The sequence below is a fragment of the Psittacula echo genome (assembly GCF_963264785.1).
Source record: "Psittacula echo genome assembly, chromosome: 2".
Classification (NCBI taxonomy): Eukaryota; Metazoa; Chordata; class Aves; order Psittaciformes; family Psittacidae; genus Psittacula; species Psittacula echo.
The window spans coordinates 90,969,423-91,041,511 of NC_137737.1; the positions used below are offsets into that span (position 1 = coordinate 90,969,423).

The 72,089-nt window shown below is 40.2% G+C and overlaps 2 protein-coding genes across 4 annotated transcripts; one reads left to right on the top strand and one right to left on the bottom strand.

The window, feature by feature from the left end:
• Nucleotides 1–17,421: 17,421 nt before the first annotated feature.
• On the top strand, nucleotides 17,422–56,955 carry RPRD1A (regulation of nuclear pre-mRNA domain containing 1A; the record flags this gene model as incomplete). 3 transcript variants are annotated; one of them, XM_080610423.1, is made up of 7 exons in its annotated part: nucleotides 17,422–17,801; nucleotides 29,086–29,215; nucleotides 29,913–30,019; nucleotides 30,102–30,196; nucleotides 31,183–31,309; nucleotides 31,409–31,584; nucleotides 56,806–56,955. In XM_080610423.1, the coding sequence occupies exons 1-7, from the start codon at nucleotides 17,651–17,653 to the stop codon at nucleotides 56,953–56,955; spliced, it is 936 nt and encodes a 311-aa protein (XP_080466549.1). In that variant the 5' UTR covers nucleotides 17,422–17,650. The 3 variants fall into 3 exon arrangements, with proteins under 3 accessions (XP_080466549.1, XP_080466550.1, XP_080466551.1); XM_080610424.1 differs by lacking the exon at nucleotides 56,806–56,955 and adding an exon at nucleotides 33,083–33,169; XM_080610425.1 differs by lacking the exon at nucleotides 56,806–56,955 and adding an exon at nucleotides 33,095–33,153.
• Nucleotides 56,956–64,072: 7,117 nt separating this feature from the next.
• On the bottom strand, nucleotides 64,073–69,520 carry RMP24 (ribonuclease MRP subunit p24; the record flags this gene model as incomplete). Its single annotated transcript, XM_080610351.1, is given in 5 exon segments — nucleotides 64,073–64,238; nucleotides 64,660–64,868; nucleotides 68,050–68,249; nucleotides 69,425–69,439; nucleotides 69,442–69,520. Coding segments are annotated over 5 exon segments (669 nt in total).
• Between the last annotated feature and the right edge of the window lie 2,569 nt (nucleotides 69,521–72,089).

Below are 72,089 nucleotides of genomic sequence, written 5' to 3' on the forward strand. Positions count from 1 at the left end.
TTACCTTTGATAAACTACCTTGAAAATAAGAATGCATTATATGGAGGGGTGGTTTTTTTTATTTTCAGCGCTGTATAGTACTGTAATTGTTGTGTACCTGCTGAAAGGGCAACACGACAGGGTGCAAGAATCCAGGAAATTTCAGGATATTAGATATAATTCTTCATACAGATGCTGAATGGGTCAAGTGCTGGAGGTGTCTCTGCTTGATTCCTTACCCATGGATAAGGAAATACTGGTTGAAGTTGACTCAGTTGCAATCTTGGCTGTAATTGCCATGAGAGGATAGAGCCTAAGATCCCTTCATGAAGGCTAAGAAGGGAGAATCTAGGGAATACCTGCTAGTCAGCAACCTCATAATCCAGGAATTTTATGGAGTAAATCCTCCTGGAAACCACATGTAGGCGCACGAAGGCCTACCATACAGTATCCCACAGTATCTTTTTAGGAACAAAGCAAGACACAGGCTAGAGAAGCAGACTACAAGTTAGTGAACAATGGCTGGATCACCAGGCTCCAAGGTTTGCAATCAGTGATACAAAGTTCAGTTAATGGGCAGTCAGTAGGTGTGTCCTGCAGGAGAGACCTGAGGCCAGTACAAGGATCAATACTGGTTAATGCCCACTTATAACCTAGGCAAGGAGATAGCATGTATCATCAGCAAGTTTGCAGCTGACAGCATATTGGTGGGCACATGGGGAAGTGGTGGAAGGCAGTCAATAGAGTGGAGGGCAGGGCAGCCATTTGGATGGGCCTCAATAGGCTGCCAGAAACATCATGAAGCTATAAAAAGTGCCAAGTCTTGGGATTCTGCAACGCAGGTGCTGCAGAATCCTGGGGCTGGGGCTAGGCTGGCTGAGGAGAAGCTCTGCAGGAAAGGACTTTCAGGTCCTAGTGGCAGAAAGTGGAACACGTATATGTATTGAGCCCCTGTGATGATGGAGGATCATCCCATACTGGGCAGTATTATCACACCACAGACAGGTCAAGGGAAGAGGTTCTTGCCCTCTGTATTTGTGAGACAATGCCTGGGCAACTGTGCCTGGCTTTGTGTTCCTCAGTACAAAGAGAAAAGCAAAACACTGGGAAAATCTCACAAAGTGTCACAAAGTATGATTAAGGTGACATACAGAGACAGGGGACCTGTGTTTATTTGGCTTGATGTAAAGAAGGTTACAGAAAGATCTAATTTCGGTCTTCAGTTGCAGAGAAGGCAGCCCTATGGTGCATAGGGAGATGCTGAGAGGCTATAAATGAGTTGCAGGAAAAAAGGAGATAGGAATGAAACTGTATCTGCTATTTCTAAACCACTAGTGACACCTAGTTTCCAAGAAAAATATCAGTAGCTATATCAGCACTGCAAGTTAGGAAAATGTGTTAGTTTACGTTACGATGATACAGGTTCAGTAATTTGAAGGTTCTGGATAGCAAAACACCAAACTAATAGACCTCAATAATAAAAATATATGCATTAAATCTCTGCTCCAATAAAGGATACAGAGCTTGCAGGTGTGGCCTCTCCGTAGAAGGCACTGATGCTGTAACCTATAAGAGACATTTCCAAGTCTGTCTGTGCTGTCAGGCTAAATTATTCATCTCATTGAGGTCATTCCCTGATTGTCCACACACTGTACATATTGTTGGGCATGGAGACAACCTTAAAGATGCTACCATCTGCCTCCTCAGATGGGAACTCTTGGACAGCTTACTCACATGCAAGTCCTACCTTCACAGCTAATAGAGATGCAATTGAGCCAGCTCTGTCTTGTGCTGCTCTGCTTACAGTACTCCAAAGACACTAGAGTATTGTGAAGGCCATGAGCCTCCTTTCCCTCACACTGGCCCCAGTTCAAATTAAAACAAAAGCCAAGTATATGCACACTTTGGGCCCTGGAAGACTGTCCAGGGAAGGGTTGGTTTCTCCTTTCTGGGACAAGAGCAAATCTCTGGCAAGCATGTTGGTTTAAAAATTCTATTTCCTGGGGACAGAATGTCACAGGAATGTGACATAGCATAAAGGTTCTTAAAGCCAGAAGGGAAATGTCTGACAACAATGCCTACGAGCAGCCAGTCTCCCAGCATTGCTACAACACTCTCAGCTACAGCTTCCAAATTTTCCTGCCCGCTGCTCATCATCTCCCAAGAGAAATAAGAATCCCACTTCCATAGGTATTCCACAGGTTTTACTATAACTGGGCAGCAGCTATGGCTAGATGTGACAGAACAGCAGAGTCACACAGTGATAAAGCATATGGTGGCCTGGACCAGTACCAGACAATGACAGCATGTCTGGTCACCACTTTATAAATCACAGATGTCTGGAGAAACATGGACTTTCCATTGCATTCACAGCTGACTCCTGCACACAACTGCTTATCCATCACCAACCCTGACTACGTTTTGAGTCAGGTATGACAAAATGATGGCACAGAAAACAAGTACAGCAGAAGACCATGTCACTAACGACTACTGGCAAAATTACTGTGCTTGAGACATGTTCCTGAAGATGTTGCAAGAGCAAACTAAGAACCTCTACTGCCTGTACAATCTTCCTTTCTACATAATCGTCTCTTCATTTATCACTTTTTCCTCAAAAAGTGGGCTTAAAAATACAGTTTTAGGCTGAACAAACATCCCTTAGGAACAGACACGTAGCATGCTGGCAATTCTCAGGTATACTTTCAGTGTAAGAAAGAGAGAAGAGCTAGTATGCATAAAAAAATACATGGATTTTGCTTATGGACACCCCATACATATGGGGAAACTGTGGCTACTGAAGTAATTGATGGTTTTGGCAACATAACTGATGGCTAGCATGTAGAAGATTTGGCTGATGGCTGTGCAGTAGCAATTCTAATAGCAGACTTTTCCATCCCACTCAGCTTGCTCATTGATCAGTAGGAGTTTGAGGATAAGCACACTCCAGAAGACAAGTACCCTCTGTACTAAAGGATTCAACTAATATGAGCTAAGCAAGCTAAGCCCTACAGTGTGGATTTGTACTTGAACTTGTACAAGTACAGATCAAGTTGTACAAGTATATTGCTCAACAAATGTGAATAGCATAGTATAAAGACTTAATCTATAGTACTACTACACCATCCTCCTGCTCAAAGAGGGTCACATATAAGGTCAGACCAGGGTGGTCAAGGTTCTATCCAGCTGAGTCTCAAAAATCTTCAAGGATGGAGACTGCAAAATCTTTCTGGGCAACCTGTTCCACTGTCTGACTGTCCTTGTGGTGAAAAAACTTTTTCTTTATATCTAGCTGGAACCTTCCATTTCAGTTTATTCCCATTGTTTGGCAGCCAGTCATCATGCATGTCCATGAATCACTCTATTTTCTCATAGGTATTAGACATAGCCTCCACTTCTGCAGATTAAGCAAGGCCAGTTTCTTCTGTCTCTCCTGGGTTCCATGCTCAAGCCATCTGACCATCTTGGTGGTCTTCTGTTGGACTTACTCAAGCTTATAAACATTTTTCCTATACTAGGGGAGGCCAAAACTGAATGCACTCTTCCAGATGAGTTCTAATGAGTGCTGAGTAAAGGTGAATAAGTGCTTCCTTGAACCCCCTGGCTATGCCTGTGGTAGTACAGTACAGTATGCTGGCAGCCACCACCTCCAAAAAAATGAGCTGAGTACACAGTAACAAAAATCCAGTGTTTGCTTCCTACAGTCGAATGGTTTGTGGTACATCACATCCTCTACAGGATCACAAAGGTGAATCAGCCTAGTTCCTTTGATTTGAATTTTTATTTTCAGAAGTTTCAAGAAGGTTCTTCACACAGTATATCAATACATTGCAGAATTTTCATTTTCCTTTCAAAGATAACATTATTTATTGTTAAGAATGTGCTTTATAACTTTTATTCTGTGACTAAGATCTATATACACTCTAGGGCACATATTAATGATCCATTAATATACTGCTCAGATGTTTAAAATTACTCAGCCTAATGTTTCATGCCTTTCTGCACACCTGAATTAATACATATCCTGGAGTGCTTTCTTGCATAGTTACAGCACTCTTTCTAATAAGGAAAACTGGGACTTGATTGCATCCATATATTAATCACAGTGTATGTTTACATAGTATGACTTCACTTACTAGCAAAATGATGAAGAAGCCGGATGTACAGAGCTGTCTGGCTGAACGCCTGACTGAGGAAAAAAGGAAGGCTTTCTACAAACATTTTTACATCTCTACAGAGGGCCAAAGAAATCACATAAATGTGAGAGAGGTTTTGTTTTGTTTTGTTTTTTTCAATTGTACAATCTATCTTTCTCCATAAAATATGGGAATGCCTTGCTGGATCATATATATATATCGCAGTAAGTGGGTTCTGTTAATCTCCTAAGTAGCAAATAATTTCTGGCTTTAATGAATTACATTAAAAGGTGAAGTGCTTAGTTGCAGGAACTCATGTAAAAGAATAATTATTCACCCTGAGGTTTTTTGGCTCCAGCAAGTAGCTCCTGTAAGTTACTTCAGTGGGCTTCCTTCCATTAAAGCTTTCTTTTATTCTCTGCCTGAAGGATTTCACACTGTTTCAAATTAGTATTTATTTATTGATTGATTAATAATTTCTGACAGGGATATGCTTCTTGTTATACAGCTAACAAATAGGGTTTAATGTTTCTGAAGAAATTTCCTAGATGAATAATCATTTCTCAGTCAGGAATCATTTTACAGCTATATTTCATCTTCTTTTTGCATTTCTCTATTTTTCATGCCCTTACTGGGATACGGTAGTAGGATCATTTACATAGAATTGGGTTGTGAGATGCACATGCATATTGTGACAGGTGGAAAAATAATTTTAAGCATGAAACTTTAGAAACTGTTACACTGACTGGATCAGACATTGGAACAACAAGAAAGAACTGATATGCCAGTGTTGTATTTCTGATATCCAGGTAGCAGTAGGTATGCTGACTAACATAAATTCTCAGGCAGGAAACAAGCCTAGAGAAATCTCATTTCTCCCTTAATATTATTGGATCTCCTGGGTGGGACTGTTTGAGAAAGAGCTGTAAAACAAAGATAAAAATGCTGAAGGTCAGCCTCATTCAGAGAAAGCTCTGGTTTATTCTGGTGCAAAAGCTTGTTTCAGCTCAAATCCCACATGGCTGATGAACAATGCACAGTGGTAAACCAGTATATGTATACATAGATTGTTTCACTACTCTGTATAGTAATGTAAAATAAGGATTCCTGAACAATTCTAGTGAAGCAGAGAATATTCAGAAGGATAAATGAACCACCCAGTTACATCTCTGAGCTCCAAGAGAAAATGACTTCTAAAGGTGACAGCTGTTTGGGGGGAGTGCCCTGGAGGAAACAAAGTTAAAAATTACTTCAAGAGACCAAGACATGTTCGTATCAACAAACAATGCAATGAGATACATAGGCTTGGTGAATAGCAAAGTAGTCAGATGGTGTGTATTTTTGACATAGTCTACAACTCTTGATTTGTGCAGGGAGAGTGCTTTTCTGTAGAGCATAACAGCCTATTCCCACTAAAATGCATGATCACTGGAGTACAGACAATGGCCAGTTTCATGTGGTTTTGCCTGTTTTCCCTATCTGCGGACTCTGTTAACCAACACAGGCTGCTACTTTTGCCATTCCTTTGGCCCTGTCTGGGACAATCTGCCTTATCTAGATGCTGATCTCACTTTAAGTTTTGCCTTTTCTTACCAGTTTCAGAGAAAATAACTTGTATTATCTTTTGTTGTCTTACCTTTCAAATGCTTATTGATAAGAAAATCATGCTTTGTCTTGTGGTATTTTCATTTTGATTATGCCTCCAAGAGTACCAGAGGCTAGATTTGCTGACATGCGGTCCAAGAAACAGGGTTCAATGCTGTGATGATCAGCTGGAGGGGTTGAGGCACACATACAGGTTTATGGCTTGGAATAGTTGCTTTTAAGAGAGATCTATAGTAGAGTCAAGATGCTGTGTGCCTTAACACCTCAGTAGAAGCAAGCCTTCTTTTTGAATTAAAACTGGATAATAGAAATTCTCAGATACTTGGAGGAGAAAAGCAAAGATGTGGACTGATGTGTTTTGTTGGGTTTGTTGTTGTTGTTGTTTACCTTTCTTACATTGCACCATAAGCATTGCTAGTTTGGACACAGATTAGCCCTTCTCATGTTTTAACACTTCCCAGGTCTCCCTCAAGGTAACAGAACTTTAAACTTCCAATTGCTACTAGGGAAAAATTCCTCTCTTATGAAAAAATTATTTGGATGTCCTTGAGGGAGGGGAACAGAGAAACAAAAAATCTGTGACCAGCACATGAAGTAAGGATGGGGTACAGCCTCTTGGTGACCAGAATCTGAAATGTAATTACATCTTTGAACTACCTAGAGCTTCCCAGTCCCATGTTCTACAAAAACACTGACCATGTAACTTATTTGCAGTCATTGTCTTACACTTGCATTGGGCTCCTTTCTCTGGGAGGGGGAGAACATAGCAGACTATCACTAACCCATGGTGGCCAGACAGAAGGGAAGTAGTGCAGAATTTTTCTCTTCAGAAATCCTAGGAAAGATGCTATTTCAGTTTGTACACAGGAATGAGTGGAAGGAAACTTGCTATTTGTTGGCAACTCCACTCCTGTGGACAAGGTTGAATTTTTTTAAGGCAGGTGAATAATGTATGAATTGTTTCTGAATGAAAGCCAAGGTTTTCAAAGCTCCACAGCAAATGAACCATTCATTGTGCATACCTCCTGTCTGAGAGTCACTTCACTTCGAATAAGTCTCAGGGTAAATCTCCATTCACTGACTGGATAAGAACAGCTTTCAAAATTAGATTACTGATGTAAACATTTACAATCAAAAATTTAAAATGTGCTACAAAAATTTATGGGGAAAGTTAAATCTCAATTTTGCTGTATATCATATTACACACAATGTTATGCACAGATGATAAATCACTTAATATTACAATGTATACTTCTTTACTGGAAAAAACCTATCTCAGACGATTTATTCTTGTTTGTAAAATGTCCTGATAATATGGGATGAAATACGCACAGGAAAGAGTAATGAACATTTCTACAATCATTACTAAAATTGTCTACCAATTTCCTGCTCTTTCTCCTTATCTTTTTTGATTTAACACCAAAATTTCATGTAATCTATTCTTCTACATGAGAGAAATGTTTCTTTTCCCATTGTTGCCCACAAGCTTCTCCTTCTAATATCAGAATATATACCTCTAGTAAATGGCATTTGAATGTTAGCTACAAGATTACCATTCATATTTCATGTTTCCAATGTTTGCATCCATGCTAGCTCTGTCTTAATTTCACTTCACTGGCCAGTTCTACTTAATGCCACTGTCCTCTGCTGTACATAGCAAAAATAGCAAAATATTACAGGTTCTTTCACTCATAATGATCAAAATGAGCTGATAGAAAAAGAGACTCTGTAAGGATCTGTGCAGCTTCTCACTTAATATTTTCAAAAGCATTTCTGCAAAATGCTTCCTAGGTCCCTAAAAATCATTCATGGTACAGTGATTTTACAAATAGAATCCAAGTAAAAACCTCCTAACATTCACATCTTGCCCTCACCAATATTTTATGTTTAAAGGGAAGAGTTCACTAAAAACCAATATTAAGAAAATTGCCTGAAAACAAACCTCTGGGACATCTTCTCTGAATGTCAGATACAGGGAGAAAGATCTTTGTAAAGTTTTAAAAGGATTATTTTTGATAACAAGCTTTCTGCTGCTGGGTGAGGACAAACCGGATGCGTGAAAGGTTATAGGAATACTCTGCTTTAAAGGTGGATACTTTAAAGGTAGATAACCGTTGCCAGGATGTCCCAAGAGGACGGTTAATGAATATTTTTTTTCAAATACAGGCATAATTTTATGGAAATATTAAAAATATTATCTGAGACAGACACTGGCTGCAGTCATAATTATTAGCTACAGAAACATGATTCAGGATTGACCTGCAGGAGTTAAGGTGGGCAGGTCAGTTCCCTGAAAATGTCAGTGAGTTGGTGATGTTTAAAATAAGAAATGATGTTGGGTGTTTTCTAGAACAGCAGCAGGAAGGCCAGAATCATAGAATCATAGAATAGTTAGTGATGGAAAGGACCTTAAGATCATCTAGTGCCAACCCCCCTGCCATGGGCACGGACACCTCACACTAAACCATGCCACCCAAGGCTCTGTCCAACCTGGCCTTGAACACCGCCAGGGGTGGAGCATTCACAACCTCCCTGGCAACCCATTCCAGTGCCTCACCACCCTTACAGCAAAGAATTTCTTCCTTATATCCAATCTAAACTTCCCCTGTTTAAGTTTGAACCCGTTACCCCTTGTCCTATCACTACAATCCCTGATGAATAGTCCCTCCCCAGCATCCTTACAGGCCCCCTTCAGATACTGGAAGGCTGCTATGAGGTCTCCACGCAGCCTTCCCTTCTCCAGGATGAACAGCCCCAACTTTCTCAGCCTGTCTTCATACGGGAGGTGCTCCAGTCCCCTGATTATCCTCGTGGCCCTCCTCTGGACTTGTTCCAACAGTTCCATGTCCTTTTTATGCTGAGGACACCAGAACTGTACACAATACTCCAAGTGAGGTCTCACAAGAGCAGAGTAGAGGGGCAGGATCACCTCCTTCGACCTGCTGGTCACGCTCCTTTTGATGCAGCCCAGGATACGGTTGGCTTTCTGGGCTGTGAGCGCACACTGAAGCCGGCTCATGTTCATTTTCTCATCGACCAACACCCCCAAGTCCTTCTCTGCAGGGCTGCTCTGAACCATTTCTCTGCCCAGCCTGTAGCTGTGCCTGGGATTGCTCCAACCCAGGTGTAGGACCTTGCACTTGGCATGGTTAAACTTCATCAGGTTGGCATCAGCTCACCTCACAAGCGTGTCGAGGTCCCTATGGATGGCATTCCTTCCCTCGGGCGTATCAACCGAACCACACAGCTTGGTGTCATCAGCAAACTTGCTGGGGGTGCACTCAATCCCACTGTCCATGTCACCGACAATGATGTTGAACAAGACCGGTTCCAACACCGATCCCTGAGGGACACCACTCGTTTCTGGTCTGCAGCCGGACATCGAACCATTGACCACAACTGTTTGCGTGCGGCCATCCAGCCAGTTCTTTATCCACTGAGTGGTCCACCCATCAAATTGATGTCTGTCCAATTTAGAGACAAGGATGTCATGTGGGACAGTGTCGAATGCTTTGCACAAGTCCAGGTAGATAACATCAACTGCTCTACCCCTGTCCATCAGTTTCGTAGCCCCATCATAGAAGGCCACTAAATTGGTCAGGCAGGATTTCCCCTTAGTGAAGCCATGCTGGCTGTCACCAACCATCTCCTTGTTTTTCATGTGCCTTAGCATGCCTTCCAGGAGAATCTGCTCCAAGAGTTTGCCAGGCACAGAGGTGAGACTGACTGGTCTGTAATTCTTCAGGTCATCCATTTTCCCCTTCTTGAAAATGGGGGTTATATTTCCCTTTTCCCAGTCATCGGGAACTTCACCTGACTGCTACGATTTTTCAAATATGATGGCCAGTGGCTTAGCAACTTCATTCGCCAGCTCCTTCAGGACCTGCGGATGGATTTCATCAGGTCCCATGGACTTGTGTACATTCAGGTTCTTAAGTTGGTCTCAAACCAGATCCTCTCCTACAGTGGGCTCAAGGTCTTCATTCTCACAGTCCCTGCGTCTGCCTTCCAAGACTTGGGTGGTGTGGTCAGAGCATTTGCCAGTGAAGACCGAGGCAAAGAAGTCATTAAGAACCTCAGCCTTCTCCAATTCCCGGGTAGCCAGTTCTCCTGATAGCTTCCGGAGGGGGCCTATGTTGTCCCTAGTCTGTCTTTTATTTGCAATGTACCTATAGAATCCCCCCCTGTTATCTTTCATCCCTAGCCAAGTTTAATTCTAACTGGGCCTTAGCTTTCCTAACCTGGTCCCTAGATTCCCGGACAACATCCCTGTATTCTTCCCAGGCTGCCTGTCCTTGCTTCCACCTTTTATAAGCCTCTTTTTTCCTTTGAATTTTCCTGAGCAGCTCCTTATCCATCCAAGGAAGTCTCCTGGCCCTCCTGCTGTGTAGTTTCTCGCTACTCGTGTGGTGAGGGACGGAAGCACTAGTTCCCTTCAAACTAGGGTCAAGACATAGAGCATTCACGGAATGCGGGTCAACAACAGATTTGTTGCGCAGTGACAATTCCTTGTATTTGCCGCCTAAGCACCTCCCCAGAGTCAGCTGGTTCCTGTCCCTCCTAGCAGCTTTCCGTCACATCACGTGATCTTCCGTGCGCCAATCCCTACATCTCCCCCACCTCAAGACTAGAAAACTTTGGGTTTCCAGATAAACAACTTATAGCTCTAATTAACTAAATAAGAAAGGTTCGTGTAACTAAGTATTCACACATGGTGCGTAACTCCAAGTAAGAAAGGTTTGTGCAACTAAGTATTCACACACAGTGCGTAACTCATAACTCTAATTAACCAAGTAAGAAAGGTTTGTGCCACTAAGTATTCACACATGGTGCGCATTATATAATCAAACAAGAAAGAGACAAACATAAACACAGAGCGTCAGCCTGAAGGGACCTAGACGCAGGTGTTTCCGGCCTGAGTATTGCTGTATTCAACGGCTGGCTACAAAGTTCATAAGGCACACTGTGACTGGATCCGTGAGTGAAGTCATCTGGAGGCACAAGGGTCATGGATGTCATTTCGCACCTCTTTCCACAGGTTCGTTGTATCTCTCTCTCCCAGATATAGCCAATTGTCAATCATCACCTGTAAAACAGAGCTCAAATACGAACTTACAGACACAACTACAAATACGGTAATAACCATTTTGCTGGTACTCAGCATAGTCCAGTCTCCCCCTCCACACAGGCATAGCCCCGCCTGTGAGCACGTAGGGCAAATGGACCTATCTTACCCTTTTCCGGATCTTTCACCCATACCTGTGGATACGGGGGTTTGTCTAGAGGTGGGGCAAAGTGCGAGCTCATCGGGGATTGTTCACTTGATCCACGCGAGAATTGATTTAAACTAGTCAGAGCAGAAAGTAAAAGTTGGCGCACACGGATTGCAGGAGTTTCTCCGGGTACGGACTCCCCCGCCTCAAGACACATGAGGCGAGCTTTCAGAGTCCAGTGCGCACGTTTGACGATAGCTTGGCCAGTGCTGTTATAAGGACAACCGGTCTTATGTTCAATGCCCCATTGTCGTAAAACGAAGCCACCAGTTGACTTGAATATGCTGGGCTGTTGTCGGTCTTGATCTGGCTAGGGACTCCCAAAATCGCCATGACCTTGCGCCAATGCAAAATGGCAGCCTTAGCGTCTTGCTTGCATTGTGCCGTAGCCAAGATGACACTGCTACAGGTATCAACCGTGACATGTAAATAGCGCATAGGAGAAAAGGCAGGATATTCGGTAACATCTGCCTGCCAGATATCATTAGGTCGCAAGCCACGGGAATTAACACCTGCTTCCCATAAGGGGGTGTGAACACAGGTTGGACACAGACGGAAACGTCCGCAGCCCGTGCTCGCGAAAGACCCATAGTCCGTGCCAACGCTCGCGCACTAATGTGTAGCAAGGAGTGTAAACGCTTGGCATGCTGAAAAGGGGTCTCTGTAAAAGCTGGAGCGCAACAGTCAGGGACTGGCAGACCTTGTGCAACACGGCCTGCCCTATTGTTACCCTCAGTTAGGAGTCTGGGAATGCGCGAATGACTATTACAGTGTATTGGACAGATTTTGGCAGTTCGTTCGGATAAGGCCTGAGAAAGAACTTGCGCACACTCTGTCGTAGCCTCAATGGCCCACATTGTTTGCTTTAAAAGTTTCCAGACAAAAAGAGAATCTGTTACAACATTAATAGCGTCCACTGACCACTGTCGTAGCACAGTAGCTACAGCATATGCTTCTAGAAATTGAACAGACTTTCCGGGGGCCTGGACCCACCCGTCTTTCCACACGCCTTCCTCTTGCCACACATATGTGCCTTGTTGAGTACGGGAGGAGGCGTCTGTGAAAATGGTAATTCCCGTAACTGGATTCTCGACTACCCAGGAATGAGGTTGCAATGCTGTGGCTTGCACCACAGCATCCCAAGGAGTCGGAGTTTGTGCAGCAAACTGACCTCGAAAACCTGCCACAACAACTTGTAGCTTTTCTGACAAAGGATAGTATAACTCCCACATAGTCAAGGAACATGGGAGGAAACAGCAGGTGATTTCTTTTGCAAACAAATATCGACCGACAGTGAGCACCTTTACCATTAATTGTGCTAATAAGTCTGGCCATAGTATAAGCGCTTTTTTCCCTTTCGAGACATACACCCACTGTAATGGTGACCAGCCCTGTGCTACTAAACCAATCCCTGTCCCTTTCGTAACCCAAAGGAGAGCTCGGATCTCATGCTGCGGTTGGAACCTACAAAGACTACACTGCTGTACACGTGTGAGTATCTGCGACAACAGTCAACAATGCTGTTCAGAAAGCTCTCGCTTGTCCGATATGGAAGTAGCCTCTTTCAATAACTGATAAAAGGGGACTAACTCCTCCTCAGGAATGGGGCAAAAGGCCCTCATCCACTGCAGCTGGCCCACCAACTTCTGCACCTCATGCACCGTGGAGACAGTGTTAGTGACCGTACATAACTGTGGACGGACCTCACGAGGTCCAATCAAGGTGCCAAGATATGTAAAGGGGCTAACTCGCTGCACTTTCGCGACACTAATGTGCAGCCCATGTTCTTCCAGATTTTTGTACAGCGTCATCCCCGCACCTTGGAGCTGTTCTTCCGTTTTGGCCGCTAACAGAATGTCATCCATATAATGTATTACCTGTACCGGTAACTTCCTCACTGGCTGTAATGCTCGATCTATCGCCAACTGGCAGATGGTTGGAGAGTTCTCCATGCCCTGTGGTACCACAGTCCACTGAAAGCGTTTTCGAGGCTGCTGATGATTCGTCGTGGGAAGCGAAAAGGCGAAATACTTCCTGTCCTTTGGATGCAAGGGAATGCTGAAAAAACAATCCATAATATAAACACAAATGTGCCACCCATCAGGAATGGTAACAGGGGAGGGAAGGCCGGGTTGAAGGGAACCCATGTCTTCCAGACATGCATTAACCGCTCGCAGATCATGTAGCAACCTCCAAGCACCTGATTTTTTCTTAATTACAAAAACAGGGGTGTTCCAAGGGCTAACTGAAGGTTCTAGATGACCCAGTCTCAACTCTCGAGTCACGAATTCTAGCACCGCTGCTCCTTTCTCCTCAGACATGGGCCACTGCTCTATCCAAACTGGTTCCGTCCTCTTCCACTGTAGCTGCAGCGGCTGTATCACAGCAGTGGCCCGTGCTAAAAAGGAGTGACCAGATGACACCCTCACTGTCTTAAGGCGTCGCGGCCTAGTAAGGTTACAGGTAGTCCTACGGAGACATAAGGATTCACATATACTTCCCGTTCCTGATCTGCTTTTGATCCCCCCTGTAAGATGACCTGAATAGGAGCACAGCTTCTTTGGACTTTTTGCAAACCTCCCACCCCCTGTACCTCACCGCATGGTGACATCCGCCAGCCTTCGGGCCATTGGTCTTGTGGCACCATGGTACAATCAGCTCCAGAGTCAAGCATAGCAATACATGTAAAAGAGCGAGGTTCCATATCCGGTAAAGTGTGTTGAAAACAGACTAAACACTCCGGCCTAGTAGCTAAAGATAAAGACAGTGCCATTAGTAGCGAAGATTCCCCCAGGGTAGGCTTTGAGGGTTGTTGTCGCTCATTGTGGGGAACCCCCCCGTCCCCTGCCCTGTCACACAAAGCGGAGTGTTACCAGGGCTCACAACGCTCCACTTCCCGTTTCTCTGCGGCTGCCGTTGTTGCTGTTGCCGCGGCCGCGGTGTCCGGCAGTCGCGTGCACGATGACCACTCCCCCCACACCGCCAGCAGGTCAAGCCCGAGTTGTCTTCTCCGCCCTTTCCCTTGTTTGGTAAAGGGGAGGGGCATTGGTGGATCGATGGCCTGAACCTCCGCACCCGTAGCAGCGGTTTGTTTTAGCACCTCCCCCTTCCTTGTTCTCCGGATTGCAGGCTGTCCTTAACGCTGCGATCATGGGGGCCGCGTGCGCCTCTCCCTGCCGAGTGGCCCACCACCGCAGTAACCCGGTTAGCGACAGCTCTTGCGGCGCTTGCTGTAATATTGCCCTTACAGAAGTGGTACAATTGTCTCTCAGACACTGCACCACCACTGCTTCCTTTGCCGCCTCAGGCAGTTTTGCGACCGTAACTGCACTGTGTACCCGATCTACAAAATCCGTGAAATTTTCTCCGACTTTCTGCCTCACATGCAGCCACGGCTGATGCTGACCTTCAGCTTGCTGCACCCTTCGAAACGCTTTAAGTGCCGTTCGCCCCACTGTCACCCAGTGTCACCCTCAGCCGCCTTTTCTGGTCCTGCGGAGTAGCAGATTGCCCTTCACTCGTCAACATGTCTGTCGTGGTCCCCGCCAAAGGGCCACCCTGCCCCCCGTCGGTGGCTATCAGCGCAGCAGCTTCCTCCCGCCAAAGCTCTAAAAATAGCAACCATTTCGATGTCGGGAGTATACCTCAGAAAAGCTGCCTGGCATCATACGGAGACGTTGGAGTGGACAAAACGCACTCCACCAGGGTGGACACTTGTGGGGATCTGATCCCATGCTGTTGGACTGCGCTAGCAAGATCTTTCAGGGTTTTAAGGTCGTACAGCTGCCACTCATACAACCCCCCACGGCCTCCTGCGGCTAAAACTGGAAAAGCCTCCAGTGAGGGGGCTTGCCATTCTACTCCGTTCAGCACACACTCTTTCGCAACCAGCCTCCAATCTGTTACACCTTTACCGGGTGGATAGACCTGAGGAAGCCACGAGCATGCTTGATCTACTTCCCGCAAGGCCTCCTGTACTCCCTTTATCAATTGAGGTAATCGGTCATCTTCTATCTTTCTTACTCTGTTCTGTGGTCGGTTCACTGCTTCCCTCTCTCCCTCCGAATCTGATTCCTGCTTTTGTTCACGCCACTCATTCCAGTTATTTCCCCCCAGACCAACCCGCTGCGGTGGTTTTTCCCCTTCTTCGTCAGACCAGTGATACCTAGGATGTCCCTGCGCCCGTTCTTTCTTCTTCAGGTACCAGATATCATCTGGATCCGGGGGTTTATGCGGGTTCTGTTCACTACAGTCCTGAGGCAGTTGATCTTTCCCTTCTGCAATATGTTACACAGCCTCTTGCATCTCCCTCCATGGGTATGCAGGGGGTGATGGAGCCCCCACCCCCCCACCGGTTTTCTTAACAGGCATACCAAACTTTCCTCCCTTACCGGAATCGCAGGGGCTGCCTGAGCCCCCTCGTCAGGGATCTCCCCCTCGGGTGGCCAATTCGATTCGCTGAGAAGGGAGGCGCCAGTTTGGCAACCTTCCGCCGCTGCCGCCGGTCCGGCGGCGTCAGTGTGTGGTGTACCATACAATGCTATACGAGCCGCAAAAACGGCTTCATGTTCTTTACGAGTCTTGGAGACAATATTTTCGATGGCACCTCATGTCTCCCCTATATCTCCTGCTTTCTTTTCCCCAGCCAAGACCGCTTCCAAAAGCTCTTGGCGGATTTGTTCCCATCAGGAGGTATCTAATACGTCAACGGGGGCCTCCACCGCCCCCCGGCCTTGCAACCATTGGGTGCTGTGGCCCGCTGGCCCGGCATACATAGCCTTCGGCAACCCAGCTTGCTGCACGAAGGCCTTCAATACCTGTACCACGTGGCGCACATCCATCGCTCTCATGTCGGGGTCACCACTTGTAGTTTCTCGCTACTCGCGTGGTGAGGGACGGAAGCACTAGTTCCCTCCGAACTAGGGTCAAGACATAGAGCATTCACGGAATGCGGGTCAACAACAGATTTATTGTGCAGTTACAATTCCTTATATTTGCCGCCTAAGCACCTTCCCAGAGTCAGCTGGTTCCTGTCCCTCCTAGCAGCTTTCCGTCACATCACGTGATCTTCTGTGCGCCAATCCCTACATCGCTGCACTTCCTTCTAGTTGGGATGCAACACTCCTGAGCTTGTAGTAGTTGATACTTGAATAACAACCAACAGTCTTGGGCCCCCCTGCCCTCTAGGGCTATATCCCATGGAACCTTACTAAACAGGTTCCTGAAGAAGCTAAAGTCTGCTCTCTTGAAGTCCAGGGCAGTGAGCTTGCTGCACGCTCTTCTCACTGTCCTGAGGATCTCGAACTCAACCATCTCATGATTGCTGCAACCAAGGCTGCCCTGGAGCGTCACATTTCCAACGAGCCCTTCCTTGTTGGTGAGCACGAGGTCAAGCATGGCACCTCTCCTTGTCGGCTCCTCTATTACTTGCAGAAGGAAGTTGTGTTCCACACAATCGAGGAACCTCCTGGATTGCCTGTACCGGGCCGTACCGTCCCTCCAACAGATATCAGGGTGGTTGAAGTCCCTCATGAGAACAAGGGCCTGTGAGCGTGAGGCTGTTCCTCAGAAATGCTCCCATGCTGAGCAGCATACAGCACCTTCCATCTAAGAACTAACTTGGATCATTCAGCTTGAAAAATTACTTAAGACTATACAAGCCAAAATCTATGAGAGAATGCAAAGGTGAGCAGATAACCATTTTTCTTTGCTACTGCCGAAATAGCAGGAATGGCAAGGATTCAACAGAGCTCTCAGTGAACAGGTTTGAAACAACTGAGAAGTATTTTTGCACATAATCTTGTCATTGAACAGTGGAATTATCATGATACTGTCAATGCTATAAATGAGAAATAAAAGAAATGGAAGGCTTTTAAAAACGTGGCCAGGCACATTTGTGGAGTACGTGTCCACCTGAAAATTTGAAATACACACACCCAGTGTCAGAGTTCTTAACTTGCTATGGCAGATGGCAGAAACTGGTAGGCTTGGATTGCCTTGGGGACTTATTTATGTCTGTTTTTTTATGTTATTTCCCAGAGCAACATGTTGCTATATCTGCACTTTTGCACCAATGGCCTCCAAGCCTGCTTCTGCTCTGCATGTCCTATGGCCCCCAACAGCTCACTGAGGAACCTCTCCAAAGTCACTTGGTTAAGACTCGGCTGATTCTTACAGGCTTTCAGGAGCGCAGCAGTCTGAAGGGCGCCCGGCTGGCGAGTTAAGTGAAATCACCAAGCAAACCACTGTCCAGCCACAATCCACCTCCCTCAGGTGGAGCGGACCTAACGGCCGCGCCCCGGGGGCCGTGCGGAGACTACTCGGAGAGACGCGACAGGGCGCACCCGCTCTAAGATCCACCTCCCCAGTCCTCGCTCCGCCTCCTTGTGGGCCTCTGCCGGAAGTGGCGGAATGAGGAGAAGAGAGGCGGAGCGGGGTAGGGCGGTACTCCGGGAGGCTCGGCTGTCGCCATTTTGTTAGCGGCGGGCTGCCGGGGAGCGCGGAAGTAGCGGCCGGCGAGACGAGGCGGGAAGGGACGGAGCTCGTTCGGCTCCTCCCCTGCTGGGGTGTAGAGGCGGAGACTGAGTGCGGCTGACCCGGGCCGGTAGGGGCGACGGCAGAAGCGAGGCTGAGTAGAGCGGAGTCGAGTGCGGCCCGGCTATGTCGGCGTTCTCAGAAGCGGCGCTGGAGCGGAAGCTGTCGGAGCTGAGCAACTCGCAGCAGAGCGTGCAGACCCTGAGCCTGTGGCTCATCCACCACCGCAAGCACTCGGCGCTCATCGTCAGCGTGTGGGAGCGGGAGCTGCGCAAAGGTGAGCCTGACACTGCCGCAGCCACCCTGCTGGGCCTTTCTCCGCCGTTGGCTACCGGGTGCGGCCTTCCTCGGGGGCAGCGGGTTTGGGCGGGGATGCGACGGCTGCGGCGGGAGGAGGCCACCCTCGAGTGTGCGGCTGCTGAGGCAGGGCTCCTCGGCCTGTCGAGCCGGGGAGGAGGGAGGGCCGGCACGCCCCGGTAGCTGGGGAGAAAGGAGCTACTGGGGCAAATGTTGAGCCCCGCGTCTCAGTTTCTTCATGACTGGGGGATGGGAGGTTCTTCTCCTCCCTCTGTTTTTTCTCCACTCCCCTGGCTTCTGTTTTCTCCTTCTCATTCCGCCTTCAGTGAGACGCCTCTAAGGAGGCCGCTTCTGGTGTTTTACTCTTTTTTTTTTTTTTTTTTTTTTTTAAATGGAAAGTGGGAAAAGGGAAGGAAGGAGGCAAGCACAGGTCTTAAGGCTTTTTGTTTTAGTACGGGCCGTTACGGCTTTTCAAGATCACCCTTCTTAGGCCTTGTATTTCGTCATCCGTAATGATGGGTAGCTGTTACACCGCTTGAGTTTCCTGACACGGTGGGCTTTGTCCACTCATGCCAGCGACTATTCTTATAGGGCAGCTGAGGATGGGAATATTCTGGGGAAAGATCAATTTAATATGTCCAAAGTGGTTTTTACTTCCTGTTTTTGCCAGATGGCTAATACAAATGTTAGCATCACAGAAATGTGTGGGGTTTTAGCTGTATTGAGTATCTGATATTGAGTGTGCAGACCTAGATTCTTATTTGGCTTTCATTTTAATAGGAAAGAACTTAAAGCTGTAGGTTCAGGGACTCAAAGGCAGAAATGGCATGTGAAAGTTTATTTGACCTGACTGGAAAATTATATGATCTTAAGTTGTCTCATCTAAGAAAAAGAAGTCTCTTGCTAGAATTCTGGTTTGCTCTAGGAAGTGTTACAGTTTTGCAGTAGTTTCCTTTGGAGGTCCATTAATATGTGGCTCTTTAACGGGGAAAGTAGAAGGCTAGGTTTTCAAGTGGAGAGGAAAAATAGGACTAAGCTATTACAGGACTTAAGAAAGAGGAACCACTCAGTTTCTCAAAAATAAGAGGAATAGCTGTATTATATGTATGTATACATATAATAGAATTATATGTAATGGAATACAAAGAGTGCATGGCTGGATCACAATGACCTCTTGGTTAGGGGATGTAACTTCATAGCAGATGAACTACCCTTAAAATAAGTATCTTGCGTATGAAGTAATGATAAGTTACAGTATAATATGGAGATTCGTTCCTATGAACTCTGTAGGTTTTCACGTGGCTCATTTTCACAATGTTTTTTGCAAACATGCTTTCTTGTTCTGAGAACAAATGAATGATCTCCAATCTGCATCTGAAACGTTTTATGTTTCCAGGTCTTCTAAACAGCCAGCTTGAATGTTTGGTGGTTTGGATGATATCAGAAAGGTATCTTAAACTAATTGGAACAAAGCCAGAGTTTTGGTTGCTCATCTTAATTAAAATGCACAATGCCAGTTTATAATAATCTGTAATACTAATGGTCAGTGCTTAACTTCAGTATTAGCATAATTTGCCTGTTGTGCTGTTTGACTAATCGGAAAAATTAAATGTTTGAAACTTAAACAGGGGAAATTCAGGTTAGATATAAGGAAGAAGTTCTTTATTGTGAGAGTGGTGAGGCACTGGAACAGGTTGCCCAAATAAATGGTGAATGCTCCATCCCTGGCAGTGTTCAAGGCCAGGTTGGACAGGGCCTTGGGTGACATGATCTAGTGAAGGGTGTCTGTGCCTATGGCAAGTGGGTTGGAGCTAGATGATCTTTCCAACCCTAACCATTCTATGAAATATGGCTTACATGTTCTAAGGTGGCTTTGAGTGGTAAGGATAACAATCTTCTTAAGAACTCATGGGAATGCTTTGCTTTCTGCCAGTTTTCAGTGTCTGGCTTCCACTTTTAGGCCTGTTTTGAGCTTTGGATGAGTGTCGCTGCTATAATTGTTTTCCTCTTCAGTTTGTTGAAATTGTTGTCCAGCCTTTGCTTCTTCAGAGTAAGATTTTTCTGGTGACCTCTTTGGAAGCCAGCCTTCATGGGTGTGTAGAAACCGTTGATACTCTGTGTCAGGTAGGAGCAACTTGGGTGATTTCAGCGTCCTGCACCTTTCCTTCTGTGCTTTTAAGCCTGTGTTCCACTTCATTTTGAAGCTGGCATAGTTAATATACACAGGATGTATTTTAATTTTCCATCTCTGATAAATAGCACCTGAGCTTTATAAATGTTAGCTTACATTAGCCCAGTACTAACTTTTTGCTAATTGCAGCATGTAATTTTAAGGTGGTCTCTAATCCCCAAAGGGGGTGGATTTAGTATTCTAAGCAGTCAGCCTGTGGAAAATGAGAAGGAAAACCAGTATGCTGTTGTGAAGTGACTTGCATAAAACATCACAAAGTAGAATGCTGGCAATAAGGTCATAGAGTAAATTTAAGGTTTCTGACTTGCCCACCAGCCAAATCATAGAAACATGATTTCCCTCCTACCTGAGAGAAAAATGATCTCTGTTTGGGGAATATTGACACAAAAATTATTGGCGCTGTCTGCTGCTATTGCTAGTCAGTAGTGTCCTAAAACTGAAAATGAACTTTGCCGTTCCAAATCTTATTTCCTTTCATTGTATTAATTTTTCATTGTCACCTCTGTCTCCAGACCTTCCTTCCAGCCTACTCCCTTTTGGACTCATGGAACATTGTATAACCAAGTTGAACACAGTACAGTGTGATACTACTTTTTCTCTGGCTAAATAAAAAGATCACTTGCATCAGATCAGCTTGCATGAACCTTTCTGAAGACATCTTTAGTTATTCATGAGAACAAGTACTAGGATCACAGCTCTTTTGTTCATACATATTTGGTTCTGATTCTTTTATTTTTAAAATAGTCATTGTCTTTGTATTATGTTAGAGTAGAGGTGAAGAGGCAGATTTTCAAATGTGAGTATAACTTGAGCAACATAAAATTTTAGTCCCTTCCTGTTTACTTGGATTAATTGGACCTATATTAGGGCACTTCTACAGATCATATGTTTCATAAACCTTCATCTACAGTTGAACTTTCACTGAATTTCTTGGTGAACTCTTGCATTTAGATGTAAACTTGGAGAATGGTCAGAACTTGCACATCTTTGTCATAACTTGGAGTGGTTATACTGGATTTGTCTCGCTGAATTCCAGTGTTGCTAAGGTTTCGTCAATAGAGTTGATGTAACTGTGATTACTGAAGGAGTATGCATATATGCTTTTCCCCTAATACTACCATAACTTTTATATGTAGTTCCTAATGTACTGGCATGTAGAATTCATGGGGTCATTCTTAGAAAGAATAAGAAATTGGAGTATTCTAGAATTGACTGTATTGTGAAAGTACTGATAACTCTGAATTGTCCAGGTGCACAAATACATAAGGAAAGGATGTCATCTTATACAGCCAGTAGTTTATGAAATTAGATCAGGACTTGCATATTATATGCTTCAAGAGACTGAGTATAGGGACTTTCTGCTTGATGACTGCCCTCAAATACATGCTAATGAAAAATGCATGGGTGAATGGTGCCATAAGGGTGGGACTGTGGCAGAGCTGGTGGTATTAAGTATTCCTGATTATGCATCTGTGCAAAACCACTCAGGTGTCACTCAAGATACTCCACATTTTAGTGTATGTAGTGGCGGATTTTTTTTTCCACACTATCTATTATTATGATTGATAGAGAATAGATTGTCATTCATTGATCTTTTGTTCACTGATGAGAAAAGATTGATAGAATGCATTTAACTTAAATTACAACTGTAAAAAAATAACAAAGATTTTTCCTGTTTTGACAGATAAGCAGAGGTCTACAATGACAACAGAACAGCTCCTTTTCCAGTCTGCTGTTGGTTAGCTATGTCTTTAAATATTTCTGATGCTTTTTTGCTGACAGTATCTTGTGCTGTGCTGCTGCTGAAAACCCAAGAATTAGTTTGAAATAGATGAGTTCCCTGATGGAATGCTGGTGTTGGCAGAAAGGAGACTGTGAGGATGGTGTCTCCCCTATAGTCTGCAGCCTGTATTAGCCCTGGCTTATACTAATATTGAGTTTGTGTTCTTTTGAATTTCATAGTTGACTTACGGAATAAATAATTTGGTAAGGAGGTTATTCTTCATTTGTAGTAAATGTTTTATTAAAATGAGAATCTCATGTGGTTTGGATTTTTATTCTAGAAAAGTGTGGGGTTTTTTTCTTACGATATGTCACCTTCATGGTTGCTTCAAAGTAACTTTTGTGAATTAAGTTCTGTGATAATGTTGCTCCATAACCTAACTATTTTACAGAAACTTTTGAGTGAAAGTTAGGGAGAACTTGGCAAAGGCTTGAGAAGTGTGCACTGAGGAAAAAGATTCTGTTCCAGCTAGATTTCAGATGTATGAAATGTAACACTTGAAGTTAAATAGTTAAATACTTGCTAGTTGTAAGTTTACTCAGTATTTAAGTACTTAAGTAGTACTAATTAATTAACTAATGTGAATACATCAGTCATTCCCAAAATGCAACTAGTGGGCCTGTTAAAACTGTCTTAATTTTGTGTGTATATCAAAGGATTGACTTACAGGGTTAATTGATTTTTTTTTTTTTTTTTTTGTTTGTTTGTTGTTGGGGTTGTTTTTTGTTGGGTTTTTTTTTTTTAAACTAAGTAGTGGCATGACACATGCAATTTTGTTTTGTAAGCCTGCAGCCACTGAGAAAACCCTTAGGAGCAACCTTGAAGAGGCTTTTCTGAGATGGAGGCTGTTAAGACGTGTTCTTTGTTATTTGTAAAACAGATGTTCTATTACGTACATCTCTTAACCGCTGGTTTCAGAATACCCTGCAGCTGTAGGGGTTTGTTGTTTGTGTGCTTTGAAATTTAAAATTTCAATTCCATAATTCAAAGCATCAACCTTCAAGGATGAATAGTAGGGTGCTTGTTCAATAGGCTTCATGTGGTATTTGCTGTACTGGGTTAAAACATGTTCTTTTTAAAAAGCTAAAAAAGTAAAATTGCTAAGTGTTTGAGTTTGGTAGTATGGGACTTTTTAATTTTAACTCCAGTAATTTTTCTGTACTACTTTTCCTGTCAACTAATTTTCTGTTAGCTGTTCCAGGTCCAGCTCTGTCACTTGTTAGGTATTTACAACCTAGTGATATTTTAATAGTTGTTGTGTTGTATCTTTAAACCTAATTTCAGATTCAAGTATCTGTTTCCTCAGAGCCTGACATGGCATCTCATAGATAAGTCAGTCTTGGAAACTGATGCTGAACCTGCCTCTCCGTAATCACTTGACCTCTTTGTTTTGGCTGTCATCTGTCACCCCACCTGTGTCACGCTGTGTCTTCACTGCAAAGCTTATCCAGGTTAGCAGAGCCATTGTATATTGTCTTTAAGACAGCTAAAGTTCTGTAACAGTTGTGTACATCTGAGCTGCCACAGAGGGACATATTTTTAGCACTCAGCCCTGCCAGTTTTACATGTTGTTCCAGTTTACCTGTTGTTCCAGTTTATTATGGTTGAACTTTTTGTTGTTTTCCAGGTGTTGAAGTTGTCCAATGCTATAAGAAGTGACTGGTTTTAATTATTTATGGCTGTTTGTCTACCACTGCTGCTGCTAGGACATAACATTATTGTTTATGTCCTCAGTCATTATAGCTGTTGGCATTGATGCAGTATGTTTTTCTGAAGCTAGTGGCTGTTGTGACAGTTGCTCAGTGCTGCTGAAAATTGGAAGATAGAGGCTCTTAGTAGGCAAATTGAGAAGATCTAGCAACATTAAAACCAGATTTGCAAGTTATACTACATCTGAATTACTCTAATACTCAGTTAACTGATTTGGAGCAGAACCACAACCAAAAGTAGTGGAAATATATTGCTCTGCAGATGTGAAGTGGATTTCAGGAAAAAAGTTCCTGGTTTAAAACAATTATTTTCTCTACTATGTAGTGCAGTTTTTCTGCACTACATAGTAGAGAAGGAATCTTTCTTTATTGGTGGTTGTAGATTATTCAACATATTGGTGGTATAGCATCATTGGCCAATGTGATACACCTGAGAGAATAAATAGGTTTGGTTTTCTTTTAAAAAGAAACATTTTAAATAAACAAAACTATGGCTTACTGATTTCACTGGTTGGTAGGTGTTCTTGGGGAGGCCAGTAAGCTACTTAAGGTGGAGGTGTTTGCGCTTCCCACTTACCCACATGAGTCTTCTCATCTATGCAGAAAGGTTTGGAGATCAACTAACGGCAGGCAAAACTTCAGGTGAATGTGAGTTAAGTCAAGTTAGAAAAATGTATTTATTGCATAATGATTTATAAAATTACCTATAGTCAGGAGCAACAGATGAGCCATGTCAGAATCTGTCACTTAAAATAGTCACATTTGGATTGTGTAATTCAGCCTGACTAGTTGACTCTCTAATACTAGTTTTGAAAGAATGCAATGTGTACAAATCTGTATTAATTTATTGCTGTACCACTTGCGTCCTTGTATCTTACCTGAATCTGCCTATGTTTCACCATTCTGCTTTTAAATACTTTGGTGTGGTGTATTTTTTCTATCCTAAAACTGTTATTGCTGTGGATTTGTATCCATCTTGGCATTGTACCAGCCAGGCGAGGCAATGAAAGGAGTTGTTTTGTTTCACGTGTTCAGGTAATTCAGGATATACCAACTACAGTGGGAAGCTTCTGCAGAGTAATTATTTCAGAAGGGTTTCCTTGGTTTGTGACCAACTTTTTCACATCCCCATGGTAATTTGATGTTGATGGCCTCTCCCAGCAGTGGCTGTTTGCTGTTTCTTTCGTCTACTAGCCTCCAAACTCACTTGGACCCTCAAATATTGAAGTAGGACCCTCAAATATTCTGTAGGCAGTCTCATTCCTGTCTTTGAAAAGGAAACACAGCAGTTCTTAAACCTTGGTAAAATTCACCAGGAGAATCAGGTGACAGTGCAGTGTTGAACACTTAACCTTTGCATAACAGAAGGTTAATGTATTTTAAGATGAAGTGCTTGTTGTACAACATGCCTTTTATGGATTATATTATTTTTGAATTGTGCTTTCTGGCCATAGCCTCTCAAGGGACTTTACAGCGTGTTACTACCTTCAACCATGTTACCAAAGGTGCTGCGCTTGACCAGCTTTCATAAAATCTCAGATTTAGCTCTCAGTGGGGAAAGGTCAGTGATCTTGCACTCAAGTTTCAGTGCTCCTTGACTTAAGATGAGTTGGCTCTTGTAACAAAAAGCTTGAAAGTTTGTCAGGTGTTTACAGAGATGTCATTTAACTTCTTTTGTGAAGGTGTGAAGCATGTCATGATATAGGAAATGTCCCAGGGATTTTGGCAGTTGCTGAGACTCATATTCTGCTGTATATATATAAACTAATGTAATTGAAAAGCAATTGAGTCAGACCTTTATTTGAATCTGTGTTAAAGAGCTTTAGTAAAAAAAAGAAACTGTTTAGTGCTGATAACTGTTGTGGGATTTTAACCTACTGATGTTCACTTTCTCAAAACCTTTTGTTAAATGGTATTTTCATTCCTAGCAGAGCTGGCCTGTAGAAAGTGAAAGCCTGATGAAAGATTTTCAGATACATCAATAGACTATACACTTGTAGTGCGATGTAGGTGAAATTCCTTATGCTTGTGTGTCTAAGACAGCAAATTCATCTCAGCTCTAGGGAAGAGGTATAGAAGAGCATGACACTGATGGGCATGTTTCTAGCAATCTTCATGGGAGCTCAATTTCCAATGCCAGGAAGTAGACCTGGAGAAGATGAATAGGATTATGATGGCTTTGATTACCAGAGTTAACCTGAGTGAAGATAACTTGCTTACTGCCTTCCAAGGTAAAATTTTAGAATTTCTTCACTGAAGTGGTGGCTCATCAGCATTCTAGTTCACTGAGTTTTGTGGTTTCAAGCATATAATGTCAGGGCATTCATGCTGGATTGGTAGAGAACTAGGAATGCCTAGATTGGACTAACAGGTATGTATTCCTAAGAAGTATAGCTTGCTGGAAACTAAGACTTGATAATGAGAATGCTAAGTCTGTCCACTGTAGATGCCTGATTACACTATTTGCAGGTTAAATTCCATGAATGCCTGCAGAGTATTCATTGGTATTTAAATATGTCAGATACTTTTTTGGGACAGACTTAGTTTCAGTTGCAAAGTGCCAATCCTGGTTAGTCTCACTGTGGATGCTTAATGTGCTTAATATGGCCTTTGTACCAACCAGCACCATTGACCTGTTAAAATATTTCAGAATCCAGTGCTTCAGGCAGCTGCTTTGGTGGGTGAATAGTAAATAAAACTGAAACAAGCTGAAGAGTTATGTGAACGCTGCACAAGAGTGTCTGAAAAGATGACTCAGTCCAACACGGGTGCTTTCTTTGCAGTTTTGTGTTTGCAGACTGTACCGTTAGTGTACCAAAGGTAGTGTGGGCTAGCTACTTCTAACACTATACTTTGGCAGTATGTGCCTTTCAGATCATTCTTTAACCTAAGATCTTCCATTTTTTTCTTTCACTTTCTTCTGACAGTAAGAGAGCTTTTGCTAATAGCCTTGCCATGTGTTGAAGACACTTTTTTAAAAATAGTCTGTAGCTGTTCTTTGATCCATTTTGGTGTTCTGAGGTATATCAAAGCCCAGGGTTGAAAAGCTGTTGTAACTGCTACTGAAAAGAGACACTTTTAAAGAGACTGATTTTTTTTTTTTTTTTTTTTCCCCCCCCCTCTAGAACAGATCCATCTGATCTGGAATTTAATTTTGTATTTCAGACTTCCATAGTTAATTTACAGTCGTAGCAGTGATAGAACACTTCATGTTTTTTCAGCTAATGGTTGTCAACCTGAGTTGCTACATTGCACCTTAGCCTCAGGCGTAAGGCAGAGTGGTGGTAGGCCAGTATGTAACTCCTGAAGATTTGTGAACTGGACAGGAACACTTCTTGAGAGCAGATGACATGTTTAGCCTTGGAATTCTGCAGAGCATTCTTACAGCAAGAGGAATTAAATTTTACTTCACATTCTCTCTGCGAACACAGGAGTAGAATTTTAGTTGAATATCTAACCAAAGCCACAGAGTAATAGTGTTTTGAGTGACTTCTGGGTTTTAGCATGCTTTTTCCAAACATGGTATATTGATCTGTTTAGTGTAGTGAATAGAGTAAAGGCTTTGTGAAAATCAACATCACCTGACTTCATGGCACTACATATATCTCTTGTTTTTACCATCAAGATGGTTACTTGTTGGAAACAAGGAAGTTGGCTTGTCACAAATGGGTTGCATCTCTGAGGGTTAAAACATGATTTTTTTTCTGTGAAATGGGTGGGCAAGGACCTATCCTACATGCAACTCAGAGGATATAGTATAGGCAACAGCCTGTTTCATTAAATTTTGAGTCCTAATTCTGGGCTTATTTAAGAAACCGGGGTAGGGGTTAGGATCAGCTTTAATAAACATTAAACATTTTGGTGCACTCATGAGACAAGATGTGTTTTCTAAGACTCTCTGACTAATTCAAAGCTTTCTGTGTCAGAGCTGTGATTTACCTGAAAGAGTGGGTAGGAGATGTGTTGGTTTATGTGAGGTTTTCACATATATGCTTATATGTATATATATGCTATATATATATATATACATTATATATAATATATAATTATTTTTATATGCTACTTAATTTCTAGAGTCTTCATTTTATTTTAGCCAGATTTTGACTCAAACAGATTAATTTCCAGGGTGTTTACATGTAGTGACTTTGTTGTTCGGAGGAGACTTCTAATAGATCTGCCTTGTGTGCAGCACTTCAAAACTTTTTTGCCACATTTTGGTTTGCCTTGATTCTGAGAGATAGGTGAATTTTTACTTATAACAGTTGTTACTTCCTCACCCTCCCCTTAATCCAGAACTGTCTTAACTTTTTGGATATGTCTGTCCAAGAGGATGGAAAAATTCAATACTCCAAGGATAAGTCCTTCAGGGAAGTCTTTCTATAGTGCAAAATTTATTCTCAAAAGCATTTCCTTAGAATGGAAGCATACCAATGTTAAATTTTTTTCTTCTTTGTGAGGGTGGTTCAGAATGTTTGAGAGGTTGCAGTGGAAATTAACAAAATCAAATCATGCTGGGAACTGAGCACCTGTTTAAAGAACATCTAAAGGCTTTACCGCAATGCTGCTTTCCTCAGAAGGGCAGGAAAACTTAAATCCATCTTTTAAGAGAAATCTCTTTTTAAAGTCAGCATATGTGCTGAGACGGTGTGGTTGGTAATGGAGCCTGAAATTTTTCTGGTGTTAACACAAGGTTAGAAGTGTAGCAATAACAGTTGTAGCTCTGAGAAACCTGTAGGCTAATGAAGATTAGATGAAGTGGGGTGGAAAATGAAAATACGTGAGTAGGAACATTTAAAATATGCAATGGATTTTCAAAAGCAACTTGTAAATTTGAAGCTTGTAATTTATTTAATGTTAATGGGCCAGAACGCTTGAGATGCTTGGAGAAGAGATACACCCCAAAAGCCTGAAAGTGATTTTTTGGAAATGTTTTCTTAATATTACAGCTGCACACACGAGTGTGTTCATGATTAGAAGATAAGGGAGGGAAGTATCTGAATGGTGTGGAGAGATTGACTAGGGACTGACTGTTCAGTTTACTCAAATATGAGAATGAGGGGTGGTTATTTATAGGGCTGAAATTAAAACTGAAAGAAGGAGGTTCTTCATATAAGTGATTGTGGGTCTGAAACTCCTTGTCAAAAGACTTCATTGGTGTAAGAAATGCAGGCTTAAAGGGAAGCTAAAGTACTTGGAAGAAATCCATGAAGGCTACCAAAGACACAAATCACATAGGGCTCACGAAAACATGTGAAAATAGTTGGGGACTGAAGAACACTTCAGAGTGTCATGCTGTTTTCTGTTTATTTTTGGAGATGGTGCTAGAAGGAACTCATGTCATATTATGAAGGAGGAAGAATATGAGCAGAGTTACAGCAGAAGAGAGGGAAAAAGCCAATGGGTGACCAGAGTCTTTTCACATTTTTAAATACAGAACTAGAGTGAAATGTTGTAAGCGGTCATGAGAATAGGAAAAACACCCTGGATTTGTTTTTTGTATTTAGCATAAATATGGATAAAGAGGTATTAATCTGAGTAACTAACTTTTCTAATTATTCCTGTTTATCACTCTCTTTATTAGCAAAACCAAGTAGGAAGCTGACGTTCCTGTACTTGGCCAATGATGTCATACAGAACAGCAAAAGGAAAGGACCAGAATTTACAAAAGATTTTGCTCCGGTAATAGTGGAGGCTTTTAAGCATGTTTCAAGGTACAGTATACTGTTACGTGCAGTGTCCTTCGTCATACTGTATTTGAGGTGTAGTAGAGAAGTCCTCAGTGCATCTCTCCTGACCCAGCTAGTCTTTGTGTGCTATTTCTGTACTTGGAAGTCTTGTTAGTTTATTCAGTGTTCTTTTGATCTCAGTCTTAATGATATTGGATGAAGTTGCGTAGTAAATTCATCTGCATTCAGTCCCTTTTGCCTTAGAAAGCTGTTAGCTATGTCTTAAATTAAGACTTGTTTTCAGTCTGTATTTTATGTGCTACAACAGTTTGATGTGTTTCATTACTGGTGTTGTATGATTTGTTTTTCCCCAGCAGCCATTCATCTTGTTGCATGATGATTCTAGACTCTAGATACAAAATTATTTTCACATGGTACACAGCTGTTGATGCAACACAAACCTACTTGCGGTGTTTGTGTAATAGGGCTACACATCTACAGATCCATGGGTCAAGCAAGCAAACAGAAAGAGAATTGGATGCTGGCCCTTTTTGTGTGCTTGTTAAGACCTGTTGAACTGGTCTTTGCTTTATTTTCTTTAAAATGTGATTTTGCTATTTTCTGAGATTGACTTCTCATACTTTGATATTGCTGAGGCATGTCACAGTCCTTGTGTGACGTAATCCTACAGCGGTGCTGTACTTTCACCTAGTGCTGATTTTTGCTTTTCTCCTTGTAACAGTGAGTCTGACGAGAGTTGTAAGAAGCACCTTGGCCGAGTGCTCTCTATCTGGGAAGAAAGGTCTGTTTATGAAAATGATGTGTTAGAGCAACTTAGGCAAGCTTTGTGTAAGTATTTTATGTGTGTATGAAAATTTAGTCTTTTCTTTAGAATATTATTTCCCTGACTGCTGTGGTTGTTTTCATTTAGATGGAGACAGAAAGGTGAGGAAGCGCACGTATGAACAGATAAAAGTTGATGAAAATAACTGTTCACCTCGAAGTTCTCCCTCGGACCCTCCTCAGGTAAAAGCATGTTTGTAAAATTCTGTCTGCATATGTTTTAGTAGCAGTTACTGTTGGTTTTTAATGGTCTCTGCTTTTCTTTTTAATGAGATAACGGTTTCTGAGCGAGGGTGACTAGACCTGAAACTCCTTCACAGTACTTTGGGTTACAGGTGGAGCATGCTGTAACCCTAAGTCAGTTTGACACTAAACCAGAGTGTATTAACTAGATACCCAGCGTGTCCACAGCAGGATTTCAGCATTAGTTTCTACAATGTTTCAAGTTCTCATTTGGTTTCCAGAGTGGTAACAAGTAACACATGTATTAGAATAAGGTTGTTGTCGATTTAGCAGTAAAATATTTCTCAATGTTGCAATCAAGATGGTTGGGGAAAGTTCTTGCCTACCTTGCATTGTTATAGCTCTTATAGTTCTTGTGGGTTTTGGGTTTTGTTGTGGGTTTTTTTTTTTTTTTTTTTCTTTTTTTTTTTTTAATGCTACTGCCCTATCTCAAAAGGCTTTTTATTATGGCAAGAATGGCTTCCCTCAAATAATCACTATTTAGTATGTTTCTCTGTAACAGACATCTGGGCTTCTATGAACATCAGCCCTACTTCCAAAAGAAGTGCACTGATCTAGTCTAATGCAATAGTGAAGCAAAACTACAAGAAAAATAATGTAGAAATGTATAGTGAAATGAAAGGTACTGTAAAATTATCACTAATGTCAAAAATAAAAGACTTAGAAGTAGTCTTGCATCAATAATTTAAATGAAAAATCTATTTTAGGAAGGTGAACTTTAAAACTAGCAACACTGCAGTGTTCTGAGAAATAATGGCTTGACTGTTTTATTTCCAGTCTGAGAGGGGATAAAATATTGCCATGCTGACAACATAAATGCTGCTAAAATTACCATCAAATTTATTCCATAAGCTTATTGTGAAATACTGTTTTGTACTAGGATCTGTTTATTTAAACTAGTTTTCGATCTTGCATGCTTCTTTCAGACCACAGATCTCATTAGAGCATTACAAGAACTAGAAAACGCTGCCTCTGGGGATGCAGCAGTTCATCAGAGAATAGCTTCTTTGCCTATAGAGGTCCAAGATGTGTCCCTGTTAGACAGAATAACAGGTGAGGGTTGGGGTCCCAGTAACTGAAATGCGGTTCTGAGAACTTACCAGTATTACAATGAAATCGTGCTTTACTTGTTTTTCTCTGCTTGCTTTTTAGATAAGGAGTCTGGAGAGCAACTTTCCAAAATGGTAGATGATGCATGTATGTTGCTGGCGGATTACAATGGCAGGTTGGCAGCTGAAATAGATGATAGAAAACAGCTAACTCGAATGTTGTCGGACTTTCTCCGATGTCAAAAAGAATTCCTTGCAGAGAAGGAACATAAGCTGGAAGTGCGTAATGTTTTGTTTTAGTCCATTCTTCGCTAAAGCTTGTTCTTGTAAATGTTTTTAGTTTGCCTAAACAACTTTTCTCTCCAAAAGTAAATATTTAATTGCCACTGCTACGTCTTTGCTTCCAGCACATTATTAACAATGTTCTTGTGTTCCAAATCTTAAACCAGCTCAACATTAGGTAATGTTACAACTGTAATGGCTTCAGTGTTTGTTTTTTTTTCAGCCTATTCAGTGTTCATTATATGTACAGGCTTAGTTTTAGTAGTGCAGATAGAAAGCAGGATATAGTACCTGTACGTTTTAACGAGATGAAGTTCTAGGATGTTGAGGTAAACTGCAAGAAAGTTTTTAGGCTAATCAGTGTGGTATAAATGCAGGTTGTTAATAAAGAACTATGGGCCAAGGTGGAGTCACCCAGGGTATTAATAAAGAATTATGAACCAAGAAAGAACAAGAACCTTAAAATCAAGTTTCTAAACTTGTGTTAAGTAAAGTGGCTTTATGCTCATTAGCAGTAGTTCCTTTTGGTTTGGAAAGTTCGGGCTGATAAACATTCCAAAGTTTTGAAGTCTAAGATCAGGATATCTTCATGGTACTGTCTATATGGCCAGCTTACTTAGTTTACCTTTTTTGTTTGTTTGTTTTGTTTTGTTAAAGAAATTGCTCTCTTCTGATGTAAATACAAAATACCTGTAGCCAGATGCATTTATTTTCTGAAGCAAGGACTCTGTCTTTACAGTCTTAGAAAATACCATAGCTCAGATTGTGCCTTGCTTCTTGGCTTTTTATTTAAAATAGCACTGGGAAAGGGGCTGTCACCTAATTCTTTGAGACTCTGTTTCCTGAGCTGTCTCTCCCTAGGTTTTGCTGTTGTAAGTTTAATTTCTTGTCAAATGAACTTGTTCTAGAAAAGCTTGTTTCATTTGTTAGACTTCTGTCAATTGACGTTTTAGTATAAAATGGTCTCTGGGTTATATCAAGTCTTCATTTCTTTCTGAATTAATATCGCTAATCTGTAACTACATTGCTGAGATCCTGCCTGTTTGTCAGATACCCAGGTGTGGAAAGAAACAAGAGGTTATATTCTCAGCAGAACCTAGAAATGTTACCTGCTGTTGATCTGGTTTAACAATATTAGAATTTGAATTCCAACTTAAACTTAAGATGGGAGCTTTAGACCTAAATTTGCCGATACTTTATTTTCTGAAGAAAAAAATTTACAGGTAAGTAACTTTTGAATAACCAGTCTTTCCATGAGTATTTTTTTATAAGAAGTTTCTCTAACGGTTGTTTCTAAACAGAAGTGCATGATTCCCATCAAAATCAAGGTAATGTATGCATTAAATCTTGACAGAAAATTTTAACAACAGATAAATATGAGCTATTATGTCTTCATCAATAACTAACTGTACTTCTTAATTAGGTGACTTAAGTCTGCTCTGGGTAAGTAGTGTAATTTTTAACTCTTAAATGGTTTTCTTTAACATCTGTCTAGCTTCTGTTGCAGGTGGTGGACACGGACCTATCTTCTAATGATGTCACCATCCATTAGTACACACATCCTGCTAAAAATAAATTTAAGAATCAAAATCTTGTATTGTCTGTTGTTTTTGAAAACGGAACAGGAGAAATTCTCTAACTACTCATACCAGACCTCTGCTATTTTCATCTATATTCTCACAAACATTACTGAGTTCATGCCCAAGATGGATAAGTGTTTATCCAGTGTCATACCCTTTTTTTTTCTTAAAACTTTCACATGGTTGTTCCTAAAACTCAAATCCTTTCAGTTACATAATTTGAAATTCCAAATGCAGAAGTTTGGCTGTCACTTGCATTGAAGCTGCTATTACCAAAAGGAGAGAGCTGTGGAAACAAGACATTTTCAAGCTGTCACTTTGTAACTTACACTCTAGCTATTGGGTTTACATGAACATCAGAAGTGAGAAGTGATGGATGTAGGAATTGTCCTTCACAAGCACAATAAAGAACTTTCACTTTATTAATGTACATCTATTTTACATTTTAGGTAGGTAACAGGGAAAATGTATTTTATAATTGCTTTTATGCCTGTTTAGAGCCATCCTTAAATTTAGGATTGTCCTAAAGAGTATTTTCCCTTCACTTTAAAACTTAAAGTAGTATAAATATTTAAGGCTCACTGTACTCTAGCTTTATTTCAAAACTTGTATGGGATTTTTAGGTAGATGTTCTTCTGTCAGAGAAAATGTAAATTTATGCAGGAATATTTTTGTAGGAACCCTCTTTTTCTCAAAACACTGAGAACTAATATCCTGTTTTCTACTGCTTTGGTTGACTCTTCCCCCTGTGCTTCCTTATCGTGTCACCCTTCCCCTGCCTGCCCCCTAATATTTGAACAAAAGTATTGGTTGATCTCTTTATCTTACTGAAGGCTGATGAAAAGACCTTTCTGTTATGCAGGCACAGAGGATTAGATACTCATAAATGAATATCCAGGTGTGTTTATCTTCTTTGATACTGTCTATAGACATTCTAGAATTAACATAGCCTTAAAAATACAGGGATGACATGAATAACAGAAGTAACTGATTTACTGTTTTTTCCTATTGCTTTGCTTTTGGCTGTAACACAGTCTCATTGATATCGGAGTAAACAGACATACTGAATTTCAAATAAAAGCTTTGATACTTCGAAATCTTAAATGACTTATTAATGAGTGTGGACAGGGGATCATATGGCCTTTAGAAAAACAAGACTGCCTCTTCTCACCTTTGTTTTGATGCTATGGAAAAATGTAGCATCACTACCCTTAGCATATACTGAATGACCCAATTTCCTTGTGTAGTGTTTCTGTCAATTTACCACTTTAAATTGGTGAGCATCTTGTTAGTAAATCTAAATTTTTATGAAGGAAATGCTACTTTGGGAGGCCTTCTGTGTTTCAGCAGCTTGCATTTAATTAAGGCACTTTTATTGATGTTGCTATCTTGCATTCCTGATTTTCTACAGCTGTTTAAACAATATTCATATTCTTACACTCTCACATCTGGTTATAATTGTGGTTTCTTAGCATATTGAGAGAATAATATCCTCTGTGCACTTTTATTTCATAATTGAGCTTTATAGCTCAGTATAGCTTGACTTGTCTTCCTGAAGGGTTTAATTTTGTCATGGGATTTTATGGGTAAACAGCAAGCAGTTAGTCATCCTAGTCTGTAGCTCTGGAATCAAAGGCTTCTATTTTTATTTTTTTTCCCCCCTGTTCCAGGTTAATGGTTTCAAACACAGACAAAAGTGTTAAGCAAAGAATTTGGGGATGACAGTACTATGACAGGCCTGTTGTGTTTGAATTTGTTTCTTGGTGTGAGACTGGATAGATACTATTATCTGTTGTTCCCCCCGCCTGTGGCCTTCATATTGTCACAGGGTGTAGTGCTTTTCTTGCTGTTTTTTTTTTTTTTCCTTTAGACCCCTTACACTTACCTTTGTATGCCAGCTTCTTTCTTTCAGTGCCAGATGAACCTAGGGTAATAGATGCAGTCATGCTTTGTACTTTTCAAGTCCACTTCAAATAATTGGGATTCATTTCTTTTGTAATCTTGCAGCTGAGCAGATAAAGTATTTTGCTGATCTTTGGTTAAAGTTGACGAAGGTGATTTGTAGTATGCATTCTAAATGGCTTTTTACTAGGAGGCAGTGTTTGCAGCACTGTAGGTGATTTACAACTCCCTAAATATGGAAGCACCACAGTAACACAAATTAATCTGGAGTTAGAACTGAGCTGTGCTTTATTTGCTGCTAAGAGTGCAGTGATTACAGAACTGGTAGATGGGAAATACCAGCAAGTCGAAATATGGTTCATGTGTACTCGTAAGGAGTGCTTTAAGATCTCCTGATACATGCTTGGCAGCAAAAGACTCCCTGTAGGTAGTGATGCCAAACAGGCCATGTTGTATGGTCTCTTGGTGTTACGAACATGCATGTAAACTTCTGTTCAGTATTAGTATTAGAGCTTCAGAAATCAAAGCTGGATTGACAGTTCTTCCAGTTCAGGGAGGATATGTCCTCTACTAAAAGAGGTGTTTGAATTCATACAGATATTTTGGGGCTGATGGAAACATAACTTTGGATCCCTTGATAATAAAAGAAGGAGGAGAGCCTTTACTAGAATTATTTCCTTTCTTTCATGAGCCAATTGCAAGTAACTTTCACTTTTTTCAGAGAAGTATATGTCACTCAACCATCAGGAGGGGAAATGTATGCTAAGTTCTCTAACGGGTAGGTTCTCTTCATTCTAATTCTCCCCATCCTACCCTATATGAAATGGAGTATGATCCAGAAACAGGCCTCTGCGGTTAGATTTGTGTTGATTGTGTCAAAGCCCTTGCTCATAGGTTGGCTTTGAATGACTGTTTGAGATGCTTTGTGTAGTGTGAATGCATATTCCTCTTAAAGTCAAGTTGCACAGGGGTATTTCTGTCTCTTTAGAAAAGCACACAAACACACACACACAAAACCCCCAAACAAACTCCACAAAACATAATCCCCACAGAAAAAAAACCCAAGCTATCGACATGTCAGTAAGGTCAGTAGTTTGCATTATCTGCCTGCAGATGATGGGGACAATTAAGCAATCACTGCAATACTTATCTCCTTAAGGGTTATTAGATTAGAAGTTAAAGGATGTGAGAGGATGTTTAAAATGAGACACGGGTTTCATCTTTTATCTGCAATAGAAGTAGGCTTGCTAAGCATGCTTACAGGTTCCTAACTTATCTTTTAAATGTGCAGGTTCTTTTGCTTCTGTGAGCAGTTTTTTTTCAGTGGCAGGGATACAGTCATAAAGGTCAAGTTTTGCAGGAGTTATTTGGTGGATTGGAGTGGAGAACAGCAGCCTTTACCTCAAACACAGCAAAGTGAAGTGGACAGTGCGTTTTGTTCCTTTGAGCTGCACCCATTTTATGGCAATACTGCTTATTTGCCTCATTCGAATCTTTCAACAAGTTTATAAGCTCTTTGTACTTGAGCAGTAAATATCCATTTTTAATTGTGGTTTAACAACTGCAGCCTCAGCTGCCATGGGGCCATATTACAGTTTCTCAGTTTGTACCTGAAAGAGTGTTAGACTTCAGAACTCTGTTGTCATTCAGAGCAACTGAAACACTTGAAGACTTACCGTTTCTAAATTGAATTACCAGGCACTTGAGTATAAATGCTGGCTTTTCTGACAGATAGGTCAGGTTGTACTTTGCTCATCCTTGTAAAATAAGGATAACCTTTTACTTCAGTTCATCACATTTTAAAGTATCACTTCTTACATTGAAGATGCTCTGGCTTTGAATCAGGGTAATAAAAATATTATTTTGTATTTGTAAAACCTTTTACTGATTGCACTCATTATTTTTGAAGGGTTGCTTTTTCGTAATGTTCACACTGCAGCTTACCTATTTCTTTGTGAAGGGATGGGAGGGAAGTAGAAGATACTGGGTACTTTAGTAACCCTTGAGGTACCTTTTTAATTCCTTGTTACAAAAATACTGAGAGAAGATAGTAGTCTTTTCTAGGTAGGACTTGCTGTTGTTTGTGAGACTTTTAGAATATTCCTGGCTGTTGCAGGCCAAAAACTTCATACTGTTAACCAAAACAAATGGATCCGTTTGTGTCACCCTCAGAAGAGCAAGTTTTGCAGGTATGTAATGGATTCATTTTTTGTGCAAACATCTGAGATGATGGGAAATGGAAAAACAGTCATCAGTGCTTTATCTAGAGCCTTTTAAGTTTTTGAAGGTCAGCTGTAGATTGGCAGCTGACTTTACTTTCTGTAGCAGATGTTCCCTTTGATCAGATGTTTGTTGGACAGAGGAAAAAAACAAAAACCTACAACTGGATTTAAGGAATATTGAAACTGCAACACATTTTTATGTCAGTAGTAGCAATGCCTTTCAAGTTAAGGCTACACCTTTTCTACAATCTTTCGTTTCCCATGGTAATATTGTTGCTGTTTACTCTTTTTTAAATTTTGGTGATTTTGTCACTAGACCTATTAAATTTTAAGAATATACTTTTTTTAATCTGTATTTTGGATACAGAGTCATCAGGACTGTAAAGCCTGCTTGTATCCATCCCACAATTAGAAACTTGCTTTTGGAATTGTTATTTGTCAAAGCAACTGTAAACTCTAAATAGAAATGTAAGACTACACTGGAATGACAGGTAGTAACTACCCAAAGTGATCATTGGACTTTAACATGCAGTTTTGAGAGTTACAAAGGAAACAATCTAGTTTCAGAAAAGAATGTTGTGGATGGAAAGGAAAAAGGAAGGGAAGCTATTACAAAGCTTTGCTCCACAATTTGAGGTGACTCATGCAAACAAACTGATTAAAAATCTGTTGCTTTAGCTAATGTCTTCTGGTAGTTTCCCTTTGCAGGAAAATAAACCAAGGTGTATTAAAAGATAATTATGTTCGACTAAAATGCTGTCATCCTTAGTGTTCTCTTTAAACTGTGCCCTAATTAAAGCCTATGTTGTTAGGCTAATATCCAGAAGTTACACTTGGAAAATTTTTCTGCCATCATTAGGATCTAGAATCCTTATAATTTTTTTGGTCTACAAGCTTCTAGTTAAGAGGCAGCATCACGCTCAAGTTACTCTTTACTGTGACTTATACTGGTAGTTAAGATTTTTTTTCTTCTGCATTTCTGATCATAATTTGGCTGGTTGGGTGGAAGGGCTGATCAGAAGTGCTCCTAGGAATCTCTGACAGAAGAAAGAAGAGAAATGGCTAGAATATCAGCTCACTTTTTCTCTCAGCTTTGCTGAAACAGGTGTGTCTCAGTTACAAACTTTTGATGCCTCCACTTAGAACCAGCACTTGTGTAAAATCTGGTATAGAATATGGTAGCAGTCGTGCATTTGTGGACAGGGCTGATACCTTTTTGAGGAATTTGTGCACAGCAAGGAAACAGTCTACAAGTGGAGAAAAAGTAGATTTTTATGAGACAGCATTTAAAGAAAATTTGCATCCAGTGCAGTTATGGGAGCTCTTGGGCAGAGTGCTCCCATTTACTTCTGTCCTCACATATACGGAGGAAAATTATTCATCAGCTTCTGTGATAGTCTGAGGTACAAATATTTTCAGAGTCTGTTAATGAAATAATAAAGTGTGTTTTGTTACTAGTTGTATTTTAATGTCAGCGTGGGGAAAGTAAAGCTCTTACTGGAAGAAATGTTACCTGGCACTAACTGAATTAGTAAGTCTAGGTGATATTTTTATGAAAAAAAAACTTTGCTTTTTTTTTTTAAAGTGTTTTTAGGGTAAAATATTCTTGTTTTAGAATATTTCAACATTTTGTGGTGTGTAAGGACAGTGGACTTTCCATGTTGGTTTGGGTTTTTTTTGATATGGAGAGCTTGAAATACATGAATAGATGAATTCCATTTATTGCTAAGTCTCTCAGTTATGGGTGAAAAAATAACTAGAAATAGAACAGCATTGAAGAATTCATGTGAATCTCTCATGACTGAAAGGGTAGTTTTTAGTTTTAATAATTCTGTTGTCAAAACAAAATTCTCTTGAGTTCATCCAAAACCAAATGAATGAGTTCATAGTTGAGCTTCTTTAATCAGGCACTAAATTATTTTATTTCTCTAGTTTAAATTCATAGTGTTCTTATGTAATGGTAATACTAAACCAGCCACAAGGTTTATCGTGACCATTTTACACCCATTTTATGGTATATGCTTTTTCAAATAGATACTGATGATCTGAAGGACACATTTGGCTTTTCCATTAATTATAATTTCTCTGTCTACAGTTCTTAATAAAGGTACAAGTAAATAGACAAAATGAGCCAACAGATAGTTTTAACACATCATGTTAGTGATGTCTTTTTGTTTAACCAGTAGCTCTCCAATGTAGCCTTTTAAGTAAGCTCTGCTAATCATGTAAGTAGCAGATCAGAGAGGCTGAGGGAGCTGGGTCTCTTTAGCTTGGAGAAGAGGAGACTGAGGGGTGACCTCATCAATGTTTACAAATATGTAAAGGGTGAGTGTCAGGATGATGGAGCTAGGTTTTTTTCAGTGATGTCCAGTGATAGGACAAGGGGTAATGGGTGTAAACTGGAGCATAGGAGGTTCCATGTGAACATCAGGAAGAGCTTCTTTACCGTGAGAGTGACAGAGCACTGGAACAGGTTGCCCAGGGGGATTGTGGAGTCGCCTACGTTGGAGATATTCAAGGCCCGGCTGGGCAAGTTCCTGTGTGATGTACTCTAGGTTACCCTGCTCTTGCAGGGGGGTTGGACTAGATGATCTTTTGAGGTCCCTTCCAAACCTTGGGATTCTGTGATTCTGTGATCATGGAAGTTAGTAGCTTTCATCTCTCTTCAACTAAGGCTAAATATAGAGCGCAGAAATACTGTTCAGTAGGACTCTAAACTGAATTTTATAGATGAAAAATACCACACACCAGTGTCTTAAGTATAGTAAACCTGGGGAATTTACTTCAAAAAATTAAGTTCAGACATTTTATAACATCAGATACTCCTGGTTCTTTAAAGTAGTTCAAAGAATAGTAGGCTATTTCGTGGAGCAGGAGGCCAAGAGACCCAGCTGAGAAAAGGTTAAAACTTTTAAGGTAAATAAGGCTTCTCTTAGCTGGGCTGTTGCTGAAAAATTCAGTTCTTAAAAACTATCTATCTTTCTGTTAAAGCATGCAGGTGAAATAGAGTTTTGAATAATGTTTCAGCTAGTAGCAGCTTTAGTTTAGTTAATACTGGCCTGGTTATGAAAATTAATCTCCAAGATTAATGATAGCCGTTTTCCCTGAAGAAGCCAAGCTGAAAGGCTTGCCTCCATACTGAAATACATGTGTACACGCTGAATTAGAATGTTAAGGGGGAATGGGAGGAAGAGAGCTACTGGGCTTTCACACCTTGCTGCAGCTACCTGGTAGAAGTCTTTATGCTTGTGTTGATTGGGATTGGAAGCTGAGATTTATGATCATGTATGTACATATATACGCACCCAAAGACAGTTACTTTTTTCTACAACATTGTTTCAGAGTGGTGTATAGTACAGATGTTTGCAGGGGGAGAGCAACTTGGAAGCTATGAATTAAGGCATGGTTAAGGACAACGTGAAAACACTAGATCTCATTATTGACTCTCTCGAAGCTGTATGTGTTAGGTTTTTTTGGGAGGGCGTAATGAAACAGCAAGAGAGCAATTGGGAGAGGTATTTCAGCAGCATTGAGAAAACAATGTATTCCACATCTGTTGTGCTTGCTGAGAATTAGTTTCTTAGCTGGGGAGAAATGGAAGTTCTTTGTCACAGGAGTGCTCATCATCACCCAATGTAGGTGTAAAATGGTCCTTACCACTTGCCTTTAATTCTAGACCAAAGGAATGGCCAGCGTACATTTACAGCTGCATTCAGTGGCAGTGTTTTTCAGTTCTGCCAGAAGTAAAAGAATACTGGATTAGTCTACTTCGGAGTTGGTAAAGTTTTTCTACTGCCAAAATCTGGAATGATGAAAATAAGGATAAATAAAACGCAGGGAAATAACTCAGAATGATATATAAATCTTTTAAATAAGCTAGTTGTCTTGGAATCTCATTTTGCTAATACAGTATGAAGATACATCTCTGAGATAAAAAGTGAATTAAGTTGATTAGAGAGGGCAGAACATTTTTCTAACACTTCTCAACTATTGCTGTCAGTGATCAGTGGAAGAGGGGGTAGTGAATTGCTGTTACTGAAAGCTTATGGGTATTGTGCTCTTCTGATTTCTTGGGGGACTTGACTGTTGCAGTCGTGCTGTTTGTCTATCAGTTCTTATTTCATTTATCAGGGAAACAATTTTAATAATTCAGTTCCTTAGAATTCCAATAAAATTATTTTTTTGACTAAGTGGATAAAAGAGAGGCCGAAGTGAATGTTTCAGTAGCTCTTTTCACCTCAGTCTGCTTATCCAGTCAGCCTGTGTAGTGTGGAACCAGCCATAACCTCCACTGCTCTTTGACACAATAATGGCTGAGCAATGTAGGAGACATCAAGGGGTATTGGGATGGTGAGGGGAGAGATGGAGGGGGCAGACTGGGTGGGAGATATTGTGGGATGGAGAATAAGACTAACTGGGATGGAGTCACGATGTTTAGCCATTTCTTTACAAGAATCAAAAAGCATCACCATTCACTGAACACCCTTTTACCACTGTGCTGCCTCATCTTGAATAAATGCTACTATGGAGGGTGTAAAATACTTGCATGTGATAATAGGATTGAAACAGTATTTCTCTGAAAGTATTAGTCAGAAAAGCCAATGCTTTGAGCTGTTCTCTCAAATACCACTAGCTGCTTTATTTTCTTGACTGATTCAGTATAAGAACTTGTTCTTCACAAGGGCACCTTTCTGTTTGATTTTCATCATCTGTGAAAGTACAGTGCTCCATCAAGAAAAAAGAAGAAAAATCTGCTGTCATAACTTTTTTCAAATTGAAGAAGAGCTTCAGTATTTGAAGTGGGATGGTACACATTTAAATGGGGATATTTGGAACACCTTGTTGTCTAAGTGTCAAAAAGGAATTTTAGTTACTTGTTCTTCCACTTTTACACTACCAATTTAAGAAAGAAAACCCAAAACAACAGAACACATTTTTTAGGACCATGAGAATGGTATCTTTGAGGGGTATAGGCAGGAGAGGAATGTACTGTGACATTTGTGGCAGAAAATTTAGAGAACGTAAGAGACAAATGTGTTTTACTTTTTTGTTAATGGACAGGATAAAGACTCTGAGGAAATAAATTGCTGTTAACAGTATTATTTGGCCACAGCCTTATCTCCCTGAATCAGGCTGGTTTCTCAGTGCAAGAGCCATCAGTTCTCTCTCCATAGCTGGTTTTCTTTGCTACAGCGCATACATCATTTGTTAGTGGGGGCGAGGGAGGAAGCTGAGAAGTAGGAAGAATGGCACATGCTTTATTAAATAATTGTAGAAGTTACAATAGATGTGCACTGGAGATTGGAGTATTAATTACTATTTTGTATGTTAGCACAAGTCCTGAAGTATTTGAAGCTATTCTGTGGGTCTTTTAAGTGTAGGCCAGTGTTAACTAATAGAAATCACTGTAAAATTAAGTCTTTGATCTTCCTGCAAGTTAAGTGTTTCACTCAGTGTTTTGAGTCTTGATGTTTGGGGGTTTGGGTTTTTTTTCTGGGGTTTTTTTTTTTTCCTCCTCCCCACCCATCCAAACTAGGTTTTTGTATGCTGCTTCCTTTTGAGTTGCTGTAAACCAGATGTGGAGATTCAGTTTCACAGTCAGCACATGCAGTGTTTTTAAAGCTCTGCTGCATGAGGAGTTTTGGGGTAGGAAATGTGTAGTGACTGTTAGTTACTACATTGCAAGATAGTAAAATTTTGAAACACACAGAATTGAAAGTTGGAGACAAGCGTTTGAGCTTTGAGTTCCACCATTCAAGGTTTTTGTTTTGAGGTTATTTCTGAAAATAGCACACTAACAACATGTTAAAAATAGCAATAAAACAATATGAAGAAGGCTGGAAAAGCAAGATTTATATCTGATTGTGGTCCTAGCGGCCAAGTAGATGCTTACTGTGCTCTAGTTGCTCAAATGCTGGATTCTTATTACCCCTTTCCATTCTTAATTATGTATTTCTCTTCATCGTTTGGTTCTCTTTAGTTAGTAGCATTCAGATAAGGCTCATTTTACTTCAGTGCAAATACTGCATTCATCAGGAAGCAAAGGAGGTAGAAGGACAACATTGTTTGCAGAGTTGTGCCTGTGAAAAAGTTCTTGGTTTTTCTGTGGAGTGCTGAGCTCCTTATAACTTCTTTAAAAACAGAGTTCAGCTGTCATGGTATCAATAAATGTGAACCCTATGATTGTGGAGATGGTAGAAGGCAGAAGACTGAGCAGACGGTGAAACTCCCCCAAGTGTTACACTTGCCAATGTTTCAAATGCACAGGGTTTTAATGCAACTTATTTCTAGGTTGCTAGTAACTACCAGAATAGGAGGAGTGATTCTGCAAGGGTGGTAGATGGGGAATCAGTTATTTCCTGCATCACATCCCAATTCACTATTTGTAATCTCACCCGTCAGTTTGTTTCTTCTTTTTTTCGCTATCACTTGCTCTGCTTTCTCAAACCACGGTCACTAAGAAAACACTGAGTACGTTGCATTTGTATAGAATATCCTCTTTCTTTTCCTCCCTTCTTCTTGTCTTTGTTATCGTACACATCAAGACTCAAAGTGAACCTGAATCTGGTGCTATTTTGGTGCCTAAGACTTCAGAATATCAAGGTGAAACCTGCTTAAATTTAAAATGTGTTCTAGAAACATCATAAAATCTCCCATTTTAAGTTACCTGTTTTCTGATGGATATAATTTACATCCATCATCCATAGCAAACTGTGGTCAAAAGGTGGTGGCTCATTTATAAGGTCAGCGTATTTTGAGCAGACTATACCATCATTGTACTGACTTTATTCTGGAGTATTTGACCTCCCAGATCCTGATAATCGTTTGGCATCCAGAAAAAAACAGGGGTTTAGTTTAACTGGTATTTCATCAGTAGTTTCCAGCCATGTCTTTTTCAGTCTTTCATTCATCTATGATTCCATAATAACTAACATAAGCAACATGTACTGTATGGGTACCAGTAAATCATGTTTTCCTCTTTCCCTGTTTTCTGCCTTCTGCTCTAGGAAAACTTTTTTGGTTGTTGTTGATTTTTTGTTGCTGCTGGTTTTTAAACCAATGGTACTTTAAACAACCTTTGGTTTCAAACAATTTTGATCTAGAAGCTGCACCACTGTAATGAGTGTTACAGACACTGACTTTAGCAAAACAATTTAGCATGCTGCCTTGAAAGCCAGGCATTTCTTGTGCTGCTGTCACAAGTCATGTAGTGAATTGAATGCCATTTCCAGTAGAAAAAAACATCATTTGGCATAGGATGATATTAGATGCAGCCGTTGTAGAGAGAATTTGGTTTTTGTCTATGTGTATACCTATTAATTTGCTCTTCTGGCAATAACACAGTTACCGTGCTTAGCTTTGGCATTATTTGAAGGTGTAGGAGTGGAAAGTCCCTATTTACAATATTCTTATCTGTGGAACAAATCAGGTGTTCTTGCTCAGCAATGTTATCTCAAAGCCTTTTTATCCTGAGGTTGTGGAATAAAGCACAAGCAGTGAGGCAGGCATACACCCTAGCAGAAAATACAGTCACTATGTGCTGGTTTGGTTCTGAGGAACCTGTGTGAACTTTTTCAGACAACACGTTCCTCTCAAAAACTAATAATTCCTGGTTTTCTGCATTTCTTCTTGTGCAACAGTGCTGTTTTAGAACATAGCAGCAAGAAATTTAATGTGACTAGACCATCTTACAGAAGGTAGTCTTTAAACCACTACTCACTTAGGTTTCCTGGCTAGCTTCTTGCTTGTAATTTATATGGATTGTCAATGCATTCTCCACCTGCAATGCCTGCAAGCCAAAGTCATCCTAATGGTATTGAAAATGTAACGGCCTGCTTCTTCTGCAACCATCTTGTACCCATGTTCTCAGCATTTCTAGGAAGAAGCACCTTGGAAGTTCTGTTTTTACCTCCTGGCTGATTAGTTCCTTCTGCATTACTGAAAAGAAGAATCCAGGCCTGTTTTGTGGAACACTGAGATCTTCCTTTATTCCCAACCTACACTATGGTAGAGCTGTTACACTTAGTGCTAATCCTTGAGTCATACAGGGGTGTTGCTTTATTACTGGGCTAATTTTGTTACTAAAATTGGACTCCAAAGATAGGTAGTTGAAAATTCTTGTTTTGATGTATGTGCAAAACATAAAATTATTATTAGTATTATTTTATTGGGTTTTTTTTTTTTCAAATCTTATGGTTCAAGATAAAGAAGCTTGCTATCACTGTGCAGACTAGAAGCATCTCATGTATTCTATTCATGTCCTTGAAGCTATGTTGGATGTCAGTGGAAAATTAATGTTCTTTTCATGCAGTGTGATCAGAAAAATTGTACACATTCAATAGCATCTGTAGGGTTTAACTTTATGTTTTGGTTAAACAGTAAACAGTAGCTTTTAGGCTTTTTTGAGGAAGAACTTTACTGTGAGGGTGACTGAGCATTGGGATAGGTTGCCCAGGGAGGTTGTAGAGTCTCCTTCCCTGGAGATATTCAAGAACCTTCTGGACACAACCTGAGCAATGTGCTGTAGGTAACAGCTGAGGTTGGACTAGGTGACCCGCAGTAGTCCCTTCCAGGCTCAACCATTCTGTAATTCTGAGGATAATCCTGTATGTGGGCTGTAGAATAATCTTGATCACTTGAACTGCAGTTTTGGAGCTACCTGTAAGTATTCTTTGTCTGAATAGCTAGCATCCAGTTAGGTGATAACTAAAAGAGCAAGAGAGTTTACAGAAGCTACTCTTAAAAATACCAAAAGTAATAAAGACTGAGATGTGTAACCTAGGCTTTAGCTATCTTCATTTACAAAATGCTGAGCACAAACTGAGTGCAAACTGAGCTGAGAGGGTATTTATAAAATGCTGAGCACAAACAAAAAGGTTTGTGTCTTGATAAAGGTTTAGCATTTAAATATGTATTTGTTAATTTAAGAAATCATAATTTTATTATGTGATTTAAGATTTAGAGTAAATTTATTTCCTCTGTTGTGTGAGTTGGTGCCCAAGTTTAGTAGGAGAAAGTTGCTGCAAAATACTGGATTTCATTAAAGCTCCAATAAAAGCAAAGCTATAGGTGAAAAGTGTAAACACACAGATGAGCTGTTATGAGGGATAGCAGGCAGGCTTTCTGCGCTGTAGCGGGAGAAGGGACACTGCAATTCTGACAACTGAGAGGTCCAGAGTTGCACTAAAACCATTTCTGCAGGAGACATGTTCCACACAGCCTGCAAAATGTTTAATGACAGAAAAGCTTTCTCTTATACTGCTGCATACAGACATACTGGTTAAAGCACTTTACCCACCTTTTCACGGCACGTGTGTTTAACAATACTTTTCCTTCCAACATTTGAGTACCTAGCATGCTTTTACGCTACATCACACAGCCTTTGCCATGTTGCACAATGAACTTTGTCCACCAAAGTTCAGTTGATTTGGAAATGCAGTGAAGGATGTCCTACACAGTTGCAGATTTCAACCTGCATTTGAATGATGGTGGGAGGGATTTTTGCTGGCTTTACTTGGCCCCGTTTCCTTGACTCTTCTTGATAATGTAACTGCAAGCAAGTTCCTTTTCCTGAACAGTGGGAGAAGCATGGTTTTGTAGCTCGTTCTTTTTTTGCTGTGAAATGGAGGATGGTTGTGCTCTGCGTCATCAGCAGTTACTTGCTGTCTTAGTGGAGGTTCCTCTTGCTATGTTCTAATATCAAAGACATGCTAGAGCTGACTGGGAGTCACTGAGAGATTCATTTGGACTGCTAAGCTCCTTCAGCTTGCGCTGCCTGGCTAGCTTGATTTAATTTCACTCGCAGGTGGTTTTTTAGAGTGCCAGTAAAGAAGCTGCCTTTTGCTTTACAAGATGAGCCCTTTAAAAAATATAAAAATGAAAATGAATGCATGGTGACTTTTGGCCATTCTTTAAGACGGATTCTTGCTTAGGTGTGAGTCTTCATATTTCATTATAAGTCATGGTTAAGTCATAAACCATGTGCCATAACCGTACCTTGGATTTAGTGCTGTTTTCCCTCCTGCATGGGGGAAATGTTGCCGTTTTGCATGATGGTTCACTGCAGAGTGAAAGCAAAGTGGCATACGGAGGCCTAATACTCGAGACTTCTACCTCATTGCAGGCTGGAAACATACACCCAGAAGGTGTTTACATTGTTCATCATAAACACTTAGTCTACCCTGCAGCTGATCATGTCCAGCAGACCAGAAATCCCAAAGCATGTCCCAGCAGGCTGATTTTGCTGTGCCAGCCAGTTCTTGCCTGGACTTCAGCAGCAGATCCAGACCTGCTGGTTTTGTTTCTCTTGGTGAAAGTTGCAGTTGTAAGATCTAGGCATAGCTTGTTTTTGTTTTCAAACTTCATGTTTGTAAGAGATCTGGAGGGATGAGCTTACAGGCAGACCAGTCTTAACGGTTTACAGAACAAGTAGAAATAAGATGGACAAGTATTTTAAAAGTTCTTAAATTGCCCAGGAAGCCATGTGTATGCAATTTGTATTCGGTTCAATTTGCCAGAATGATAAGGAAATTCTACGGGAATTTGAAGCAGCTCACTATCAAAATGAGACAGATGTAATTATTCTGCAATTTGGACATCAAATCTGATAAAACCCACATGCTTCCCTGCTTTACTGAGGTATTGTAAGGAAAAACAGAATTTTAAGAGAACTTAAACTCCTATTTTAGCTCTATTGTATAAATGGAAGTAGACCCTGAGTTTTTCTCTAGAACCTTTGATACAAATTTCAAACAGTATTAAGTGTAGGAGAGTAGATTTTGTATGAATAAAAGAGAAATTTGGATTATCTGTCATACAAAAAATCCCTAGGGTAATGTACCTGGTGAAAGTTTACCTAAGTCACTTGCATACTGATATGCAGGAAGCATAGGGCAAAACACAGAATTTAAATGATTTACTACTTTGTATAATTCCATTTTCTTCAACATTATGGAAACCCAAATAATTTAGAAAATACAGTAAAGGAACTGATGAAGAAAAGTAATGGTGTTTAGATACTTTATTATGCCTATTGAGTAGCCAGAAATCTCAGTTGTTGGAATCTTTATCAGGAATATCTAAAATGCTGTACTGTGCAAACAGTTATTCTTCCCTGTATTATCCTCCATTCCAGAATTACACATTTATTAAAAATTTGATGAAAATTGAAATAATTAAAGGGGTTTTTTACCTTATTTCTTCTGTAACACATCTACTGAATTACTCATTATTTCACTTATAAATACCTTGCTAATGAATTACTCTAACGACCTTTAATTTACTATGTTCTCCTGATGATGTGATCTTCCAAGGTCACTTCATCCATAATGGGGTAAAAATACAGACCTACAAAATAGAAAACCCCACAGGTACTCTTAGAACTTACATATAAACCAGGATAATAATTTTGTAAGACCTTTTTAATGGAGTAAAGATGGCTTGAAGGGATGAATGTTGCTTTAAAAAGCTAAGACATTTTACATAGAAATGATTGCTAACCTCTGAAACATGTTTTCTTTTATCAGTAGATCAAAGAAGGGTGTGCATTTGCAGGGTTATTGCAAGCTGTAGGCTTTTGGAAGGAAAAATATTCCTAGTGATAAAGAAAACCAGGAAAAACACTGTAAATGTCTTTACTTGTTCTATATTCTGCCTTCTCTCTAGACTTTCTTCTCTGGTTGCTTGTAATTTCTGCCCTGACAATCTCCTTTACACCATTTTTATTATAAAACTACTTATTTGAGCAGTTCAGTATTACATAAATAATGTAAAATATGGGAAAGTGTGCAAAATTTCTACCTGAAATTGGTTTGGTAAGGGACTTTTACATTGTGATTTTTTCTTGTTATAGCTTCGTGCTCTCTAGTATTATCATTTCCCCTTTTCAAAACTTTCTCATCATAGTATTTTAATACTAAAGCTTGAGGGTAAACATAATTTTTAAATGGCAGAATTCGTATCTATATGCATTGCTAGGAAATTAAGATTCTGCTCCTTTCTTGTTGGCTGTAGAAGGGTTGTGATTGTTTGCTTCATTCATGGTAGGGTTTTCACTGGAGATATTCCCACAGGACACAAGGGGCAGTTTCAAGAAGCTGGTCAGAATATCTACTGCTGTGTAACTCTTCCTTTCCAACTTTACTTTTCTCACACTCCCATCCCTATCACTGAACAGTGCATTTGAAATATGTATTTCACACTCAGAAGAGGAGAGAAAAACAAAATTACCATGCAGCATATCAACAGTTTCTCATTCTTATTAGTCACCTAAACCATAGTTTCAATTCTCAAGTGGCAGTGAGCACTTTCAACTACTATTAAATCAAATCAGGCTTGTGAATACTTATCTCTGAACTGTTTTAAATCCTCTGATTTTGAATTCATGTCTCTAAAACGAATGTTTCCACCTACTTAATGAAATTGTGAGAATGAGTTGAGAATGAGTTGACAAGTGTAATATGAAACTGCCTAACTGATGCAATTTATTAGAGTGTACACACATTGGATGATCCGTTGGCATTTCTTGGCTTATTTTGAGAACCATTCTCTAAAAATTTCTTTTAAGAAGTAGCCACGTGCTCTTCAGGTAAGACTGTTCTGGAGTTGTAAGGTGATTGTTCTTCACAGCTGTCTCTTCAGGCTGGATAGGAGTCACTTATGAACTGGGAAAATAAATAAATAAAAAATGAAAAAATAGTTTGAAGAGCTTGTTCAAAATGTCCAAGGCAGGTTTTACACAGATAGAGCTGCACTGATAAGATTACATGAATGAACAAGGTCAACAGTCTGGGCTCACCTGTAGCATAAATTTGAGGACCTTCATCTGTATTACTTTTATTTATTTCACTTGAAATGTAGCTATTACCCAATCTCAGGTCAATAAAATACTTCTGATTCAAACACTTCTCATTCATTTCCTTTCATGCTTACAGGTTAGCACTGAGTGGCTCTACAGTGCATTTGCAAAAGCTGTATACATTAGCCTGCTTTAAGTTCTCTATTGCTTGGGTTAGACTGCTACTAGTACTTAGCCTTGCTACGACAAAACTAGTTCTCATGCTTCTACTTTATGTAGATCTGTCTTTGACAAAAGAAAAAGGTCTGAAATGGTTGTCTCTTGGCAAGCTTTAGATAAATCCCCTACCTAGTGACCTGCAATACTACTTTCATTCTCAGATTCACTTTTCATCTTCAAGAAGTCTTGGCTTTACTGAATATTCATACTTTCAGATGTGTATTTGTCTGTGTTAAATGATAAATGTCAAAGTCCACTTTTTTGTGGTTCAATACCCACAGCATTAGCTTTAGAGAGATGAGTTGCACATGTGGAATTTAAAGTTGGAACTGAGACTGTTGCAATGGCCTGCGGGTAAGGGTTGAGTGAAATGAACGTGTGTCTGACATACACAATTTTTACAGTTCAGCTGTTAGGTACAGTAAATACCTGAGCCTGAAGACTTTACACAACTGTTCTTAAATGCATTCTTCAAGTTGGGTTTTTTTTATAATGGACTATCAAAATTCTTCATTCATAGATTCCTTTAAAATTGAGCCCTCATATCCTTTAATTTGTGTTTCCTTCAGATCAGTTGTGAATAGGTGAAATTTTAATCTATCTCTAAGCCTGCAGTATTTAATTTTTTATTTTCAAAACTGTTCTGCTTTATCCTTTGTATGCCTGTATAGAGTATCAACTTAAATATCTGAGTGCAGTTGCTCAGAATTGTTCTCAAGTGCCTGATTGCTTATCATCAGAAGTTCTCCAAAACTTCATTCTGTCAGCCAAGATTTGAAACTTAAGAATCCAGTGTAATTTAAGCGTCTCTTGGAAGTGCATAGCTTTGAGTTTATTATGATGGCTAAATTTTCAACCAGATAAAAATGCTATATCAGATAATAAAACACAAGAAGACCAAATTTAACCCCAAGCAGGCATCAGTTGTTTGAGCTGCTGCTCGTATCTGCCATCCTGAAATCCTTTAAGTGAAATCATCATCCTATAGATTCTCTAATTAAATCAATATATTTTAAGTAGTAATTTATTTTATAAATTAATATTAATCACTGTGGACCTTCTGTGATTTAATGGAAGTAAATATAAACTAAGTAAGCCTAGTAATACTCCTAGTAATTAAGCTTAGAAGTCCCTGTTTTCTTTTCTTGTACTTTCCCGAACATTGATCAACTTTTTGCCAACACAATCTTCAAGAATAAAGCTAAGGGAAAGTTTTGAATAAGAAAACAATCTTTAAAAATTACTTCGAGATGACGTAATTCATGTTCTTTCTCAAAATATTCTGGAATGAGGAAATCCTTTCTGTCAGGAGCATGCATTTTTGATATAGTAATGAAAACCAACCAGAATTTAATGAAATTGCAAGCCTTTGGAAACAATCTTACTTTAAATATGCTCATCAGAGATGTCTTAAAATGTTGCTATCTTCCATGAAGAGCTTCCCTGCTAGAGAGTTTTCCAGGTTGGGCTAAAGAAGAATTCTGCGATTGCAAATGTACACAGTTGTTCTCTAGGCCGACCATGGGCGAAGTACCTGATAGAGCGGATAACTTCTTCCATGAGTGGGATGTCCATGGCTCCCATGAGTCTAAGCAATCAGGAGGTGGAAGCCGATGAGACTGAATGCAAAACTTGGACAAGTTCCCATGGAACTTGGCACCAGAGGCTAAAGAAGATAGAGAAAGGATCCAGGACTAGACATGACAATAAAGAATGGAATAGATCAGCTGGCTGAGAAGAAAGGGAGTGACTGGCCAGAAAAGCATAATGTCATGTAGGACTAAAATGGGAGGAATTTGAATTCCTTTGATCTCAGAGAACGGAAGCAAAAACTGGTATGAGATGATAGAGAGATCTGATTGAGATCTGATGATACTACATAGGCAAAGAAGAGAGACAAATTGAGTGTAGAACTGGGGAGAATTTTGACATAGCCAGAACTAAAGACAAAGTGTAGACCAGGATTGGAGAGAGAGGAATTCAGATATTGAGCCAGAAAGGAAGGAAATGGGAACAGGTAGGCAAAAAGCCCCCCAAACTGTTGTGTTGTATTGCATGTAGGAATACAGACATAATAGGAGTATAAGAGGCATTGAACAGCCTTGCTGGTTAAAAAGGTTCATTCTAAGAACAGTGTTCAAGGAATGGAGATAGAGGCCGGGAGTCAAGATTGGGGTGAATGAGACTGGTGGGTGAATGAGACTGGAGACCTAGGTGCAGGCTGGAAGTAGCTGGACAAAGAAATTGCATTTTCAAGGAGTGGGAAGAATAGTTTATGACCACTGTGGAGGGCTTCACATTTCAATAATCAGATAGGGAATATCCTGGTGAAATGCTTTGTTCCTATTTACTACTGCTGTGTTCAGGAAAATGTGATTTGAAGATCTTCATCGTATTCCTGTCTGAACCAGAGCATAACAGTTGCTGGTGGACAAAATCACTTAATCAAGCTTTCCTATTGCTTTTCTGTACGTTTTCTGCCATGCAGTATTTTAATGCATGCCATAGCCTTAATGATCAGATCAGGTTTCAAAGTCATATTGATGTTGTAAGGGGAACACATGAATTTCCAAGTTGTTTAAGCTATAGCTCCGTGGTAATTGCAGCAAGTCTGTATTAAGATGTATTTCAGCCTACTTCAGTTGAAAGGGAAGCTATTCTCTGTAGTGCACAGCCTATTTTGCCTGCCCACATTTTTATTATTCATGACGATTATGGTGTCTAATCAAAAATTATTTGGCTTTTTTGCCTGGTACTTACTTGATAGAGAATACTGTTAATCTAGGTGTGAGTACATATTTTGTTAGCATTGCTTTCACAAAATATCCGTATTCTATACTGTCAAGTAATGGAAACTGTAGTAATCAGTGGGATTCTAATGAGAAAAATAAGTTATTCTAATTAGCTCATAAACCTACTCTTATGACTGGAAATACAAAAAATTACTGCTGGAAGGTAGTGTTATCTTAGTCTGCTGAAGAAATTGAGGAGGCTTTTTATGCTGTACATCAGATTGCCCATATATCCCAAGAGTAAGGTTCTCCACACGTAGCAAGCAGTGCAAATTATGCTTGATGTAGCAAAAGAAAACATCGTACTTCCTGTCCTTTACTGTAACTAGCTTGAGTCTTGCCTCATTTACACAGAGGTAATTTGAAGGATATCTTAAAATCAACATAATGAAAATGAAATTGAGATTCTCCATGAGAATTTCTGCAGTTTGAAGTGTCAACAATGTGGTTAAATTGTTACTCAGTTGTATAGTATACAGTATTTCTAGTGGCGCAACAATATCAGAAATAACACCTAGATATCCTCATTCCTGCTCCTCTGCTTTAATTGTCACCCTCTTGCTTTATATGCTGGAAAAAGGTTGTAGATACATGTTCATGCTATTATGGTAAAATAATAAAGGCTGTACATATAATGAGTATTGCTGATAATGAGTACTTGATACTTGTATTCCAACAGCCCAGGACTGCTTAGGTAATGTCAGGGCTATATTAGCAGCCTTGAAATATATAAGCAAACCCTTTCAGAACTGACTAGTGATTTTAAATAGAATCAAACTGAGAAGCAGCCCCCTTGCAGGTACCTCAAAACTGCCAAGTCACTGTGCTTGAAAGTCAGCTCTCTTTTGAATTTGCTCACCAAACACGAAAACTGGACATTTCCAGTGATTTCTAGAATGGTTTGGATAGTGTCATGGAAAATAAAGGTGCCCTGGATAAGGTAATAATATTTCTACTTGTGGGGGAGGATTGTCATGGACGTCTAACCCCAGTTGCAGATATTCACATATGCTTTCAATTACCAAGTGTATTAAAACTACATTTTGTAGCTTATCCTGCATTAATAACATAATGAACTATAAAACATTATGTGTTTTTTTTATTATTTAAATTAGTTTTATTGTAAAATCCTTGAGCAAACTCTCTGAGATGTCTCTAACTCTGAGAAAGCTCAAGAAACAAGTTTTGACTCCCTGAGAGTGTGCATTATGTTAAAGGTGCTGATGAGAGGAAGATGACTTTATTAACATGGGAGACTGAATTTATAAGAACATTTTTCTTAGTGAGGAAAAGGAACCTGCTGTCAGTAATATTGATGAAGCTGATACTCACTAGGCAATAAGTTCCAGGCAAAATTCGCATGGAAAATGCTGCATGTCAGAAATGTGATGTTATTATGGAAATTATTTATTATCAGCTAAAGGGAATTCTAATGGCACCAAGCAACTGGCAATGTAAGGTATATTTCAGCTTTTGGAGTGAGATCTTGAGAGTATATAGCTGGTAGGTGTGATCTATGTGTATTTGCCTAGCATCACACTTCAAGCTTCTGAAGGGATACTGATCTGTCATATTCTTCACTGACAGAACAAACTTAGTCAGAACTTAGATAAAGCTGATTCAAACACTATTTACAAGAATTAACTGCTGGAATGATTTTATAGTTAATTTCTTTTTCTGATCTGGGGCCTTTTGAGTGTTTTGATTCTGCTTTAGTTCTATTCATCCTCTTCTGTACAGCAGTACATCTTTCAAAATGGAGGCCAGAAGCTTGCCTGAAGTCCTCATTGCCCAGTGCTCAATCTCCAGCCATTTTGCTTCTGAAAATAATGTGTCTGGTATATTGCCAAATTGATCTTACTAAACAATTTCCTCTTACATTGAAATCTATGCCCTATTGTAATAGAAACATATCTTTCTAATCTGGACTAAAATAGTGAAAATGGCAAGAAGCATTCTTTATTGGCTTTTTGCCTACTGGCAAAGGACGATGACTCTTGCACAGAATCAGCTCACTGAAGCCTCTGGATGCTGCTGTAGTATTAGATATGAAACAGTAAAATATTTGTGGTCTCTGGGCACTACTATAAGGATACAGCATCAGGATACAGCCCTTCATTTCCACAGCCATGTCCTGAAGTCTCTTGCATCAGAGAGAATGTTTCTACCAAGTGTGAGCAGGTGACAGTTCTCCTAAGACTATAAGACTTGCTGTTGTAAGACTTTTTTGGTCATCTGCATCATAACAGGAACACTGCTTCGCCCTGTCTACTGTCACCAGGTGTTCACAGTTCTGCTGCCTAGGCATTTGTAGTGCTTTCACTGTGTTTAGTACATCATAAGACTCTGAACTGTACTTCAAAAGTGGTATTGAGGAATTGATGATCCTCATTCAAGGGCATCTTTTTCTCTCTTTCTATGTAAAGATACAGGGTTTTTTTAATTTTTTTTTTTAGCTATGCATTGCCTTTTCATTAAGAATTTAAGATTCTGTGTAGTTCTCTTACTGCCCTTGGTAAGATGGCTACACTGCTGCTAATAGTTTTTGTGTGTGTTGTGTGTGTTGGACATTGTCCAATAATCTTGATCATGCCTCTGGTATTTTACATTTGTACTACTGTTTTGGATTCTGCTACCAAAAGGTCATTTAATTGCCCTTCCTTTTTACTCCATGTTATTAACAACATAGAAAAATGTTTAAAGCTATGTTTAGCCCTTGTAAATAGCATGATTATTACCTTTTATAGACATGTGCAAAGTGTTTTTATACTTGCTGGAACGTTCAAGTGTTTATTTTTGACACTTCTACAGGTAGTTGTAGGGTTTTTTCCCACTATTTAGAAGTGGTTGCAATCATGAGATCTTTGTTATCAATGGGCTGATTATCTGAGTTGTTAAATATTTCTTGTTATTTCCAGCCATTCTGAGGCTGCAGCAAAACCTGCAGCCACACTAGAAAGCGTCTGCATTTGATGTGTTGGGAATTACAGTATATTTTCATGAAGTGACTCTTTGCCTGCTAATGCTCTGTCTCTTCTGCTTTCCAAAAAAAATGTGTTTCCAAGTTTTTGAAATGTAAATATTTCTATAAATTGTACCCTACTCCTACGTTTTGGAATAACTTTTCATTTTATACAAGCTGGTGTTCTCTTCATTATGTCTCGTATTCTTAATAGGTGAGCACTAACTATATTCTAGTGCACTGGTTTACGGTCTTAAATATTTTATCATGTATTGTTTCATGTGAAAAGTGCCTCATAATCATTAAATGTATGAATTATGATTAGTTTGACCTGTATTCCAACACAATGTGAAATCCTAAGTCCCCAGTTAAAAAAAGTTTCTGTGAGTGATAGTAAAGTATGTGTATCTATTATTCTTAATACAGTTTCTAAGAATAATCCCATTCTACTAGTTGCATGGAGAAACACATGTAGTTGTGTTGACTGGGATTCTCTTCCTTGTTTAGCATTTATATGCTTAAAATTCAAAGCAAAATAGTTCCACAGCTGTACTTTCGAAGTCAGGTCCTAAGAAAATGCTGGCGCTGATGCCTCTGCCTCTCCTTCTCTGGGTTCTCACCTTTAAAAGGATGCTAAATCATCTGCCATTCAGAAGGAATGCTTTATTTGGAAAATATCAAGTACAGTAAGTAGCAGGGATGGTATTAGCAAAAAAGTCTCATGTTGAATTCTTCTGCATTGCAGGAGTACAAACGGAAGCTAGCCAGGGTGTCCCAGGTACGGAAAGAACTCAGGTCACGCATCCAGAACCTGCCTGATCTCTCTCGACTTCCCAACGTCACAGGCAGCCACGTACACCTACCATTTGCAGGAGACATCTATAGCGATGATTGATTACAAGAACATCCTTCCATAACCTCTACTTTTCTGTGAAATGAGGGGTAGGTCTGACTGATGGGTACTCTTGTAGTAGTATTTTTGTATATTGTTGGAGAGTGTCAGTAAAAATACTCTAATAATTTATAAAAAATGGTTTAAAAAGTTGATTTGTTTACTATTTTATTGGCAAGTGAACATAAGGGTACATTTATAAAAGTGGCATCTGTGTCTATTAAATTGAAGAATGGATAATTATCTTATCTTTTGTAAAGATTTTAGTTGGGTGCCCTGTAAAAAAACCTGTTAAGATTTTTCTTATGTACTCTGTATTTAATGTAGGTCAACATATAATCAACACATACTTCTAACTTGAGACATTTCAGTTGCTAGTGAGGGAGTTAAATGTGGAAATCACAAGGTTATGTTTGCAAGAAGGTTGATGCAATTTAGTTGAATGTTAAAAGGGATCTTATTGTCCATTACATATAAATTACTCACTCTCAAAACAAGTCAGGTGGGTTTTTTTGAAGTAAAACTTTGTAACCAATTTTGTATTGGAAAATATACATCATGTTACACTGAGCAGATCTTTAAATTACTTAAAATACTGCAATATTTTAGTATCATTTAAAGCTCTGCATAAGAAACTGTACAACTGAACAGTTCAATTATGTTTAGAAATTGTAACTATCTTTTTACAGCTGCTTAGTTTCTAAATTGACGGACCATTCATTTGTACTCTAATCCCTTTCTGCAACATCCGTCTCCATCTAAAAAGGTTAATCCCAGAAACATGAAGTCATTTTACAGCTTTAATTAAATTGAAAGGTCATTCTCCAAACTGTCCCAATTGTTAAATGCCCATTATTAACATTTGACAGTGCTGTGTACTACATGCAGCAACACAATGATACAGCCACGCTATGCATCATCTTTCACTGAGAAACCCTTCTCAGTTTCCAGCCTCCAGCCCCCACCTTGACCAGCTCTAGCAAACATTTCTAGGTCTTGATTGTCTTTTGCACAGAACAGGAGAGACAGTTCAGGCCTGTGTATAAGTCAGACAGTGGAAAATTATTGCCCAATGTCTGTTTTTAGAAGTTTTTTGCGTGGCTGGTATTTATACAAACACCAAATGTGGTATTTACTACAGGTAGCTGAATTTGTGTTATACTATGCACCAGCTTTTAATTCACTTAAAGATACAGACAGGAACCTAGCGGATTGCCAGCAACTTTAGGTTTTTCAGTCAATTGGAATTAGGCATGTAATTGTTGAGGAGTGGTTTTTAAAAAAGCCTACCTGTACCGCTGGCATATAGATTATATCATCTGAGTATTTAATGATTGCAGTTTGTTCATGGGTTTGCACTTGGCAGGCATTATTTTGCATCAGTTAAATTCACAGTTTACAAGTTCACATGAAAGCAGGGTATTCTTCAAAACTCAACAACAATTCAAAATAATCCTGGAGCGATATTGTTGAAGATAGTGATCTGTCACTTTTTATTGACTTCTGCAGGGCTGTTTGCTAGAATGCTTGTTGGATGTGAATGGAGAATAATCTTTCTCTTTGAAATAGATATACTTGGACATAAGCACCTCAGTCCAGTTATCTTTTTTCATGGAAGTTGCCATGAAATAGACCTTGGTTAAGTAGGACAAAACCACCAAAAGATAAAAAAATGAGCTGTTGACTTAGCATTCCATAGCATGCAATGTAGAATACTGATTTCATCAAAAATTCTTACTGACGGGTAGGAATGCTGAAAATAGTTCATCAGAGCTCACTAGCTGTCCAAAGAATGTTAAGTTTTGAGTGGCAATTTTCCACTCCATAGGAAAAAAAGAGCCAAGGCTGTATAGAAATCTTGCTTCAGTTTAAGTCTAATGTGCAAAATTAAATAACACATGCTGGTATCTTTTCAGCATAGATTCTTGGTAAGAAAATGAATGTTCAGATACAATTTTAATTTTTAAATATTTCTGTTCTATTACATTAAACTCTGCTCATAAATTCCAAAATACATGTACGTGCATTACAGTTGCAGTTAAGCATCAGTCTTGCTAAAGAATAGAGCCAAATTTATGATAAATATTAAACAAGCATAAGCTATTAAGAATTATAAAACAAGCGATAAGTCAAGAAGGATAAATAGTGAGTTCACAGTTGAATCCCATCCATAGAAAACTTACTATATTTGTAGCCAGCAGTGGTTATAAATGCAGTGGCATGGCTTGGTTAGAGTGTATAGTTGGATACTCAAAACCATAGGGATTTGAGCTTAAACAGATTTTTGGTACCACAATTAAAAATAATTATAAGTTGAATGCTGAATTTCCTTGATCTCTCAAGAGTATTAAAAAAGACACGACACTTCACTAGACTTGTTTTTCGTATTACATAACTCTTAGTGATAATGTTGCTTATCTACAGATAATGTAGAACTGTTAAAAGAATGAGGAAAAATCTCAACTTCTTGATGTATATACAAGTTTTAATTTTGAGAGAGTGCTATTTTCTGGATATATTTTTCTTTATTTTACTGTGAAATTGTTTACTTCGAGGAGTATTTCATAGCTGGGATTTTGGAAATGATCCCTCACCATTTGTTTGGAAAAGAAGACTTGCAGAAGATAAAGGTCACTCTTAGAGCAAGTGTCACATATTAGTGTCTAAATGGTACTTTGTTTTTTATTTATATGGGAAAAGCATCAGGTATCAACTAGTTAGAAGATTTATATTGTAACTGTAAGAGTATAGCAAGAAATAACATGGTATGATACAAATGCAGCCCTGTAGTGTCAAAAAAATACCTCCAAATTCTCAGGTTCCAAAGCTTAACGTTCGTACTTCTGATGTCTCAGGAAGAAAAGAGGCTGGGTGAGGAAAGGAGTGGTGCCTAGGAGCTGAAAAGGGGAACATGCTTGGGTGGAAATGAAAAGCAAAACAAATGTCAACTTTTGTCAAAACAGAAGTAACAGTGTGAAACTGGGCAGCACAATAGTACTGCTCTGGGGCACTACCACCCTGGGAAAGAGAATGTGAGGGTGTTCCCTGCCTGTCTCTTCTAACTTGGTCTGACAAACCAGAATGCCCACTTTACAAAAGGCACAATTGTAAAATATCTGAACATTTTTCATCTAATAATAAAAGCATAATAATGAGATTATTTGCTTCACTGTATTGCACTTTTATTGAGCATTCTCTGAAAAAAAAAAAGCAGAGATTCCTGCAGCTCTTTACTATACAAGAATGCTTACATTGGAGGTCCCTGGGACTGCTTGTATATTCTAGTGTTTGCAGGCTTAAACTGTGTTTTTGCAGAATGTTTTGAAAGATATCAGGAACATTACCCCACTCCTGTGGTTTTTAAAATAAATGTGAAGTCCTTAGTTGCAAAAATTACTGTGCTTAGAAATGGTGTTTCATTTGAAAATTAAACTCCAGCCTGCAGTAACATTAGCTTGTCTGTTTCACTCTGTTAATATTTGTATTAATATTTCAAAACACATCCATAAAGCCGTAGCAGCACAGCCCAAGCTACATGCCTATTGTATTTTATCCGAGTAGTCTTCTGAATGTCAAATAGAGAGCTTTCATTGTGATAAAATTACATTCCTGTTTACCTGGAGTTTAAAAAGACAGTGCATTATGACTTCCGTAGACTAATACTGCTTTCACGAGTCAGTGGTAACTCAGTCTGGTACTTCACGTGATGACTCAAAATACAGACATAGGATACAGCAGCCTTCTGTTCAGATGACCATGGAAGACATGGAAATCATCCATAGGCTCAACTGGCCCTCTGCAGAAGGGTTGGATTTCAACCTTTTGAAATGTAAGTGAATAGACTCATGGGTGTGGGGTTTTTTTCAGTGGAAAACATAGTGAACTAGAAAACCAGCATGTCTAAAATTTGACTGACATTTCTAAATATTTAGGCCAGTTCTGCTCATTACTCATGCATATAATCACAGTAGCTATTCCTGCAAGTAGAGGAAGCAGACTCAAATGTAGTGTCTGAAGTGGAATTTTTTTTAATGAATGACCAATTTTGTTTCAGCTTCTACTTCAGTGTGTCATTTATCTTGATTAAGTAGTAAATCTCTTCCATCTTGTTATTTAGAAATCTAATTCTGATTTCATCTTTACAGTATTTAAAGTATCCTACTGAGCATGACGTTTTTGTGGGAATTTGCAAAAGTTCAATAGCACTCGTTACTTGTTTGCAACAGAAATAGACTCATTTGTTAAAAGCTAACAAGACAAGTTTGAAATGTAAAGCTGTTTCATTATTGTGCTTTTCTGACAGACTGTGTAATACTTGTGTAATTTATGTCCTCAGAATAACACCTGTATGTACGCTCTTTCGTATTTAATAGAATAAAACGTTGTTGTAAAAACGTCTTTGAAATCATTGTTTATTGTAAACAAATCAAAGTCTGAGTGAAATTCTGGCCTCATCAAGATCAGTGAGACTGTTTCTTTTCCATAGAGTTGTCCTTCCAGCTCTTCAACCACAAACCAGTAATGCTGCATGGCAGAGGTTTGCTGGGGAGGCTCAGCCATAGCCAGTGGCAGCCAACAATTAACCTTTACTGTTTCAGTGATTACAGGGATGTGATACATTCTGAAGGGAAGAATGCATCATATGGGTATATGTGGGGTGTATATATGTGTACATACATGCATCTGATGTGTATGTATATACTTATATACATCAAATATAGATATGTATATACATAGATACCTATATATGTGTGTATCTCTATACGTTTTTCAATACACTGATTCTGTGAAACTAGTAACAAAGACTGTATTAGAGGCTTAGGAATAACACAAAAGCACTTCAAACAGAAAATACCAACACTACTTCTGCCCAACATTTTGAAGCACACTTGTAAACAAGGAATGGCACATACTGAATGAATTCCCCCACCCCCCCACCCCTTTTTCACAGTAAAGTCTGCTAGCTTGCAATAGTCTGATAGCAAGATGCCTTATAACAACACATCTAGACATGCCTGACAACTCTGGTAATTCCAAAGAAAAAGATGTTGTTTAGAGCATGACAAAACTCTGTCCATGTTATCAAATAGCACTTTACAATGGTAATACACCCGGAGCGCAGAATACCTGAAGCTCAGTGCCTGCCATCCACAATACACCTTTTTTGGAGCTGTGTACCTCAGAGGAGCTCTCCTGTGGTCTCCTGATGCCTATTAGCATCCGCAGCACACTGGTTGTGTCCCAGATCATGTCTTTTATCCATTAGCTGTAGTTTTAACCAAAAGAAATGTAATTCATGTACTTTTGAGACCAGTTGGTATTGCATAAAAAGCACAGTAAACATGGACAACTGAGAGATCTGCTTAAAAAGCATACGCTTCATTTGATCTAACACAATGTTGGGGCACCTTAAAACATAGCAGATGCTCATGCTGGTTTCATGTAAGCCTCACAGGAAGCACAGCAGTAATGTGTGTACTTCTAATGGAAAAACTTATTGCAAAACTTGGTTTTCAAATACTTTTGTATAATGCGTATTTTCCATCAACAAGATGATTGAAGTGTTTTTCCAGAAGACTGAATCATAAACACAGCAACAACAGGAGAATTAATGCCAAGTTCTACACTGGAAAAGGCGTAACTCCAAGGTCCGTATGTTGATCAAATGACAGTTACTCCGATCCTACACGTACGTAAGAAACAAATGACAGTGAACCTTTCAAAAGTTATTGTGCAAGTGTACAGAAGATACAAAAAGGTTACATGCCAATCTTTGAGACTCTAAGTAGAATTTGCAGCAAACTCTTCTCCATTGCCCTGGATTGCTTTCAAGTCTGACAAGTCTTAATTTGCTGGTCCTATTTTGTAAACAGTGTTCATTGAGTCTGAATACACTTAAAGGGACTATTCATTAGAATACCAAAAAAAAAAAAAATTCTTTTTTTTTTTTTATTGATTCTCTTTTCAGAGGGGAAATCTGAACCACCATTTGCAGAACTGTCAGTGCAGACTATAGGCTATAAACTCAGTCCTGAATGGTGAATTTCTACTCCCCTTTCTCACCTTTGTGCCGAATTGGAAGTGTAAAATCTGGCAGAGACTAGTTTAACCTTGACAATCATCTATTCACATCAAAAAACTTGGGTGCAATGACACCACTGCTGTCCATGGCAAACCTACTTTTCCGAAGCCCAGGAAGGAAGCAACTCATATATAAGAAAGGTTCTCTCCTCAAGTCATTTCTGAAGAAGACAGAAAGGACCCATTTTGGTAGCACCAGAGTAACTGGAAAGGAAGCATCCCCTCTGTTTTTTGACTGCGTCACTCTCGTATCAGGTTCACATGAGGGTGCTGATAGCAGCCTACCCTGGAGCAGTTAGTCAGCATTGACAGCATCCCACATTAGGGTGTTGTTTTGCAAGGTCTGCATTACCGTGATCTGCAGTCCAAATCACAGAGAAAATCCTTAAGAAAATGGAGAAATTTAATCTGGTGATACATTGGTTTAGTGCTATCTGTATGAGTGCTGTTTTAAGGCGTATGTTATTTTGGAACCCTTGTTAAAGGCTGTGCTTAAATTACCACAGGTATCTCAAGACAGCAACACTACAGGACACTACGTTAGACTCTTGAAAATATTGTGCCTGCAGAAAGTGCCAGTGAAAGTAGTGTTGTTTTACTCAAACGTCCAAAGCAGGGATGAGATCTTCTAAATTCTGCTATGATGCATTACCTCAAAAACAGTGGGAAAGTGAGGTGGAGAATACTGCAACCTCCCCAGCCCCAAACTGCTTTCAAGTCTGGCAACTGATGTGCTGGTTCTGATGGATCCAATACTGCCAGTTTCCTCAAATGATGGATCCTGGCTTTCAATTCTTGGGCCATTAGAGACTGCAAAACATGTTCAGGATTCCCAAGCGTATCAGACTGGCTGTTTTCTCACCTCCTTCTTGCAGACAACCAGTCCTCTCAGAGACAGAGCTTGCTTTTAAAATACATGGCCTGTCCTTTCTCAGGGTACATGCTGTTAGCTTGTGTTGTAAAGAAATCACTTTGTTGATTTACTAAAACTGAAACAATGTTATTGCTGTAATCTTTATTACTTTGAAATAACTTGTAACTAAAGTAAAGTCAAGAAGGTTTTCAAATCTGCCTTCTGGCTTTTGTCTTTTTCTTCTAGGTCAAGCATCCGTTTCAGTTTAGAAAAGTGAAATTTGGAGTTTCGGGGAGTCCTGGAAGCAGAGCTGGAAGCGGAGCTGGTTGCTGCCTGTCCAGATACACGTGTTCTGAAAAACAAAAGACTCAAATGTTTTAAAGATGAGGAATGAGAATTAGCATAAAGTAACTATGAAAGTGCACACATATAATTTGAAAAAAACTGAACCTAAATAGTGTATTTTCATGTGAAAGTCAGCAATCAGAAGCATAACTTTTTAATGCCAATTTTAAGCCAGACATTTCACATTCATGCCAAAACCAGAATTAGACATTTTTCGCACACAGTCGCTTTACATTAAAATCTTCGATTTTAAAGGTCGGAAATTTAAAACTGATCTCCTTAATCAGACCATTGAAGAAAAATAGTTACCAATTTAAAGTTTATTAAGTGACTGATCTGAAATCAGTACATGACACTTATTCCCACAAGACATAACTAACACACTCTACTCAGCAAAGCACCCCTTTAAATAGGAGAGAAACAGGTACCTGAGAAATGGTGATGGACTGTTCCCTTTAGATCCCAACCTACTGCAGTTTACAGGTGTCACTTTGTTTGCAGACTGAGTTTTTACACCTGGTGTCCTCAGGGTAGATTTAATACTTGGAGTGCCAGAATTTTGTGTCATGGTAGCCAGAAAATCCCTGCTTTTACCATAATGCCTTGTTGTTTTGTTGCATGATTTGCAAGTAACCAGCTATGGAGAGAAGAAAGGAAGTATCAAGCATTCTTTCAGCCTTTCCACCTTTACGTTAGAAAGCCATTGTGAGAATTACCCAAACTATTCTCCAAATATCATGACACAAATTAAATATTAGCTTGAGTGAAACATGAGCTATTAAAAAGCAACACATACTCTACACCTAGCATTTTCACTCAGGCTTCATAAGTCAAACACATCCTATGGGCTTATCTAGAAATTACTCCAATTCCCTAGCAACTAATGTCAGGAGACCCGTACCTCTGAATGGAACGTTGTACAGTGAAATACAGAAAACAATCCTCTCAAACCAGAAAGATTAAACAGCAGCCGAACTGGATATAGGGTATCTTAAGCATACATTAGGGGTATTCCTATTTTTATAAAAACCCGTGACATCCAGTGTGATCAGAATTCATTAGTGTATCCTACCACTGATGAGGTTATATTACACACTTGCCAGGGAGTCTTAAGATAAAATACTTAAATTACCAAACTCTCAAAACCAGTCATCCACAACTAATAGCAGCAAATCTTAGCGAACAAATAACTCTTGAGTTATATTCTGAGTCCTTTTCTGTTTGCAATGAAAAAAATACTTGCTCCAACAAAGGTTCTAAACAAAGGGCATTTTCTCTTCTCTCTGTTTACTTCTAGGTTGCAGGGGACTTCCAGCAGCACAGTAAATTGCAAAGGTGCATCACAACAGATAATGTCAGACAGCCACAGAGACCATCAGATATTCCTAACATCTACTACTGCCATGGCAACTACTCTTACAAACAGACATGAGAGTAATATAGTGAGACAACTTTCTGAGGCACACAATTACACTGACTGAAAAACACAGTTACGCGGTGTTTCTGGTTAAATTAACGTATTCCAAAGAACGTCAAAAAAAATGTCTAAGCAGTTCTGAAAACATCTATACCAAATCGCTCTTCATTTCAGAGTGTATTTCCCTAAATCCAGATTGCTTAGAAAGAATTACACCTAAAAATGCCAAAATTAAATGTTTTCAGTTGTGTTGTGACTGTCTCTAGATGTTACTTTGTCAGCCTAACAAACTGAAAAAGAGAAAGATCATTAACTTATACAGCTCAGGTGTTGATGTATTTTTCAGTTCTAAATGAAATTCAGATGGGAAAAACTAAAACGGCATCACACGATGATTTAGCACCCCACAGAATATAAAGGGAGGCAAACACCTTACAATGCAGGAATTGATGGACTAGTTGTAGCACTGTACAGCTAGTTTCCATTCCCTGAACTGCATATGCAGTTACCTCCAACAATTTTTAACAGCTCTGAAGTAGTTCCTTTGTTATATGCCTTTTCATGGCAGAAGCATTCTCAAATCAAGTTCTACTTGCTAAGAAAGGTATCAGAGGCACAACCTGTCACATTGTTGCTAGGTTTAAGTTTTCCACCACACTCCAGATTTTCATTTTTGCAAGCCTCAGGTATTTGATTACAGGGATCTATATTGCTGATTTTGAAAGGTGCCAGTTGCTGACAGCGTTTTAAATACTTAAGACCATAAATACCTAAATCATAACCCACAACGTAAACGCAAGCAGAACTGAGCAGAACACAAGTTTAGCAAAATAATTACATGCCAAGATTAGAGCATTACCCAGAGATTAAACAGGATCTATTTTAAACTGAATTTTAAACTACTCACATCAATGCTCAGTGTGTCCTACAAACTTCTCCAGCTACAGAATAAATCTAAGAACCTACTGTAATTCCACAGGACAATGTTCATCAGTTGTCTAAAGGGACAGTTTTTAATGTATGCTAAATGTTTGCGATCCCAGAAAAATAAAGCAAAGTTTCCAGCTTCTCAGATGCCCTTTCTGCTGCTCAACTATGATCTATAATTTGGAGAGCAGTAGCAAAGGCGCCTTTCTGGAGCACCTTATTCAGCCCCGACAGCTCAGAACCTCTGTGATATTTCTGCAGTTTAATTTTATGTTATTTACTCTAATAATTCTGGGTTTCACAGCTTTTACTCCCCAAACCAGCAGATTCTCATCTGAGAAAATACTAAGTGTGCCAGCCAGCAACTGCCAGGCACAATACGGAGCTGTCCCATTTCTCAAAACATGCGTTCATATAACCCGTTTTAATAGTAGTGCATGGAGATTTAATACTAGATTAAATGTATACTATTATTCTTCAAATAATAGTAGTTAGTATTAAAAATAGTAATTAAATCTTACATTCCGGAGTGACTTTAGGAAAAAGAACTGAAAAACCTCAGGAGCAACATTAACTTGTTTAAATTACCTGCGTGGTTTGGTTTTGAAAGACTTCCTATAAATAGTAATATTCAGATAAATGTAAAAAACTCAGCTCGTACAGAAGGTAACAATAATCTGATGTAGCTGTGACAGTCTCCTGAAATAAATGAAGTAAAGCTCATTGAGCCAAAGTATTTTTACACAACTGATAAACTGGGGAAAAAATTACAATCTATGAGTCACTCAAGCCCTTTAGAGCTGAAACAAAGGCAGTAAATGGTCAAGCTATGCCTATTGGCAAAACCAGACTGACTTCAGTCAACAACATGTTTTTCTTCTTACGTATGTTCTGGGGTATTCAGAGCAATGGATTTCTAAGGATTCTAACGGATTTTAGGATGTACATTTGCTGTATTAAGGCTCTGCATCTTGCAGAGTTGAAAATTCATAGAGATTAAATAGAATTCATAGCAAAAAAAAAAAAAAAAAAAAGCAACAGGCAAAAACCTGGAACTTCTGCCATTTTTTGCAGTTATGCTGATGGTGGAAGCCAAGAGCTTCCTGGCAGGAAAATATTACTTAATTTTCAGCAAGATGTTAGCTATCTGCAGAGACTCCCCACGCTGCTGCTAAAGAGATCACAGGCAAGGCAGAGCAGTTTGTGTAGCTTCCCTGACATGTGGGGTTGACTTGGTTTTGTGGGGAGGGGAAGCTTACTGTTCTTGTCACTGTGCTCACGATCTGTCTATTGTAGAGGGGAGATTCTAAGAATTTTGATTGTGAAGTTACCCCAAAAGAAGAGTTACATGCTCCTGAAAAAAAGAGATGTGTAGGTGTGCGCTCCTTTTCTAAGAGAAGGACTTCAGGGTTTCTGAAACCTCAGGTTGCAGGAAAATATCAGGAATTTGGCAGTTCCAAGTAAATAGCCTTACCAGAACACTTCTTGACTCCCTGTACTTTTTCAGAAGCTTTGTCTGTTTCATATTAAGTTTGTGGTTCTTCGCCTCTCGTTTCAGAATCTTCTTTATCTGTGGGGTCGCTTTCATCTTTGGTTTGAGACGCACCCGGTGGCTATCAGGAACCAGGAACTGGAAGCAGTAAGGACATACCCTTTCTAATCCATATTCCTTATCTATGGATTAATAAAGGTAGACTTAAATTTACATGAAATAATTATGGTTTACAGGCAAACATTAAAATGGTATGTTTTTATTTTAACATTATCTAGGTTGATATGTTTTTATGTTTCAGGTACAGCTAGAAAGCAAGAGCATCAGTATATGCATCAGTATGCGCTCGGCTGAGCACAAGTCATCCTAAGTTTAAGTTTACACAATACGTAATTGCCAATTTTCCTGAGAAAAGATGCAATTCCTTCCTAAAAATCTTTAATGACAAAGGCTCACAATTCCGCAAGGAGCTCCATGCAGGCATACTCTCCTGCCAAATCAGTGACACCAAAGCCTCATAAAGCTGTCTGCCTCTTTTAAGTGCAAGAAAAGGACAGCATCTCAGCCTGGGTTGGAGAAACGCTCTGGGATAAATTTCAGACCTAACAAAATCATAGAATAGTTAGGGTTGGAAATGACCTTAAGATCATCTAGTTCCATGGACAGTGACACCTTCCACTAGACCATGATGCCCAAGGCTCTGTCCAACCTGGCCTTGAACACTGACAGGGATGGAGCATTTACCGCTTCTTTGGACAACCTGTTCCAGCGCCTCACCACCCTCACAGCAAAGAACTTCTTCCTTGTATCTAATAATAAGAGGCATGTTCCTCATCTACCTTACTACTTCCTGCTGCCAGAGCTGTCTGTACTCGAGTACCCCTCTCCAAAGCCAGGAGGTATCATCCAGACCCTGCTGTCTAGCACACCTGCCATTCCCACCAGCAGCCCCGAAGCCCATACTGGGACAGGGGGAAGGGGGAGATGAAGAAGAAAGGAAAGCCTGCGCTCTGCAGACTATGCTGTCCCACTGCGGCACCGCAGGGCAGACCCTCTCCTCCGCTGCGGCCGGACCCCTCACTCGCCTCGAGAATTGCGGAGCGTCCACCTGCGCGGGAGAAAGCAAGGCACAGCGTCACGTCACGTCACGTCACGTCACGTCACGTCACGGCCAGCGGCCACGCGGCGGCGCGCCACGGCAGGCGCGAGGACACGGGGCGGGGTTACCCACGTGCGTCACCGGTTACCTCTGTTCCCACCCCCTCCAGCCTCGTTCCCTCGCCGCTTCGCTTTCCCCCTCCTCTCCCATCCCATCCTTTCCCCTCCCCTCCCCTCCCCTCGTCCCCTGCCGCCTCACGCCGCGGGGTGCTTACAGCAGGAACCGCGCCTGTCCCGGGCAGGCGCCCGCCAGCCCCTCCGCTGCCACCTCTTGGAACCACCGCTGCCGCACCATACCGCCGAATGCGCGCCCTGCCGGAAGCCGCTGCCAGACAGGTCCGGCGGGCGGGGAGGGGAAAAGGGGAGGGGGGGGGGGGGGATGTGTAGCGTTTCGCCGAGGCCCGGCGGGTTCTGCGGCCTCAGCACCATGGTTCCGGGTTCGGGCGGGCCCGCGCTGCCCCTCTCTTTGGGCCCGTTGACGGGGAAGGGGAGCTGCCGTTGCTGCGGGGCGAACCGGGAGGCAGTGGGGCAGCCGGGGATGAGTTTCGCGCCCGGCCGTGGGGCTTCGCTAGGGCTTGTGCTGCCGGCGGCCGCTGGGGCGGCAGCAGTGTCCGTTTGGCTGTGAGGGACGGGGCGCGGGCGGCCCTGTTGGTTTGGAGAGCGGCGGAGGAGTGGGGAGGGGAAAGAGGCGCCCGCCCCCTTGGCGTTGCCGCCCGGTGAGATACGGTACCAGTGTTGCCGAGCCGGTCGTGTCTGCAGGTGGTAAAAGTTGTTTGGGTTTTTTCTGTCGGAAAGAAAACTTTTACCTCAGGGGAAAAAATTGGATGTCTTGTCAGGAGTTGTGAAGAAATCCATCCCGCAGCTCCGGAACGCCGCTCGATGGTCAAAAGTGCCGAACATCAGTGATCTCCTGCTCTGTTTAGATGCCCTCTGATGAATTTTGGCAACTCCATGCTGATACCCGACTTGCTGGGACCATAAAGGGTTAATCTTTCTGCACTGGGCTAAGCCTGACAGACAGTGAGCTGAGCTGTCTCCTATACATTCTGTGCTCAGTTTAGCTGTAGTATAGGTGTCCCTGTAAACAAAGTAAAACAAGGGCGTCGGCTTTGGCCCTGGTGAGCAAACTGGTAAAACATTGGTAAAAGAGAAACGTTATCCATGAGTTTCAAGAAATTATTTAAATATATATAACTTTTCCGGGAAATTTAATGAATATGTATGTATTACTGTCGTATAATGCCTATTTCTGAGAACGCCAGGCAGGCACGTTTGGTGGAAAGATCCCCTGTGTCTCCAGCGCTGCAATAAAGAATACCTGCTTTCTAAGATTTGAACACAAGTCTTAGTGTTATTTGCCGACTTTTATGGTATCAATGCTTTGCTTTATTATTCTGGAAATGTGCTCCTATTAAAAAGAAAAAACACCCTCAGCTTTTCAACGTTTGATGTGTGTTTTATTAATTCCCTCGGCCCCATTCATTTGCTAGACATTCTTCTTCTTTGATCTGTTGGTAATGGTGCTCATTTAGGAGAGGTATTCATCTGAGCAGGCTTCAATATTCCATCAAGGAATTTGAATAAATATAATTATTTCTTATTTTCTAACATGGAGTAGCTGAGGGCATCAGGAGTAGAAAAGCATGCGAAGAATTGAATTTCTGGACTTCCTTTAATAAGAAAGCATTACAGTGCAGTCAATAAATCTGGGCTTATTAATGAAATGTTCATAATAGCTACAATTAGGGCCTCTGCTGACTTTATTTTTGAACTAAAAATGAATTTTGCAAGGGACCCTCCAACATCACATTTTTTGTTGCCAAGTTGCTGGTGTTGTTGATGATGGGGTTTGTGTGAACTCTGCCTTTCCTGAGTGGGAGAGCAGGGATGTCACTTAACAGCTGTTTAAAACACAACCAGCGTTCATCAGTCAGCAGAATTTTGGCAGATGAAATATTCCCATTTACTAATAGTGGTGGAGGAAAAAACAAATGTGTTTTTTTGCATACAATAAGCGACAATAATTTCAACACTTTTTTTTGGGGGGTGGGCCTGTTTCTATAATTTCTTAACTATGTTTTCCCCATAGGAGAGTTGGTTGTAGAGGAGGAGGAATGGCAAGGCAGGATAGTGCCAGGTACTCTCCCAGCAAAAGAAAAACATGCTGGGGATTTTAGTATTGTTTAGAGCTGGGACCTGACCTCTCCCTGCCCCTTTGGTGGTGCAGGTGGACGACAGCACTTGCACCAGCACCTTGGGATAACTTACTTTTTTGTGAGAGCAAGTGCCAGAGTGACTTGGTTAACAAGCACTGTACCATGCTAATTAAGCAGTGACTAATACAAGGTAAACGATGCCGGTTTACTTCTCTTCTTCGCTCTTCCCCCCAACCTGTTCTTACAGTCTTTTTACCCCTGGTTTTCTTTTCCCCATGGTCTATTCCAGTCTGTCTGAATGCTTATGCGTTTTTTTTTCTTCTGTTCCTGGAACTATGCTGGTTAGTTCTTTATGTTAGTTCACTGGTTTCCTTATGCGTTATGGATAATTTCTGTACAACAAGCAGTGCACACAGCACCTCTCAGTGCCATTTGTATACAGTGTGTCATGTGTGTTGTCCCGGTACCTGTCTCATGAGACAGGAAAGGCAGGAGCCGTGTTTCTCATTTTAAGTGTGGTGCTGAATGTACGAAGCAAATAAAGCTCTAGAGACAAAGGGAAAATGAGCAAGAAACCGTGGTCACTGATTCATGGCTCTGTGTGAGCCCCCTTCTGCAGAACTCCCGTCAAAGCTCAGTACTTCTGTGCATCCAGTGCTGGCAGGGCCAGTCCTTTAAAACCATATAATCCTCAGCTTCCTGGTACAG